The sequence below is a fragment of the Bufo bufo genome, chromosome 4 (assembly GCF_905171765.1).
Source record: "Bufo bufo chromosome 4, aBufBuf1.1, whole genome shotgun sequence".
NCBI classification, from domain to species: domain Eukaryota; kingdom Metazoa; phylum Chordata; class Amphibia; order Anura; family Bufonidae; genus Bufo; species Bufo bufo.
In genome coordinates, this window is record NC_053392.1 from 613,285,169 (window position 1) to 613,346,116 (window position 60,948).

Here is a 60,948-nt window from a genome sequence, read left to right on the forward strand (position 1 = left end):
CAAAGAAATAAGAAAAAAAAAACAGCAGGTGGCCCAATTCAGATACATTTTATCGAATAACTCACTAATTAATCTAAATTTTTAATTACATGCAGTTACAAAAGTATTCAGATCCAGGTACTAGTTGGAAACTTGCAGAATATTTTTCTTGGGGGAACCCCTTTAATTTCTGGTTTCATTTCCATTTTTTAACTCCACTGATTCACAAGCCACTTAGTACAGTAAGCTCAAAGTGTGTCCTGCAGTGCATAGCAAAGGAAAGTCGGGTTTTAAAATTGTATCAGTACTTCTGCACAATCAACTGGATTAGTGATGAGTGAATCAGTTCTTCCTGCTACAGCCAACCTGATTGATTCATGATATTATCATTATTGTGACCTTTACTGTGCTGTTAGACCGTATTCATTATGATCAGGACAGATTAAAGGGGTTTTGCCATCACATACAATGGGGGCATATCGCTAGTATATGACCCCATTGCCTGATTGGTGCGGGTCCCACCTCTGCGACCTGCACCTACAACGAGAACAGAGCGGGGAAATTAATGAAGGGCGCACTGCGCATGCGCAGCCGCCCTCCATTCATTTCAATGGGGCCGCCAAAAATAGCCGAGCGCTGGCTTGGCTATTTCCGTCTGCCCCATAGAGATGAATGGGAGCAGGGGCAGCGCGTGCGCGGTGCGCTCCCATTCACTTGTATGGGAGCAGCGCTTGGTGGTGGAGGGACCCCGGGAAACCCGGGGTCCTCCAACCACAGCTCTCCCCACTCCTCTGGGACCCGCACCTATCAGACAATGGTGGAATATCTTAGCGATATGCCCCCACTGTATGTGATGAGAATACCCATTTAAAATAGCCACCAGTATTACAAGACCATCTTAATCTCGTACATGCACCGTTGCTGCGAGTGGCGGCGCATGCACAAATATACTTCATTACCAATAAGGATTTGTGGTGAAGTGTATTCGCACATGCACCACTACTCACAGTAATGGCACATTCGCAAGATTAAGATGGTCTTATGTTACCGGCAGCCATCTTAATCTGCCCTTATCGTAAGAAATTAGTTGGGTTTGTCCATAGTGGGATGAACCGATTCGCTCATCACTAATCTGAATTTACACACACAAAAAAAATCTAACTATATTCTATATATAACCACTTAACCAGTCCTGTTTTTTTTTTTATTCAATAACATTTACCATATGTCCACTTTGTTAGCTTAATTTTGTAAACATAATTTTATCTTTTTAGGACATTATAAGGCAAATAACTCTATCCGCAATTTTTCACATTTTCACAAAAATTGCCAAAATCTCATGCTGCCTTGTCAAGGCAGAGGGGCTTGTGTAGCTCTGTGAAGCTATGAGCTATGCCGTGCATGGCCACCCAAGACAAGCTCAGACAAAAAGCAAATCCCTGGAGTAGGAAATGGCAAACCACTCCAGTATTCTGCCAAGAAAACCCAATGGACAGAATCAAAAGGCTACTCGATATGACTCTGGAAGATGAGCCCCCCAGATCGGAAGGTGTCCAAAATGCTACTGGGGAAGAGCGGAGGGTGTCACGGAACCATGAACCAGACGTACAACAAGGGATAAGTGAAAATAAGAAGGCTTTATTGAAAATAAAGCTGTAAAGCAAAAGTCCAAACGGATGGCGAAACCGAAGCAGAGTCTTTGCGAAGCCAGAGGTCAGGAACCAGAAGGGTAGTCAGACGAAGCCAGGATCAGGAACCAGCAGGGTAGTCAGACGAAGCCAGGATCAGGAACCAGCAGGGTAGTCAGACGAAGCCAGGATCAGGAACCAGCAGGGTAGTCGGACGAAACCAGGATCAGGAACCAGCAGGGTAGTCGGACGAAACCAGGATCAGGAACCAGAAGCAGCAGCAGCAGCAGTCTAGAAGCATGTGAACACAGGAGGACCAAGCGAGGAACTGAAGCCACAGACCTCCTATATATATGAGCTAGGCATCCAGCTCCTCCCAGTGGGAAGGAGGAGCCGCAGGGTGGGAGGCTACAAGAAACCCAGAAACCAAGATGGCCGCCAGCACATGTCAAACGGAGGAGAACAGCAAGAAGGTAAGACCATGACAGTACCTCCCCCTCAAGGGCCCCTCCTCCGCGGAGTAAAGAACGGTTTCTGAGGGAAGCGTGCGTGGAAGGCTCGGAGCAAGGCAGGAGCATGGACATCTGCGGAGGGAACCCAGGAACGCTCCTCTGGACCATAACCACGCCAATGGACCAAAAACTGCACCCGACCGCGGACCAGGCGTGAGTCCAGGATATTGCTCACCTCATACTCCTCACGATTACCCACTTGGACCGGACGAGGCCGAGGAACCGAGGAAGTGAAACGATTACACACCAGTGGCTTCAACAGGGAGACATGAAACACGTTGGAGATCCGCATGCCAGGAGGAAGCGCAAGGGCATAGGCTACCGGGTTTACCCTGCGAAGCACTCGGAAGGGACCAACAAAGCGAGGCGCCAGCTTGGGAGTGGGCACTCGAAGGTTGAGGTTGCGGGTGAACAACCATACACGGTCTCCGACCTGGTAGGAAGGAGCAGGCGCTCGTCTGCGATCAGCCTGGAGTCTCTGGCGCTGCGCAGAGACCTCAAGGGACTTCTGGATCAGTACCCAAGAAGCACGTAGGACGGAAAGGTGATCCTCCACAGCCGGAATATCCTGGGGGGAGAATACCTCCGGTAACACGGCAGGTTGGAACCCATAATTGGCCATGAAGGGAGACGTCCCAGAGGAAGAGTTCACCGCCGTGTTCCTGGCAAACTCAGCCCAAGGCAGGAGGTCAACCCAATTGTCTTGGTGATCGGAGACATAGCAACGAAGGAATTGCTCCAAGGCCTGATTGGATCGTTCTGCGGCCCCATTGGACTGAGGGTGGTAGGCCGAGGAGAAGGAGAGATGAATCCCCAACTGGGAGCAAAAGGCGCGCCAGAACCTGGACACAAACTGACTCCCCCGATCCGACACAATCTCCTTGGGCAAACCGTGCAACCGGAAGACCTCCCTGGCAAAAATCGTGGCCAACTCTTGTGCAGAGGGTAACTTCTTGAGAGGAACACAGTGGCACATTTTTGAAAACCGATCCACAATCATGAGAATGACCGTATGGCCTCGGGATGCAGGGAGGTCCACAATGAAATCCATCCCCAGGTGTGACCATGGGCGCTCCCCGGTGGCTATGGGTTGCAGAAGGCCCAACGGAAGGTGCCGAGGGGACTTACTCTGGGCACAAACGGAGCATGCCGCTACATATGCGGCGATGTCGGAACGTAGGGAAGGCCACCAGAACAGACGTGAAACAGCCCAGGACAGCTGATTCTTTCCAGGATGCCCCGCGGTCTTGGAGTTATGGTAGGTTCGCAACAACCGAGTGCGCAACTCCTCAGGCACAAAACATCTGCCGTTGGGTCTCCCAGAGGGAGCACCAGATTGAGCCGCCAAAATCTGCTCACCCAGGGGAGAGGTCAGGCTGGTGCGAATGGCGGCCAAGATCTGATTCGGAGGTATGACCGAAGTCGGAATCGACTCCTCCCTGGACAGCTCGGAGTACTGCCGTGATAAGGCATCCGCCCTGATGTTCTTGGAACCGGGTAGGTAGGAGACCACGTAATTAAAACGTGACAAGAACAGAGCCCATCTGGCCTGACGTGGTGTCAATCTCTTGGCCTCAGAAAGGTAGGTCAGATTCTTGTGGTCCGTCAGGATGAGGACCGGAACCACCGAACCCTCGAGCAAGTGCCTCCATTCTTTAAGGGCCTGCACGATGGCCAATAACTCCCTGTCACCAATCTGATAGTTGCACTCCGCGGAAGACAGTTTCCGGGAGTAAAACCCACAAGGAAGCAGAGGACCCTCTGGTGTTCTACGCTGAGACAGAAGGGCGCCTACTCCCGTCTCAGACGCGTCCACCTCGAGGACAAAGGGCAACCCAGGGTTGGGATGCAACAGAATCGGAGCCGACACAAAGGTGGACTTTAGAGCCTCAAAAGCTCGGATGGCCTCGAGCGGCCAGACCTGGGAATTACTGCCCTTCCTGGTCAGATCCGTGAGAGGCTTGGCTAGCATGGAAAAGTCCCTGATGAACTTCCGATAATAATTGGCGAAGCCCAAAAAGCGCTGCAGGGAACGAAGACCACTGGGCTGGGGCCACTGTAAGACAGCCGAAACCTTCTCAGGATCCATGGAGAACCCCTCAGCGGAAATGATGTAACCTAAGAAGGTTACCTGGGATCGGTGAAATTCGCATTTCTCAAGCTTACCGAACAGCTTGTTCTCTCGTAACCGTTGCAACACTCGTCTGACATCCAGAATGTGGGCCTCCATGGATTCAGAATATACCAAGATGTCATCCAAATAGACCACCACACACTGCTGCAACAGGTCACGGAAAACATCGTTGATGAATTCCTGAAAGACTGCGGGCGCATTGCACAACCCAAAGGGCATAACCAAGGATTCATAATGACCGGTCCTGGTGTTAAACGCGGTCTTCCACTCATCGCCCGCCTTGATCCTTACCAGGTTATATGCCGCCCTCAGGTCGAGTTTGGTAAAGACCGTGGCCCCTTTAAGGCGATCAAACAGCTCGGAAATCAAGGGTATCGGGTAAGCGTTCTTGATCGTGATGCGATTGAGACCCCTGTAATCGATGCAAGGCCTCAACTCACCGCCCTTCTTTTTCACAAAGAAAAATCCAGCCCCTGCCGGGGACGAGGATTTGCGAATGTGTCCGCGTGAAAGCGCCTCCCTCACGTACTCCTCCATGGCCTCATTCTCCGCTACCGACAGTGGATAGACTTTGCCACGAGGAGGAACGGCACCAGATTGTAACTCTATGGCACAATCGTATGGGCGGTGCGGAGGTAGGGCAACCGCGCGCACCTTATCGAATACATCCCGGTACTCCTCGTATTCAGGAGGCAACAGAGAGTCCGAGGAAGTACACAGCAACTTGACAGACCCATGGATGCAACTAGCCCCACACTGCGGTGACCACGAGAGGATCTCGGCCGATCTCCAATCGAAAGTCGGATTATGCTTCCGGAGCCAGGGGTACCCCAAGACCACCGAGTAGTGTGGAGACGAAATAACCTGGAGGCAGACCGACTCTCTGTGAACGGCACCAATGGCTATCCCCACTGGAAGGGTCTCATGAGTCACGTGTGGCGGCAGAAGAGGTCTGCCGTCTATCGCCTCAAGAGCCAGTGGGGAACCTCGAGCCTGCAGAGGAATGGAATTGGCGGCAGCGAACACATTATCAATGAACAAACCACCAGCACCAGAGTCCACCAACGCCTGGGTCGTCACCGAGCCCCCGACCCAGGAGAGGACAACAGTGATCAGTGGTTTGTCAACACGGGAAACCGGGGACGAGGAGACTCCACCCAAGATCTGCCCCCGACAGGATCTCAGGTGCGAGCGTTTCCCGGACGGTTCGGACATGCCAACCGAAAATGCCCACCGAGACCACAGTACATGCATCGGCCCTCGCGTCTCCGGAGTACCCTCTCCCCCTCGGACAGGCGAGCAAACCCCAGCTGCATGGGTTCACCCCCAGACAAGTCATCCCCAGGAGGCGTGGGAGGAGAGGGAGGCACGGGTGGGACAGCAAACGTAGGCACCAATCTGTTAGAAAACCTCCGCAGGCTCTCCTTAAAGGAAGGTCTCTCCCTGAGTCTGGTGTCAATCAAAATCAGGAAAGAAATAAGAGACTCGAGCTCCACTGGTAGGTCCTTAGCTGCAACCTCATCCTTCAAGGCATCCGAGAGACCATGAGAGAAAGCAGCGACCAGAGCCTCATTATTCCAGCCCACCTCTGCTGCCAGGGTACGAAACTCAATGGCGTATTCAGCTACGGATCGTGAACCCTGTCTGATGGACATAAGGAGCTTCGCAGCAGAGGCAGCACGAGCCGGCACATCGAATACCTTCCGAAGAGAAGCAACAAAACCGGAAAACTCGGCAACCACCGGATTGTTGTTCTCCGATAAAGGGCTGGCCCAGGCCAAGGCCTTGTCCGAGAGCAGCGAGATCAAGAAGCCCACCTTTGATCTCTCAGTAGGAAAGGCATGTGGCAGCAACTCGAAATAAATGCCCACCTGGTTAAGGAAACCTCGGCACTGAGTTGGCTCTCCCCCAAAGCGCTGTGGAAGAGGGGCAGAACCGGTCATACCCCGAAACACCGCAGGTGCAACAACAGGTGTCGGGGTAGACACTGGCGCAACAACCGGAGCGGCAGTAGGAGCGGGCCCAGGAGCGACAACCGACCCATCGGCAACGGGAGCGAAATGAGCCGTGCGTTCAAGCAGGGTTTGCAACGCCACAGCGAACCGACCCAACAGGTGATCCTGCTGATCAAGTCTGGCAACCAGCGTGGGTAGCGAGGATGGCCCTGTACCGTCAGAATTCATGGCTTGGTCCTAATGTCACGGAACCATGAACCAGACGTACAACAAGGGATAAGTGAAAATAAGAAGGCTTTATTGAAAATAAAGCTGTAAAGCAAAAGTCCAAACGGATGGCGAAACCGAAGCAGAGTCTTTGCGAAGCCAGAGGTCAGGAACCAGAAGGGTAGTCAGACGAAGCCAGGATCAGGAACCAGCAGGGTAGTCAGACGAAGCCAGGATCAGGAACCAGCAGGGTAGTCAGACGAAGCCAGGATCAGGAACCAGCAGGGTAGTCGGACGAAACCAGGATCAGGAACCAGCAGGGTAGTCGGACGAAACCAGGATCAGGAACCAGAAGCAGCAGCAGCAGCAGCAGTCTAGAAGCATGTGAACACAGGAGGACCAAGCGAGGAACTGAAGCCACAGACCTCCTATATATATGAGCTAGGCATCCAGCTCCTCCCAGTGGGAAGGAGGAGCCGCAGGGTGGGAGGCTACAAGAAACCCAGAAACCAAGATGGCCGCCAGCACATGTCAAACGGAGGAGAACAGCAAGAAGGTAAGACCATGACAGAGGGCAAGTACAAGTAGTGCCAGAAAGATTAAAGCAACTGGGGCAAAGCTGAAAGGATGCTCAGCTGCAGATGTGGCAGGAGGTAAAAGGAAAGTCCAATGCTGTAAAGAACAGTATTGTATAGGAACCTGGAAGGTGACGGAATTCTAGCTTAGCTTTTTAAAATAGTAAAAGATGATGCTGTTAAAGTGCTGCACTCAATATGCCAGCAAATCTGAAAAACACATCCCAAAGAAGGGCAATGCCAAAGAATGTTCAAACTACTGAACAATTGCCCTCATCTCACATGCTAGCAAGGTTATGCTAAAGATTCTGCAAGCTTCTGCAAGCTAGGCTTCAGCAATATGTGAACCAAGAACTACCGGAAGAACAAGCCTCGCTGGATTATGGAGAAAGCAAGAGAGTTCCAGAAAAACATCTACTTCTGCCTTTGATTGTGTGGATCACAATAAATTATGGCAAGTTCTTAAAGAGATGGAAGTACCGGATCACCTAACATGTCTCCTGAGGAACTTGTATGCAGGTCAAGAAGCAACTGTGAGAACTGTACGTGAAACAACTGATTAGTTCAATATCGGAAAAGGAGTACAACAAGGCTGTATATTATCACCCTATTTATTTAACTTATATGCAGAATATATCATGCAAAATGCTGGACTGGATAAAGCAAAAGCTGGAATTAGAATATATCAACAACCCCAGATATACCGATGATACGACTCATATGGCAGAAAGCAAAGAAGAATTAAGGAGCCTCTTGATGAGGGTGAAAGAGGAGAGTGCAAAAGTTGGCCTAAGTCTCAACATTAAAAAAACTAAGATCATGGCATCAGGATCCATCCCCTCCTGGCAAATAGAGGGGGATGAAATGGAACCAGTATTAGATTTTGTTTTCTTGGGCTCAAAGATCACTGCAGCCATGAAATTCAAAGACGTTTGCTTCTTGGAAGGAAAGCAATGACAAACTTGGACAGTGTAATTAAAAGCAGAGATGTCACCTTGCCAACAAAAGTTCTTATGGTCAAATCCATGGTTTTTCCTGTAGTAATGTATGGTTGTGAGAGCTGGACCATAAGGAAGGCTGAGAGGAGAAGAATCGATGCCTTCGAACTGTGGTGCTGGAGAAGACTTCTGAGGATTCCATGGACTGCAAGAAGATCCAATCAATCCTTGAAGAATTTAACCCTGATTGTTCATTGGAAGGAGCAATACTGAAGCTGAAATACTTTGGACACATAATAAGAAGGCAGGAGTCATTGACCCTGATGCTGGGAAAGATCGAAGGCAAAAGGAGAAGGGGACGGCAGAGAATGAGATGGCTGGACAGTATCATGGAAGCAACAGACATGATCTTAGGCAAGCTTCGAGAGACAGTGGAAGATAGAGGGGCCTGGCTTGCTGTGGTCCATGGGGGTCGCAAAGAGTCGAGCACAACTGAATTGCGACTGAACAACACATTAAAAAAATTTGATTTGCACCAAAGCCGAATTTCCTCGCGATTCGTGGTAACGAATCGCATATTTTCCTAAAATGGCTGCTGCACGTGTGAGGACATGGAGAAAGGAACTCTGGGAAGGCGGGATCACCCATAATGCCATGCATGTACAAGTGCAGGGAAAGATTATTCAAACTGTAGGGAGGAATCATTCCACAACATTTATGTAGAACAGGGTTCAGTAGGGGAGGTTACAGCATGGGTAATAGGAACATTCCTGTTACACCTTCCTGCACTGACTGAGGATCCAAATTGCCATTATACAGCTCTGTAATCTAGCAAACCGTTCTTATTGGGGGTGCAAGTGCTGATTGATGCAGCCATTAACAGGGTTTATTACAAGGAAATATTTTTACGTCTTATTAGCCCTTGTGCGGTGCAGTTATATGTTCTAAAGCATTTTTTGGCTTGTATTAGTGGGGAAAAAGGGCTTATTAGCCGTTGTGTGGTGAAGTGCGAAAATTACAGCCCTTTTTGTCGTGTATTAGTGGCAAAAGTAAAATATATTTGTTGTAAAGCCTTTTGTGACTTGTATTAACGGAAAAAGAAAATATATATTTGCCGTTCAGTGGTGCAGTTATATTTTCTAAAGCCCTGTCTGCCGTGTATTAGTGGCAAAAGAAAAATATATTTGCCGTTCAGCGTTGCACTTATATGTTGAAAAGCCTTGTGTAGTATAAGGGCCTATTTGCCGTTCAGCGGTGCAGTTATAAATTCTGAAGCCCTTTTTGCTGTATGGACCGAATTATGTAGTGGTGACATTTTTTATGTGAAACAGGCTTTTTTCGGGGACATTGATGGGTGATTGTAGACCTCCTTTTGCTGTATGGGCCAAATTACGTAGTGGTGAAATGTTTAATTTCAAACATGTTTTTTTTTCTGGAAAATTGATGGGTGACTGTACACCTCCTTTTGCTGTATGGGCCAAATTACGCAGTGGTGAAATTTTTAATTTCAAAGCAAACTCCGCTGCTCTTAATTTCAAATCAAATCCTGGCTTTCTCAGCGACAACTCTTAATCAGAACCATAGTGACCGACGGCGGGAAGAACATGCTGTCGGCGCTCCGTCAAGGAGGGCTGAACAATGCGCCCTGCATGGCACACGTGTTTAATCTGGTTGTCAAGTGGTTCCTGAAGTCTTCCACCCATCTGCAAGACACCCTAAAAATGGCCAGGAAACTTTGCATGCACTTCAGCCACTCGTACACTGCAAAGTACACCCTCCTTGAGCTGCAGCGGCAGAACGGCATCCCCCAACATAGGCTGATTTGCGACGTTTCCACCTGTTGGAATTCCACCCTCCATATGTTAGACCAACTATATAAACAGAGAAAGGCCATCAACGATTTCTTGATGATCCAAGCGGACAGGAGTAGTCCCGTGTAACTTCGATGTCAGCCAGTTGCAGCTCATGTATGACACCTGCCGTTTGCTCAGGCCATATGAGGAGGCCATGTTATTTGTCAGTCGCCAGGACTATGGGATGAACAACGTCATTCCACTGCTTCATGTCCTGTAACAGATGATGGTAAATCTGGCTGGTCAGGGGACTGGAGACGTGGCACCGACATCTCACGACCACATGAGCCCTGTGGGGGCTGAACTGGAGGAGGAGGACATTGGAGCACAAGAAATGTGTAGCGAAATGGGTGGTTTTTCTACACAGGTGACAGGAGAGGAGGAGAAGGAGCAGCCAGAGGATCTACAGGGAGATGAGGAAGAGGAGGCAGAGGACCCAGACACACTGTGGCAGTATGCAGTGGAGATGGAGGCAGGGAGTCCCTCCGAGTCACTCGCGCAAATGGCTCGATGCATGCTCACTTGCTTGCGTAGTGACAGCTGAATTGTCACCATTTGGCAGAGGGATGGCTTCTGGCTCTCCACCTTGTTGGAGCCTCACTACTGGTCCAAAATGGGGGCCTTTTTTACACCCGATGAGAGGGAGACCAAACTAAACTAAGATTGAGACATCCTATGTAGTCAGTTGGCAGCTGCCTATCTGCACCATCGTCCATCCTCTCGCAGGTCTGACTGGGGGGGCCCTCTGCGCTCACGTTCCACTGCCATGGCTGCTGGGGAGGGGTGCCAGGATCAGTACCAGCTCCATCAGCAGCAGCCTGAGTCTACAGTCGCTGATGAGCAGCTTTCTTCACCCGCCTAGTGAAGAAACTACTCACCAGTCATACTGTATTTGTGGCCGCAACTGGACGAGGTTTTCCCTGGAAAAGCTGTCCTGCCCAGCCAGTAGTGTGGCATCAGAGCGGGTGTTTAGTGTGGCGGGGGCCATAGTTACCTCAAGGAGAACTCGCCTGTCCACCCTAAGTGTAGAGAGACTAACCTTTGTCAAGATGAATCAGGCGTGGATCAGCCAGGATTTCCACCCCCCAATGCCTGATGCATCACATTAGATCATCCATGGTGCCACACCAACACTGCCTCCCCTACTATTCTGATGCTGCCACCCGTTTGATGCCACACATCTGATGCCAAGTGCTACTTCTTTCACCCACCATCTTTAGCTGGTACTGGTATTGCCACCCACTTCCACACTATGTCACCTTGCCACTCTGTGGCCTCCTGATGCTGTTGCCACCTCCACACTATGTCACCTTGCCACTCTGTGGCCTCCTGATGCTGCCGCCACCTCCAAGTGCTCCATCTTTCACCCACCATCTTCAGCTGGTACTGATATTGCCATCCACCTCTGTGGCCTCCTGATGCTGCCGCCACCTCCACACTCTGTCATTGTGCCACTCTGTGGCCTCCTGATGCTGCCGCCACCTCCACACTCTGTCATTGTGCCACTCTGTGGCCTCCTGATGCTGCCGCCACCTCACAACTATGTCATAGGGCCACTCTGTGGACTTCTCATGCTGTTCCCAGCCTCCCCACTTCATGACTGGGACACTATTTTGCCTTTTGGCCTGGCTGACATCATCATTTATTTGACCCTTCTTCTGATCTCCCAGAAGGAAGAAAAAATGAGACACACAAAGGATCCTGTCTGTGTAGCAGCTGTAAGGCCTGTATGGTTGTATCAGAATTGGCTTGTGATTTGGTAGCCAAAACCAGGAGTGGGTACAAAACACAGAAGACATACAAATATTCCATTCATGTTTCATCTCTGTTTTGGATCCACTCCTGTTTTTTTTTGGCATTAGCAATACTGATGGATTACTGACCAAATGCTGACCGAGTGAAGGCGGATGCTCCACAGACAGGATCCGTTTTTTGGGGGTTATTGTTCTGACGGATCAGAGGAAGGGCAAAATAATCAGTGATGTCAACACAAACTTAGTGCTGACACACTCTCCACTCTGTCGGGGGCTCTACTTGTATAAGTGTTTAATAGAACAGGTACTGTAGACATCTATGCGGAATCAGCTGACGATGGTGTAAAAGGAGTGCGCTTCTTCTTGGCGCTACCATTGACCTGTAAGGCTGAGTTCATACTTGAGTTATTTGGTCAGTTTTGGCCCCGTGACTGCTCAAATAAGTGAAGTGTGCAGTGATTCTAAGACCGACGCCTGTCACCTGCATGTCATACGGACTCACAGTATTATTTCACTACCACAGCAGACTCTCTATGCGTGTTACTGCAAGGCACAGTGTTCAACACCACTATAAAGGCTCTCTGCAGCCAGGAAATAGACGTTTTTTTAACAAAATTCGCTGCAAATATATTCAGATCGAAACCAAATTTTCCTCAAAAATTCTGTGAACCGGCGAATCAAATTTTTTAAAAATTTGCTCATCTCTATCCATTTTAATCAATTTTTCCTGTAATACAGCAAGAGTTAAAGGGGTTCTTGGGGATTATCCTATTTAGGACCTATCCTCAGGATTACTCATCAATATGAGATTGGCTGGGGTCCTGTGAGAAGACTCCGTCTATCAGCTATATGATCAGGCTGCAACGCCCAGTGAGCGCTTAGCCCTCTTCCTAGGCCATATTATGTTTAAGTTTATCAGTCACATGACCTAGGCACAGCCTAGTCCTATCCAAGCGAATAGCCTGAGCTGCGATACCAAGCACAGCTGCTATCAAATGGATGGCGCTGTGTTTGGTAAGCTGTGCGGAGGCATGCACTCAGTGGAACATTGACATTCAGTGGAACATTGCGGTCTCTTCAATCAGCTGATCGGTGTGGGTCCCGGCAGATGGACTCCCACCCATCTCATATTTATGACCTATCCTGAGGATAGGTTATCAATATGATAACCCAGAGAACCTTTTTAACAGGAAAACAAACCTCAATGTACAGTCGTGGCCAAAAGTTTTGAGAATTACATAAATATTGGAAATTAGAAAAGTTGCTGCTTAAGTTTTTATAATAGCAATTTGCATATACTCCAGAATGTTATGAAGAGTGATCAGATGAATTGCATAGTCCTTCTTTGCCATGAAAATTAACTTAATCCCAAAAAAACCTTTCCACTGCATTTCATTGCTGTCATTAAAGGACCTGCTGAGATCATTTCAGTAATCGTCTTGTTAACTCAGGTGAGAATGTTGACGAGCAAAAGGCTGGAGATCATTATGTCAGGCTGATTGGGTTAAAATGGCAGACTTGACATGTTACAAGGAGGGTAATGCTTGAAATCATTGTTCTTCCATTGTTAACCATGGTGACCTGCGAAACGCGTGCAGCCATCATTGTGTTGCATAAAAATGGCTTCACAGGCAAGGATATTGTGGCTACTAAGATTGCACCTCAATCAACAATTTATAGGATCATCAAGAACTTCAAGGAAAGAGGTTAAATTCTTGTTAAGAAGGCTTCAGGGCGTCCAAGAAAGTCCAGCAAGCGCCAGGATCGTCTCCTAAAGAGGATTCAGCTGCGGGATCGGAGTGCTACCAGTGCAGAGCTTGCTCAGGAACGGCAGCAGGCAGGTGTGAGCGCATCTGCACGCACAGTGAGGCGAAGACTTTTGGAAGATGGCCTGGTGTCAAGAAGGGCAGCAAAGAAGCCACTTCTCTAAAAAAAAAAAACATCAGGGACAGATTGATCTTCTGCAGAAAGTATGGTGAATGGACTGCTGAGGACTGGGGCAAAGTCATATTCTCTGATGAAGCCTCTTTCCCATTGTTTGGGGCATCTGGAAAAAGGCTTGTCCGGAGAAGAAAAGGTGAGCGCTACCATCAGTCCTTTGTCATGGAAACAGTAAAGCATCCTGAGACCATTCATGTGTGGGGTTGCTTCTCATCCAAGGGAGTGGGCTCACTCACAATTTTGCCCAAAAACACAGCCATGAATAAAGAATGGTACCAAAACACCCTCCAACAGCAACTTCTTCCAACAATCCAACAACAGTTTGGTGAAGAACAATGCATTTTGCAGCACGATGGAGCACCGTGCCATAAGGCAAAAGTGATAACTAAGTGGCTCGGGGACCAAAACGTTGACATTTTGGGTCCATGGCCTGGAAACTCCCCAGATCTTAATCCCATTGAGAACTTGTGGTCAATCCTCAAGAGGCGGGTGGACAAACAAAAACCCACTAATTCTGACAAACTCCAAGAAGTGATTATGAAAGAATGCGTTGCTATCAGTCAGGAATTGGCCCAGAAGTTGATTGAGAGCATGCCCAGTCGAATTGCAGAGGTCCTGAAAAAGAAGGGCCAACACTGCAAATACTGACTCTTTGCATCAATGTCATGTAATTGTCGATAAAAGCCTTTGAAACGTATGAAGTGCGTGTAATTATATTTCACTACATCACAGAAACAACTGAAACAAAGATCTAAAAGCAGTTTAGCATCAAACTTTGTGAAAACTAATATTTGTGTCATTCTCAAAACTTTTGGCCACGACTGTATATTACCCGGGATCTGTAGTTTATAGAAATATTCCAGACATGGCCTTAATGTGCCATGTGACAAACACAGTCCTCAGAAATGAAGGAGCACCTTATGGATTTTAGTGCCTTGATTTTTTCAGGACCATGTTATGTTTGCAGTCGGCTGTAGCTGGCAAACATAATAAACACCCATAATAAGACATCAGGTGGGTATAAATAAGACACCAGAAGGTGGCTGCACATGCACAGCTGCTCTCCCTTTGCTTTGGGGACCCACATTCCGGAGATAAGAACAGGTCCCAGAGGTGGGACCTGCACCTTTCTGACATTGATGGTATATCCTAGCAATATGCCATGAATGTCAGAGATCGGAATACCTCACTTTAGGAGATTATATACAGAAGTATTTGATGGTGTATATACACTACTCACAAAAAGTTAGGGATATTTGGCTTGTGGGTGAAATTTCAGGATGAACCTAAAATGCACTGTAACCTTTACAGGTGAACTGAATGTGACTTTCTCTAAACTTTTGAATGCACATGTCCAACTGTTCAATGTTTCAGTATTTTTGCACAACTTGCTGTTCTCTAACAAGGAGCTTAATGGCTAAATTCACACCAGGTGTTTGATTCATGAACCACCTAATACATTTTCTGGTTTAATTAGAATTTATATTTAAACAGTCCTCCTCATCATGCTGTTCACATTTTGACATCATGAGACCAAGACGACACCTAACAATTGATCATTAGTGATGTCGCGAACATAAAATTTTCCGTTCGCAAACGCCGAACGCGAATTTCTGCAAATTTTCACGAACGGGCGAACTGGGCGAACCGCCATAGACTTCAATAGGCAGGCGAATTTTAAAACCCACAGGGACTCTTTCTAGCCACAGTAGTGATGGAAAAGTTGTTTCAAGGGGACTAACACCTGGACTGTGGCATGCCGGAGGGGGATCCATGGCAAAACTCCCATGGAAAATTATGTAGTTGACGCAGAGTTGGATTTTAATCCATAAAGGGCATAAATCACCTAACAATCCAAATTTTTTTTGAACAACGTGGTTTAAAACATCCAGTGTGTGTATACGATCAGGTATGATGTTGTATCGATCAGGTAGTGTAAGGGTTATGCCCGCTTCACAGACATTGACAGACCAAACTCCCCTTTTAATGCCCCGCAAACAACCGCAAACAGTCCATTTGCCCAACCGCAAACTCCCCATTTGTTCAAGGTTGGATACCAAGCTAGCCATTTCCCGTTGATGTCATTGAAGGATTCTTCCTCCAGCCAGCCACGTACAACACCAAGGGTCCCCGAAAGGTGAATTGAATTGATTTTTTGAACGGGGAGATGGTTAAAAAAACGCTGGCTCCCTCCCCTTTGTTTGAATCCACGGTCACTGCGTCTGTGCCGTGCAATTTACTGCCCCACCCGATATGAGTGGTATTTTCTGTAGTTCTCTCTTCTCATCAGTTTAATCCCCGTTACGTCCCCAATCTGGGGTCAATTTATTAAATAGATTTTTCGAACGGGGAGATGGTTAAAAAAATGCTGGCTCCCTCCCCTTTGTTTGAATCCACGCCACGGTCACTGCGTCTGCACCGTGCAATTTACTGCCCCACCAGATATGAGTGGTATTTTCTGTAGTACTATTCTCATCAGTTTAATCCCTGTTACGTCCCCAATCTGGGGTCAAATTATTAAATAGATTTTTCGAACGGGGAGATGGTTAAAAAAAATGCTGGCTCCCTCCCCTTTGTTTGAATCCACGCCACGGTTGGGTACCTTCGACTGCCGTCACAGTGACAGACCAAACTCTGATACACCAAAATGAATTGATTTTAGGAACTGGGAGATGGAAAAAGCAGCTTGGTCGGTCCTCTTACTCAGTCCCAAGTTGGGGCACTGCGCGTGCACGGAGCAATGTGCTGTGACACCCTATATGAGTGGTGTGTTAACTAGTACTATTCCTATCAGTTTAATCCCTGTTACGTCCCCTATCCGGGGACGTGTGTCGAATTGATTATTAACCATTGTCGAATTCACAAACCATTACGACATCCTGGAATAATTTAGTTCTGAGCTCTGTACTTGCTTTGTATTGGAATTGATGGGGATTTTTTAAATTGTTTGCATTATTTCTAATAAACTATTAAGAGACTTTATTATGATTTTTTTATTTTATGTATTAAAAACCCACCCATACAACTTAAAAAAAAAAAGAAAATTAATGTTTTTTCTATGAAAAATTATCCAGCCGATCGCTTTTGATCTGATCATAATGAAGCAACGGCCTTATCATCTGGGGTGTGGCAACATTGCCAACACACTCATAGAGGTGATGATCGCTTCATTGTGATACTCAAGCCCCTTCACTATGACAAGGTAACGATCACGAAGGGGAATTGACACTTGTATGTGCCTTTTTTTTTTGTTTTGTTTTTGCAGCCACAGTGCAGCACCAGAGGCCAGAAAAATTAGGCATGTACACATGCCTGAAAAATAATATTATTGTTGCAGCCGCTGGAAAAATTGATGTTTTCAAGGCAGAAAGGTGACTAAAACATTGCGGCTTGAACCCTAGTTGGTGGCGGAGAATTCACGAAAGTCATTCGGTATGCAGACATTAAATACAGCAGCGTGGGGACCATTTTGAGGCCAAGGCATGTCATCAGGCCCTTTGTTAGTCAAACGTATCCCCCACTGTCAGTCCCTTCGGGATCCATGCCTCATTCATCTTAATGAAGGTGAGGTAATCAACACTTTTTTGACCGAGGCAACTTTTTTTGTCAGTGACAATGCCTCCTGCTGCACTGAAGGTCCTTTCTGACAGGACACTTGAAGCGGGGCAGGCCAGAAGTTCTATCGCAAACTGGGATAACTCAGGCCACAGGTCAAGCCTGCACACCCAGTAGTCAAGGGGTTCATCGCTCCTCAGAGTGTCGATATCTGCAGTTAAGGCGAGGTAGTCTGCTACCTGTCAGTCGAGTCCTTCTCTAAGGCTGGATCCCGAAGGGCTGTGGCGATGTGTAGGACTGAAAAAGCTCTGCATGTCCTCCATCACAACACATCTGTAAAGCGTCCTGTCCTTGCCGCCGTGGTCGTGGTAGGAGGAGGATTACTTTCACCTCTTCCCCAGTTAGATTCCCGTTGTGCTGTGACATCCCCCTTATAAGCTGTGTAAAGCATATTTTTTAGTTTTGTTTTGAACTGCTGCATCCTTTCTGACTTTCGGTAAGTTGGTAACATTTCCGCCACTTTCTGCTTATACTGGGTGTCTAGTAGTGTGGCCACCAAGTACAGGTCGTTCTCCTTCATGATTTTTATACGAGGGTCCCTCAACAGACATGACAGCATGAAAGACCCCATTTGCACAAGGTTGGATGCCGAGCTACTCATTGCCCGTTCCTCGTCCTCACTGATGTCATTGACGGTCTGTTCTTCACCCCAGCCATGTACAACACCACAGGTCCCAGATAGGTGACAACAACGAGCACCCTGGGATGCCTGCTGTGGTTGGTCTTCCTCCTCCTCAAAGCCACATTTCTCCTCTGACTCTTCCTCACACTCCTCTTCCAGCGTTGCCGCAGGTCCAGCAAGCGATGATGACAAGGCTGTTTCTGGTGGTGATGGTGACCACAACTCTTCCTCTTCACGCTCATCTACAGCCTGATCCAGCACTCTTCGCAGGGCACGCTCCAGGAAGAAAACAAATGGGATGAGGTCGCTGATGGTGCCTTCGGTGCAACTGACTAGGTTTGTCACCTCCTCAAAAGGACGCATGAGCCTACAGGCATTGCGCATGAGTGTCCAGTAACGCGGCAAAAAAATTCCCGGCTCCGCAGAGGCTTTCCTAGCACCCCGGTCATACAAATACTCGTTGACGGCTTTTTCTTGTTGGAGCAGGTGGTCGAACATTAGGAGTGTTGAATTCCAATGTGTCGGGCTGTCGCAAATCAAGCGCCTCACTGGCATGTTGTTTCGGCGCTGAATGTCTGAAAAGTGCGCCATGGCCGTGTAGGAACGCCTGAAATGGCCACACACCTTCCTGGCCTGCTTGAGGACGTCCTGTAAGCCTGGGTACTTAGACACAAAGCGTTGTACGATGAGATTCAACACGTGTGCCATGCACGGCACATGTGACAACTTGCCCAAATTCAATGCCGCCAACAAATTGCTTCCATTGTCACACACCAATTTGCCGATCTCCAGTTGGTGCGGGGTCAGCCACTGATCCACCTGTACGTTCAGGGCGGACAGGAGTGCTGGTCCGGTGTGGCTCTCTGCTTTCAGGCAAGTCAACCCCAAGACAGCGTGACACTGTCGTATCCGGGATGTGGAATAGCCCCTGGGGAGCTGGGGGGATTCAGTTAATGTGCAGCCAGACACCGCAGCAGAAGAGGACTCAGCCGAGGAGGTTATGGAAGAGGATGGAGTAGGAGGAGTAGAGGAGGTCGCAGTAGGCCTGCCGGCAAGTCGTGGCGGTGTCACCAACTCCGCTGCAGAGCCACGCATTCCATGCTTGTCAGCCGTCAGCAGGTTGACCCAATGTGCAGTGTAGGTGATATACCTGCCCTGACCGTGCTTTGAAGACCAGGTATCAGTGGTCAGATGGACCCTTGCCCCAACACTGCATGCCAGAGATGCCATGACTTCCTTTTCAATCACTGAGTAGAGGTTTGGGATTGCCTTTTTTGAAAAAAAAATTTGTCCGGGTACCTTCCACTGTGGTGTCCCAATAGCGACAAATTTTTTGAAGGCCTCAGACTCCACCAGCTGGTATGGTAAAATCTGGCGGGCTAAGAGTTCCGTCAAGCCAGCTGTCAGACGCGAGGCAAGGGGGTGACTCTGGGACATTGGCTTCCTACGCTCAAACATTTCCTTTACAGACACCTGACTGTGGGCAGATGAGATGGAACTGCTGAAGGTGAGAGGCAGAGTGGCGGGTGGTTGAGAGGGGGCAAGGAGGACAGCAGTGGTTGACGTGGCTGAAGATGCTGGACCAGGAGGAGGATGGTGGCTTTGAGGTTGTGTGCTGCTTCTACTCGTCATCATGTGTTGATCCCATAGGCGTTTGTGATGTGCGATCATGTGCCTTCGCAAAGCAGTTGTACCTAGGTGGGTGTTGGATTTCCCACGACTCGGTTTCTTTTGGCACAGGTTGCAAATGGCATCGCTGTTGTCAGAGGCAGACACACACAAAAAATGCCACACTGCTGAGCTCTTTGCAATGACGGCATTCTGGTGGTGGCAGTAGCATGTGTTGATTGGCATGCTGTCTGGCTGACCCCGGGTGCCGATACATGCTGTCTGACTGTGCCACTAGCTCCTTGTGACGACCTCCCCCTGCTTCCAACTCGTCTCCTCCTTCTCTCTGTCTCCCCTTCTGAACTTTCCCCCTCTTCTTCTTCTCTTCGAGCAGGCACCCACGTGGCATCCACGGACACATCGTCATCATCAACCACTTCACTTGTATCTGACACCTCAGCAAAGGAAGCAGCAGCGGGTACAACATGATCATCATCATCACACTGTACGTCCATGTGTGTAATGCTGCCTGACTGAGACATATCCCTGTTATCTCCATCCTCTGTCAATAATGGTTGCGCATCACTAATTTCATCCAAATGATGTGTAAATAACTCCTCTGAGGGATCAAGTGAAGCGGCTGTGGTAGCTGTGGTGGTAGTGGTGGTGGTGGCGGCAGGCGGGAGAGTGGTAACTTGAGAGCAGGTGACCAAAGCTGAGCTGGAGGAGGATGGTGCGTCAAGGTTCTTAGCGGAAGCTGTTCAAGATTGGGTGTCCTGTGTAAGCCAGTCAACTATTTTCTCAGAATTTTTGGGGTTCAGGGTACGTGGCCTCTGAACACTGGGCATTATTCCAGGGCCAGTGGAAATCACAGCACCACGAACACGACGGCCCATGCGGCGTGGCCTGCCTCTGCCTGTCATTTTTTATTAGATAAGTGTTACTATGCGTGCAAGGTACTGTGCCACCCTATATAAGTGGTGGGCAGTGGGCACAGTACAGTCTGTGTGGGCCTGACACACACTGGCTTGCAAATGAGATTAGATCACAGAAAAAAATTCAATAGAATTTTTTTTTATCTGCGAGGTATTTGTGAGTAAATGACACCCTGTAACGGTATAAGTGGAGGTCTAGCCACCAGCCAGTGGCCACAATACAGTCTGTGTGGGCCTGACACATACGGGCTTGCAACTGTAATTATATCACAGAAAAATATTAAATAGAATTTTTTTTATCTGCAAGGTATTTTCTGTCACACCCTGTATGAATGGTGTGCACACAGTACTGTCTGTGACTGAGCCTGCAGCCTCTCACTCACGGGCAGGCAACTGCAATATATGTATATAAAAAAAAGCAGACTGATGTACCAGCCCTGAAAAGGGCTTTTTGGGGTGCTGTCAGGACGCTGTCCTTACAGCAGATGAGTCTGTGGACACAGAACACTGCCCTAGCTAACGCTTTCCCTATTGAATCAGCAGCAGCAGCACTGTCCCTCCTCTCACTGAGAATGCAGATTCCGAATTAATCTAAAATGGATGCTGTCCAGGAGGTGGGAGGGTCTGGGAGGGAGGGTCTGCTGCTGATTGGCTAGAATGTGTCTGCTGACTGTGAGGTACAGGGTCAAAGTTTACTCAATGATGATGTATAGGGGGCGGACCGAACATCGCATATGTTCGCCCGCCGCGGCGAATGCGAACAAGCTTTGTTCGCCGGGAACTATTCGCCGGCGAACTATTTGGGCCATCTCTATTGATCATCAGTATCTCGCCATTGCAAGGCTTCAAGCAGGATGTTGTCAGACGGAAGTGGCCACTGAACCTAGAGTGTCACAGAGAGTCATCAGCAGGTTGCAACAGAGAGACTGGAAGAGTCACAGAAAGGCAGAGAAGTGGTCGTCCTTTGGCCTCATCCCACACTGATGACCGCTTAATTGTGAACAATGCCCTGTGGAACAGGATGATGAATGTCACTCAACTCCAGGCACATTTAAGGGAGGCGAGAGGCTCCAAAGTGTCATGTCATACTATTTGAAACCATTTACATCAGAGTGGTCTGCATGCTAGACGACTTGCATGGGTACCTGACCACACCACCAGGCACAGTTGTCATTGTCTTGCATGGATCAGGAAGCATCTACGCTGGATGAGGGGCCAGTGGTCCTCAGTGATGTTCACTGATGAAAGTCGATTCACGCTGAGCAAAAATGATGGCCGCCAACGATGTTGGAGACGTCAAGGAGAGCGCTCTACATCAGCCACTGTTGTCACCAGACCAGACTTTGGTGGTGGTGGTGTTACAATGTGGGCAGGTGTGTCAATAGTCAATACTGAACTGCCCTACACTTTGTGAATAGTACAATGACAATACAGTACAGTTTTGGATTGAGAGGCATATATAGCAGAGGCAATGAAGCAATTGAATGATAATGATGTATATAAAAAATTAAAAGGAAATCCTACTCCTTTATTTATGAAGGAACTTAGAAAGTTATTGAATGAGTTCATTCAAAGTGGAATTATAGAAGAACAAATTGCAAATACCCTAGTATGTGAAAGTCCAAAAGTGCCAATACTATATTTATTGCCTAAAATCGATAAAGACAGATTGAACCCCCCTGTACGTCCTATAGTTTCCTGCATTGGTTTATTGTTGCACCCTATAGCAATTTATGTAGACTCTTTCTTACAGTGAAAAGTAAAAACACTACAGAGATGTCTATCTGATACTACAGATTTTTTGAGACAACTAGAAAAAGAGAGATGCGATAATGTCACCTTTTTATGTACATTAGATGTACAGTCGTGGCCAAAAGTTTTGAGAATGACACAAATATTAGTTTTCACAAAGTTTAATGCTAAACTGCTTTTAGATCTTTGTTTCAGTTGTTTCTGTGATGTAGTGAAATATAATTACACGCACTTCATACGTTTCAAAGGCTTTTATCGACAATTACATGACATTTATGCAAAGAGTCAGTATTTGCAGTGTTGGCCCTTCTTTTTCAGGACCTCTGCAATTCGACTGGACATGCTCTCAATCAACTTCTGGGCCAATTCCTGACTGATAGCAACCCATTCTTTCATAATCACTTCTTGGAGTTTGTCAGAATTAGTGGGTTTTTGTTTGTCCACCCGCCTCTTGAGGATTGACCACAAGTTCTCAATGGGATTAAGATCTGGGGAGTTTTCAGGCCATGGACCCAAAATGTCAACGTTTTGGTCCCCGAGCCACTTAGTTATCACTTTTGCCTTATGGCACGGTGCTCCATCGTGCTGGAAAATGCATTGTTCTTCACCAAACTGTTGTTGGATTGTTGGAAGAAGTTGCTGTTGGAGGGTGTTTTGGTACCATTCTTTATTCATGGCTGTGTTTTTGGGCAAAATTGTGAGTGAGCCCACTCCCTTGGATGAGAAGCAACCCCACACATGACTGGTCTCAAGATGCTTTACTGTTGGCATGACACAGGACTGATGGTAGCGCTCACCTTTTCTTCTCCGGACAAGCCTTTTCCCAGATGCCCCAAACAATGGGAAAGAGGCTTCATCGGAGAATATGACTTTGCCCCAGTCCTCAGCAGTCCATTCACCATACTTTCTGCAGAAGATCAATCTGTCCCTGATGTTTTTTTTTGAGAGAAGTGGCTTCTTTGCTGCCCTTCTTGACACCAGGCCATCTTCCAAAAGTCTTTGCCTCACTGTGCATGCAGATGCGCTCACACCTGCCTGCTGCCATTCCTGAGCAAGCTCTGCACTGGTGGCACTCCGATCCCGCAGCTGAATCCTCGTGCTTGCTGGACTTTCTTGGACGCCCTGAAGCCTTCTTAACAAGAATTGAACCTCTTTCTTCAAAGTTCTTGATGATCCTATAAATTGTTGATTGAGGTGCAATCTTAGTAGCCACAATATCCTTGCCTGTGAAGCCATTTTTATGCAACGCAATGATGGCTGCACGCGTTTCTTTGCAGGTCACCATGGAAGAACAATGATTTCAAGCATCACCCTCCTTTTAACATGTCAAGTCTGCCATTTTAACCCAATCAGCCTGACATAATGATCTCCAGCCTTGTGCTCGTCAACATTCTCACCTGAGTTAACAAGACGATTACTGAAATGATCTCAGCAGGTCCTTTAATGACAGCAATGAAATGCAGTGGAAAGGTTTTTTGGGGATTAAGTTAATTTTCATGGCAAAGAAGGACTATGCAATTCCTCTGATCACTCTTCATAACATTCTGGAGTATATGCAAATTGCTATTATAAAAACTTAAGCAGCAACTTTTCCAATTTCCAATATTTATCTAATTCTCAAAACTTTTGGCCACGACTGTACAGAGATTGTGCACTAATATTCCCCAACATGAAGGACTCCGATGCGTCAGGGAGATATTGATGCAGGATGTCAGTCTGGACAACTGCACGATCGCCATCCTGATGACATTATTGGAGTTCGTATGCATTCTGTTTCCGTATTTCCGTTCCGTTGAAAGATAGAACATTTTATATTATTGCCCGCAAATCACATTCCGTGGCTCCATTCAAGTTAATGATTCTGCAAAAAAACTGAACACATACGGAATGTACTCCGTGTGTCTTCAGTATCCGTTCTGTTTTTGCCAAACCATCCATTGAAAATTTTATGCCCAGCCCAATTTTTTCTATGTAATTACTGTATACTGTATATGCCATATGGAAAAACAGAAACATAACGGAAACAAAAAACACAACAACGGATCCATGAAAAACGGACCTCAAAATACTGAAAAAGCCATACGGTTGTGTGAAAAAGGCCTAATACTATACAGTTCCTAGATGTAGAGATTAAGAAAGGAGACAATTGGAGATTTAATACTACACTATATACCAAGCCAACTGATCGAAATAATATATTGCTACATTCCAGCTATCATGCCCCACACGTATTTGAAAATATACCAAAAGGTCAATTTATTAGAGCAAAACATATCTCTAAAACGGACCGAGTATGACAAGCATAAAAAAACATTAGCTAAAAAATTCACCGATCATGGTTACCCAGGGAGACTGATTAAAAATATTAATAGTGAAGTAGATAAAATTTCACGTGAAGATCTATTAGTCAGAAAATAATAAATAAATATTGGGGATCATTAAAATACGATCAAAAATATGGCAATTTATTTAAAGAAAAACATAGTTTTTCATATCGGAGAGGTAGAACTGTAGGGAATACACTTATCAGAGGTGACATCTAGGGATGAGCGAATCGACTTCGGATGAAATATCCAAAGTCGATTCACATAAAACTTCATTTCAATACTGTACGGAGAGAGCGCTCTGTACAGTATTAAAATGTATTGGCTCCGATGAGCCGAAGTTATTACTTTGCGAAGTCTCGCGAAACTTCGGGTAATAACTTCAAAAATTAATTTCTACTGTTAAAAAGTGTTGAGCGCGAATATTCTAAAAGCAAATTTTTATCTCGAGTATCGCAACTTCGATAATTCGCAAATATTTTGAATATAGTGCTATATATTTGTTTTTTAGAATATTCTGCATTTTTTTCCATCTGAAGTCATGATTCCTCCTTGCTTAAATTGCTTTTGGGCCAATCGTGTTCAGATGGAAAAAAAAAGACGAATATTCTAAAAAAGAATATATAGCACTATATTCTATAGTGCTATATATTAGCTTTTGATCCACGCCTGTATTGATCGCGTAATATTCGCATGTTACGCGATCATTACCTTGCCGATTTTCAAGTAAAAAATAAAGAATGTAGAATATAACGAATATTAAAATTTGCGAATATTCAACGAATATTCTACAAAATATTCGCGAAATTTTTCGCGAAATTTTTTTACGGTAGAAATTCATTTCTCAAGTTATTACCCGAAGTCTCGCGAGACTTCGTGAAGTAATAACTTCAGCTCATAGGAGCCAATACATTCTAATACTGTACGGAACGCTCACTCCGTACAGTATTCTAAGGAAGTTTTATGATTCGCTCATCCCTAGTCCTATTGATACCTTCACATTTGTGTCTGTACAGTATTGAAACAAAGTTTTATGCGAATAGACTTCGGATGTTTCATCCGAAGTCGATTCGCTCATCCCTAGTGACATCAGAACAAAAATAACAAACAAACTTTTTTTAGCTGCAAGAAAGAAAGGAACCTTCCCAGGTTTATCCTGTACTAACTGCAATTCCATTTTAAAAGGAGATTCGATATATCACCCAAGACAGGGATATAAAATCTCAATGCGCCATTTTTCTACATGTATGATAAAAAATGTTGTTTACGGCATTCGATGTCCATGTAGTTTATGGTACATAAATTACAAAAAGAGACAATAAATGTACGATTAAATGAACATAAATCTAATATTAGATGATATATGGAAATGCAGGAGGTGAATGCGCGTGAAATAAAGGAAAACAAGTATAGCGAAACTACATTGTTGCAACACTGTTATGAAATGAAACATAAATGGCATAATAGTGTTGGATTACATTAATGAATGTGGATATAATTGTGGAGCCTGAGTGAGGTTGTGATACCGGTCGTGGTATACTGCAGGTGGAGCAACAGTCGATGATTGTATTACAGTGACAAGCCCATACTACTTGAATAACATCATTAATCCAGGCATTGTGCCTCTGCATGAACAACACAGGCCTAATTTCATCTTCATGGAGGACAATGTGGCAGCTCATCTAGGTCACATCAATAGGGAACGGCTCCAGGAGACTGGGGGACCTCAAATGGAGTGGTTTGCACTTTCTCCAGACCTGAATCCCATTGAAAACCTATGGGATCAGCTGAGTCGTCGTGTAGAGGCGCGTAAGTACCCCAGAACCTCAATGACCTGAGGGCCGCCCTTTAAGTAGAGTGGGATGCCATGTCTCAGCAGACAATAAGGCGACTTGCGAATCGCAGGAGACGTCGTTGTCAAGCTGGAATTGATGCTCAAGGCCACATGACAAGAATGTGTGGCGGTATACCCAGCACTGGTGTGGGCTTTTGTTTCAATAAATTGTCTGAGATGAGGAAATCACCATTGCTGCTTCTACTTAAAGGGAACCTGTCACCTGGATTTTGTGTATAGAGCTGAGGACATTGACTGCTAGATGGCCGCTAGCCCATCCGCAATACCCAGTCCCCATAGCTCTCTGTGCTTTTATTGTGTCAAAAAAACGATTTTATATATATGTAAATGAGGCTACTAACGTTTCCGGGGCCCAGCTACGCCTACTGTGAAGTAGCCCAGCACCGCCCCGCATACTCCGAATCTCCTCCTTGCTCCACGACGTCACAAAGCTCTAGAGCGCTCTAGCTTTGTGACGTCGGGGAGCAAGGAGGAGATTCGGAGTATGCTGGGCGGTGCTGGGCTCAGAGTCAGAGAACGCTGGACTCATCTCTGAAGCATGGAGGAGACAGATCTAAGGTTAATTTACATATATATAAAATAGTTTTTTTTTACACAATAAAAGCACAAAGAGCTATGGGGATTGGATATTGCGGATGTGCTAGTGGCGATATAGCAGCCCGTGTCGTCAGCTCTATACCCAAAATCCAGGTGACAGGTTCCCTTTATATACCCGACTTTCATGATATAATATCACTGGAGCCGGAACTTTTTATGTTTTCCATAAATTTCACCTGAAAGCCAAATATTTTTTATGAGTAGTATAAGTGATAGCCAGCATGGTTTTACCAAAAGTCAGACTAATTTCATTAGTTTTTCTGAAGAGGTGAGTAGAAGCATGGACAGAGGGGTGGCTGAGGATATCAGTGAGGTGAGAAGAAGCCTGTGCAGAGGTTGGGAGTGGTAGTGGCCCTGATGAAGTGTTGCTGTGTCACAGTGTCCTACCTCAGGCCATCGCTCCCTGGGGTGAATTGAAGGAACCGGGCAGAGATTCTAGTCTTTGTAGTAATAGTAACGTAGTATATAAGGCCGAAAAAAGACATTTGTCCATCCAGTTCAGCCTGTTATCCTGCAAGTTGATCCAGAGTAAGGCAAAAAAAAAAACAGTGAGGTAGAAGCCAATTTTCCTCACTTTAGGGGAAAAAATTCCTTCCCGACTCCAATCAGGCATCAGAATAACTCCCTGGATCAACGACCCCTCTCTAGTAGCTATAGCCTGTAATATTATTACACTCCAGAAATACATCCAGGCCCCTCTTGAATTCCTTTATTGTACTCACCATCACCACCTCCTCAGGCAGATAGTTCCATAGTCTCACTGCTCTTACTGTAAAGAATCCTCTTCTATATTTGTGTACAAACCTTCTTTCCTCCAGACGCAGAGGATGTCCCCTCGTCACAGTCACAGTCCTGGGGATACATAGATGATGGGAGTGATCTCTGTACTGACCCCTGATATAGTTATACATAGTAATTAGATCTCCCCTCAGTCGTCTTTTTTCTAAAGTGAATAACCCTAATGTTGATAATCTTTCAGGGTACTGTAGTCCGCACATTCCAGTTATTACTTTAGTTGCCCTCCTCTGAACCCTCTCCAGTTCTGCTATGTCTACCTTGATAACAGGAGCCCAGAACTGTACACAGTACTCCATGTGTGGTCTGACTAGTGATTTGTAAAGTGGTAGGACTATGTTCTCATCACGGGCATCTATGCCCCTTTTGATGCAACCCATTATCTTATTGGTCTTGGCAGCAGCTGCCTGACACTGGTTTTTACTGCTTAATTTGCGGTTTATTAAAATTCCTAGATCCTTTTCCATGTCAGTGTTACCGAGTGTTTTACCATTTAGTATGTACGGGTGACTTGCATTATTCCTTCCCATGTGCATAACTTTACATTTGTCAGTGTTAAACCTCATCTGCCACTTCTCTGCCCAAGCCTCTAATCTATCCAGATCCATCTGTAGCAGTATACTGTCCTCTGTAGTGTATATATATACAGTATACTGTCCTCTGTAGTATATATATATATACAGTACACTGTCCTCTGTAGTATATATACAGTATACTGTCCTCTGTAGTATATATACAGTATACTGTCCTCTATAGTATATATACAGTATACTGTCCTCTATAGTATATATACAGTATACTGTCCTCTGTAGTATATATACAGTATACTGTCCTCTGTAGTATATACACAGTATACTGTCTTCTTCAGTGTTAATTATTTACACAGTTTAGTGTCATCTGCAAAAATGGATATTTTACTGTGCAATCCTTCTACAAGATCATTAATAAATATATTTAAGATAATAGGGCCCAATACTGACCCCTGAGGTACCCCACTAGTGACAGTGACCCAATCTGAGTGTGTACCATTAATAACCACCCTCTGTTTTCTATCATTGAGCCAGTTACTTACCCACCTACAGACATTTTCTCCCAGTCCGAGCATTCTCATTTTATATACTAACCTTTCATGCGGTACAGTGTCAAATGCTTTGGAGAAGTCCAGATACACGACATCCATTAATTCACCGCTGTCAAGTCTAGAACTTACCTCCTCATAGACACTAATTAAATTTGTTTGACATGACTGATCCCTCATAAAGCCATGCTGATATGGTTTTATTTGCTTATTTTCATTGAGATCCTCCAAGATAGCATCTCTTAGAAAATCTTCAAACTGTTTACCCATAACAGATGTTAAACTTACCGGCCTATAGTTTCCGGGCTCTGTTTTTGGACTCTTTTTGAATATTGGCGCCACATTTGCTATGCGCCAATCCTGTGGAACACTCCCTGTCAGTATAGAGTCTGTAAATATCAGAAATAAGGGTCTGGCTATGACATAACTTAATTCTCTTAGGATACGGGGTGTATGCCATCTGGTCCTGGCGATTTGTCTATTTTAATCTTTTTAAATCGCTGTTGTACTTCTTCCTGGGTCAGACAGGGCACTTTTAATGGGGAATTTACTTTTACATTCTGCATTTCATCTGACAGTTTATTTTTCTCAGTGAATACAGTGGAGAAAAAAATATTTAATAGCTTTGTTTTCTCCTCATCGCTCTCTGCAACTCCCCCCTCATCACTCTGTAAAGGGCCGACACCATCATATTTATACTTTTTACCATTTATATAATTGAAAAACATTTTAGGGTTAGTTTCTAGTTTGGCTGCTTTTATTTGTTTTTTACATATTCTATTTTTTTCCTTATAGTTTATCAGTGCTCCCTCGCTCCCCTCCTGTTTTATGGATTTAAATGCTTTCTTTTTGTCATTTATTGCTTTCTTATATCCACATTGGTTTATTCTTGTTCCGTAACCATTTATACCTATAAGGTATTAAACTCTCACAATTACATTTTAGGAGGCTTTTAAAAATATACAATTTTGTGGCGGTATTTTTTTTTTTGAGGACTTTTTCCCAGTTAGTTACGCCTATGGCCTCTCTTAGTTGGCTAAATTTAGCTTTTTTGAAGTTTGGTATTTTTGTTCCTCCCTGTAGAAATGCTCGTTTGAAGGATAATTGGAAGGTTATTACTTTATGGTCAACATTTCCCAGGTGTCCCCCAGCCTGCACATCTGTTCTGTCAGGTCTAGTGCTAAATCATATCCAGCAGCAGTTCGTTCAAAGTGTAATTTCTCCTCCCAGATAATGGGGTATTGAGGCTGGCAATGCAGCATATGACACTCAGAAATTTGCTAGCTGACAATGTCTCACACTAGATTACCTTCCCTATGGCTTTGCTCTGGCACTCGTGTCTGTAGGTGAGGGGGGGGGGATGATTCTTTTGTATAAATATATAAATGGCCAATCCTAAAAGTATGGTGAAAACATGATCCATATGAAATTATCTCTGCCTCTGTACACTGCCTCCGCCTGAAGCAGAAAAAGTTCAGTCTCCAGAGGCAACAAGTCTTCTTCACCATCATTCACAGTGGATGGCTTAAAAAAAAAGATTAAAGTAGCACTTAACATTCATTAAACTTTTGATATGTTATAGGGACATATCAAAAGTTTAGATCAGTGAGGTCTGAGTGCTGAGAACCCCAAAAATCTCTAGAACGAGAGGAGAGAAGCATGCGCTTAGTGCACTGTCTCTCCTCACTGCACAAGATGGGAACAAGACGGGTCCACAGACTTTCTATTGAGTCCGTCTCCCTTCCTGTCCTGCAGTGAGAAGAGACAGCGCACTTACAACACAATTCTTCCTTTAATGCCACAGCTTGTAACAGAAGATATGGCTGGCGACAGTTGAAGATTTAAAGTGAGCACGTGTGACCACCTCAATGAGGTGGACGTAGAAATACGGCAAATAACAAACAGCAGGTGGTGCTATACAGATAGATTTTATTGATTAACTCAATGGTTATGCTAAATTTTTAATTACATACAATTACTAAAGTATTCAAATCCAGATACTAGTTTGAAAACTGTAGAATATTTTTTATGGCACAACCCCTTTAAGTGTATAGCGCTTATCCAGAGTTGCAAGAGAGAAGCACGATAAACACAGAGAGAAGCTGTTATGGACGGAATGGAAACTAAAAGTGGTAGAAAGTGTGGCCAAGCCATGTAAGTGGGGGGTTTTGCAGGGCAATATGTACATTTTATTGATATCATTTTGGTATGTATATGGATTTTTGATTACTTTTTATAATTTTTTTGGGAGGTGAGGCAACAGAAAAACCCAGCAAACCTGCCATTTAGATTTTTTTCCCATTATGGAAAAGGACATCACAGTTGTACAGTACTGTCAGATTCCACAGAAGGGAGACGTCCCCTGCTTCTGAGTGAAATGAATCTAGCTGTGCAGCTGAAACAGGAAATAATATGACTGAGGAAGACATGTACTTTCATAGTTATGATTGTATGGAGATGCATAGCCATTATGCAAACTTTTTTGAAATCTCAGGAATGCTTTGAAAAAACGTATAATCCTGTCCCAAATCTGTAACATTGAGTTCTGCCATCCACCTAATAATTTAAAAGAAATCAAGCCATTCCCATATTGGAGGAAGAATCTCAAAAGAACCTTTAATGCAGATAAAGAGCAAAGAAGCGTGGACAAGATTGCCATCTCAACATGTATTAGCTGAATCAAGCATTTTGTCATATAGGGCAGTGGTCTCCAACCTTTTTTGCACCAAGGACAAGTTTCATGCAAGACAATTTTCCCAGGGACCAGGTGGGGGGGAGGGGTTGGTGGTTCTGGGGCGGGGCTTAGGGGTTGGGCGGGGCTTATATATATTTTTTTTTCTGTTACGGTGCTCACCACATCAATTTTTTTTTGATATTTTAATAGTTTGGAGTTTTCAGACGTGGCGATATGTAATATGTTTATTTATTTATTGTTTATATATATATTTTATTTAAAATTGGGAAAGGGGGTGATTTATACTTAATATTTTGGTGTTTTTTTTTTTCACTTTTTTTTTTTTTTTACTTTAATTTAAAATATTTCCCCCCTTAGGGGCTAGAACCTGGCATCTCTTCATCCCTTGTCCTATTCACCCTGATAGAGCTCTATTAGAGTGAATAGGACTTCACACTGTCCCTGCTGCCCTGTGCATAGTACACACAGCAGCAGGGAGATTACCATGGCAGCCAGGGCTTCAGTAACGTCCTGGCTGCCATGGTAACCGATCGGAGCCCCAGGATTACACTGTTGGGGCTCCGATCAGAAGCTGCCACTGCCACCAATTAGGAGGGGAGAGGGGACCCTGTGGCCACTGCCACCAATGATTATGCCACCAATGATAATTAACCTTTAATACAGATACAGGAGGCGGGTGCGGCAGAATCACATAGCCGGCACCCGACCTCTGACAGGGAGCTGCGATCAGCAGCAGTTAACCCCTCAGATGCCGCACCTGCCTCCTGTCTCTGTAAGAGGACCTGTCATGGGTCCATACTTTATTAACTAAGTAGCAGGACATGTAGAGCGGTGGCCAAGGATTTCCCTGCACTTACTATCCTTCCTGGGTGCCGTTCCGTTCGCCCACTGTGGACCCGTTACCGTCTCCCACACTGTATGCTTATTACTACTATCCGAACATCATGGAGGAGACATCAGCTTCTCCCCCTGGGCGTTCCTTTTCCCTGGCTGTAGCACTCTCCAATCGCAGCGCAGAGCGCTACAGCCAGGGAGAAGGAACGCCCAGGGACAGAAGCTGATGTCTCCTCCATGGTGTTCCCATAGTAGTAATTAGCATACAGCGCGGGAGACGGTAAATGGGGCCACAGTGGGCGAACGGAGCGACGCCCAGGAATAATAGTAAGTGCAGGGAAATCCCTGGGCGCCACTCTACATGTCCTGCTACTTAGTTAATAAAGTCCAGACTCACGAAAGGTCCTCTGGTTAATTATCATTGGTGGCACAGTGGCCACAGTCCCTTTCCTCCTCCGCCCACTCTCTCTTCATTGGTGGCAGTGGCTGGCTGGCATCACAGTTGGAAGGAAGGAACGCTCTCCTTCCTTCCTACTGTACACTGTGTGTGTGATGTGCGCATCGGGCGTGCATGCGGCTGGCGTCTCCGCTCCTCAGCAAACAATCTTCCAGGGCCCGGGGGTTGGGGATCACTGATATAGGGCATTGATGGAATAACAGGTTAGCGAGTCATCGTGCCCTTCTCAGCCCTACTTCTTCAGCGTACATCTGGACAGGTTAGGTAGAAGGGAAGATATGAATTACAGCAGGGGTGTTGTACTAGCAGATAAATATTATATCATTATTTTCCTGGAGCATACAGACTTATGAACTAGTATGACTGTGCAGGAGAAAAAGTTTGGTTTAACGAATGGAAAGAAAATCCATCCATGCCCTACAGCAGTCTGTGGACTAGAGGCACCATATGAACCGGAGGAGAAGGCTGCAGACATAGGGATTGAAAACTGGTGGAATGCCTAGACAAATTGGTTATTGGACCCAAAGGCTCGAGCAAACTATAGAGCTGAGCATAACTGCAGCCAGGCCCTTCCTACTGGGAAAGACTCCAAGGGGCGGATTGAAGATGCCCTCGCAAAGGCCCAGAATGTTCAATCTACACATGCCTAAAGGAATGTGAGTTCTTTTATACATATTAAGAACCGATTTCTGGACAAAACATTTCTCACTTATTTTCGACCAAAATATTTTTCGCATTCTGAACATGAAAATGGCTTCTCCCCTGTGTGAGTTCTTTGAGAAGTAAAAAGAACTAATTTCTGACCAAAACATTTCCCACATTCTGAACATGAAGATGGCTCCTCTCTTGTATGAACACTTAGATGTTCCATAAGACTTGATTTATAACTAAACCATTTCCCACATTAGGACATAAAATTTGTTTTTCTCCTCTGTGAGTTCTCTTATGCGTATTAAGACCAGATTTCTGGGCAAAACATTTCCCACATTCAGGACATGAAAATGGCTTCTCCCCTGTGTGAATTCTCTTATGTTCAACAAGAACGGATTTCCGACCAAAACACTTTCCGCAATCTGAACATGAAAACGGCTTCTCCCCTGTGTGAATTCTTCGATGTTCCATAAGACTTGATTTATGACTAAACCATTTCCCACATTCAGGACATGAAAATGGCGTCTCCCCTGAGTGAGTTTTCTGATGTTCAACAAGAACTGATTTGAGTCTAAAACATTTCCCACAATCTGAACATGCAAATGGCCGCTCTCCTGTGTGGATTCTTCGATGTTTCACAAGATTTCTTTTCTGACTAAAACAGTTTCCACATTCAGGACATGAAAATGGCTTCTCTCCTGTGTGAGTTCTCTGATGTTCAACAAGAATTGATTTCTGTCCAAAACATTTCCCACATGCTGAACATGAAAATGGCTTTTTCTCAGCGTGAGTTCTCTGATGAGTTAGAAGAACTGATTTCTGATCAAAACATTTCCCACATTCAGAACATGAAAATGGCTTCTCTCCTGTGTGAATTCTTAGATGTCGCACAAATTGTGATTTCTGACCAAAACATTTCCCACAATCAGGACATGAATATGGCTTCTCTCCTCTATGGATTCTCTTATGTATAACAAGAGTAGATTGTTTTCCAAAACTTGTCCCACATTCTGAACATAAGAATGGCTTCTCCCCTGTGTGAATTCTTAAATGTTCCACAAGATTTATTTTCTGACTAAAACATTTCCCACATTCAGGGCATAAAAATGGCTTCTCCCCTGTGTGAGTTCTTAGATGTTCCACAAGATTTGATTTCTGACTAAAACTTTTTCCACATTCTGAGCATAAAAAAGGCTTCTCTCCTGTGTGAGTTCTTAGATGTTCCACAACACCTGATTTCTTTGAAAAACATTTGCCACATTCCGGACATGAAAATGGTTTCTTGTGAACAGTGGGATTGGTGGATAGATCTCCGCTGTGAGAGTCTAAGGGTACATTAGTAGTTATTGAATTAGCTTGTGTGGCATTGTTATCTTCTACTTCTCTGCATAAAAGATGTCCATCTGAGTCTCTCATTTCGTCCTCATCTGGAAAAAAAATATGTTCTTATTCTCTCAAAGTAATTGATCTTTTTTTATTAACCAATCGAACAAGCAAAGAAACAACGTACAGTATGTAGGAGATGGAAGAAAATGGAATAGTGTACAATTTCAGTAATAAATCACAAGCTTTAAAGGGGTTGTCTGGGTTCAGAGCCTTTTTAACCCAGGCAGGGGAGCATCAGAGCATTTCATGCTACCCCTTGCTCTGCGCTCAATCGCGCAGGGCAGGGGCTTTTTTTCATTCAATCCGGTGACATACCAGGTCTCTGATTGGTGGAGGTTTCCGCTTAGCAGTGTTCCTGGTGAAGTCACCGCCACTAATGGGCAGGCTTTAGCACTGAACAGGCTAGGGCACCACTAAAGCCCGCCCATTAGTGCCGGTGACGTCACCAGCAACACTGCTAGATGGAAGCCTCCGCCTATCAGTGTAAAAAATATAAACAAACAGCCCTTGCCCTGCGCGATACAGCGTAGGGCAAGGGAGAGCATCGGAGCATGAAATGCTCTGATGCTCCCCTCAGAGGGGCTGCCTAGGTGAAAAAGGGGATATGTCTGGGTTCAGCTCTAAACCTGGACAACCCCTTTAAGTAAAGAAATAGCTTGTTTATTAGTGGATAATTCTGATGTGATTTTGTTAGAGAACAGAGGTCTCCAGGGGATCAACATACATTTCCTGATTAGGACTAACCACGAGATTGTGGAGTCTTAGCGGCAGATTAATATAATTCAATGATTTTTCTAGATACTTGATTAATGTGTATTTGTCGGCTTCAATATGTTATGACCAACAAAACACTTTTAATGACCATGAGATCAGAGGAAGGTGGATCAAAGGTTAATTGCATTAGATATTCATGCTCATACGTGCTAAAAAAAAAATTGGAACAATTAACTATCATGAAGTATAAAGAGGTGGAAGTCTTCCTGAGGCTACTTTCACATTGGCATTTTGGTTTCCGTTTCTGAGATCCGTTCAGGGCTCTCACAAGCGGTCCAAAACGGATCAGTTTTGCCCTAATGCATTCTGAATGGAAAAGGATCCGCTCAGAATGCATCAGTTTGCCTCCGTTCCGTCTTCGCTTGCAGCGTTTTGGTGTCCGCCTGACGATGCGGAGGCAAGCGGATCCCGTTTTCACGGACACAATAGAAGACGGATCCGTCCTCATTGACTTTCAATGGTGTTCTATGTTAAAGATAATACAAACTGATCCGTTCTGAACGGATGCATGCGGTTGTATTATCTGAATGGATCCATCTGGGCAGATCCATGACGGATCCGCGAGTGTGAAAGTAGCCTAACGCATATTGATGTTTGGAGGTTGTCAGATGACAAGAACTTTTAACCAATGAAGAACTGCGGTGTACAGGAGGCGGGACTTTTCTTACATATGGTAATGTTCTAATGTGGTTATAGAAATGAATATTAATGTATCAATGATGTAATATAATGTGAAACATTGATGTCTATTGACTACTAACGATCTCTCCTCTGGGTATAAGAACCTATTACATACTAGCATTACATATCAGACCCCACTTCGCCTTGTCGCCATGTCCTGCCTTGCTGCCCTGTCTCTAATAAACATGTAAGAACTTTCCCAAGAAGAATTTGTCTCAAGAATGTTGTATGGTTGTGGACAATTTCCAACACAGGCCTCTTCTTCCTAAGCTGGCTAGAACCGTCGGGTCAGAGAGGAGGACTCACAGCATGAGACAACAAGGCAGGGCGCAGCAACTGTCTGCAGCGTCTGGTCTTTCATGTCTTCCTCTCCTCTACCTTATTTCGTGCTCCTGACCTCTCCATGACTGCTCTAGTATTCGAGGGGGATGTCTAACACAATCTGCCAAATGAGGAGGCTGCCTGTAAGACAGCTCATGAGCGTAGAAGGTTAGATTTGTGTTAGTAGTAATGACAGATGAGTAACAGGTAGTTTATTTTTAAGACATTTCCTATAGTTTTGCCCTTTTTTTTACAGATTTAGGTCTATGCAAATCACATCATTTTGGCACATAATAATCCTACCCACCGGTGGGGGTCGGGGGGGGGGAGGACATTCAACAGTTTTCTATGGGGTTCAGCCTTTCCTAGTTACCCCTCAAACTAAATTTTTGAAAGGCTCTTACCTTTCACGGATATGGGTTTTTCAAGTCCACTTGTTCCACCAGAAATTTCCTGCAAGATTAAAGATAAAGGCACCTAGATGAGGCTATATCCAGGAGAAGGTCAAAAACATCTAGAAGACACGAACCAAAAGGAGAAGGATCTCCTCAAGTGGTGACTTTCAGACAAGTATTTTACACATCAACTGAAATGTTCCTGTCATTTCTCTTCATGAATTGATCTGATCCTATCCTGGAGGGGGCGCCGTGCTCATCACCTCCGGTTCTTACATTGTTCAGTAATGTCACCGCTTTTACAGTAGAGAAGCCTTTTATCAACACTGGAGACGGAACCTTTTTTCCTCCAGGAAGACAGCGCTCACTCTTTGCTTTGTGACAATCTAAGCTGCTCACAGTATTTCTTACATTTATTTATTTGTACAATTTGTCTGGTTCTAATACCAGAAATACCCATATTTTCACCCAGGCACCCTGATGTTAGCATGCTCCAATGCGCTCACTTGCCCCGCACTAGATCGCGCAGGGCAAGAGCTCTTTTGTTTACAATAACACACTGCCCGGCGGAGGCTTCCACCCGGCTCTGATGGGCGGGCTTTAGCGCTGCCCTAGCCGTTTTACTGGCTAGGGCAGCGCTAAAGCCCGCCCATCAGTGCCTGTGACATCACCGAACACACTCTCGGGTGGAAGCCTGAGAGCTCTTGCCCTGCGCAATCTAGTGCGGGGCAAGTGAGCGCATTGGAGCATGCTAACATCAGGGTGCCTGGGTGAAAATATGGGTATTCCTGACAGCCCCATGGAGAGTCCGCTTCGTCACCGCAACTCCTGAAAATGCCTTTGCTCTGCCTTAGAAGCAGCTGACTGGCATTGTGCCGTTAGTCTATGATTTAATCCACACTGAATCTCAATTGCCAAGTGGATGTCTGAAGAGGTAGAGGTTTAAAGGTGTCCTCCTCGGATTTAAACAGGATGAGTGACAAGTGTCTGATCGGTGGGGGCCCAGTGTTCAAACAAGCGCACTATTGCTCCATTCACCTCTATGGGACTGCTGGAGATAGCCACCTGTCTATCCTTCGGCAGTCCCACAGAGTCTGAATGGAGCAGTGGCTCACATGCTTGTCCGCCACTTCATCAATTTTAGGGGGGGGCCCACTAGGGTACGGGTTATTCGTTCTCATGATCGGTGTGGGTCCCAGCATTAGGTAGGGGATAACCCCTGGATACGAGCAGTATATAATGTGATGGAAAAATGAATCCAGACAGCAAAGGAGGCAATATGGAGAATCACAATACATTAGGAAGTGTCTTGTATTAACTCTCTCTACATGATAAATGCCATTTGCTGAAGTGAGAGGACCCCTTTAAATCTTGGACAACCCTGTTAAAGGGAATCTGTTTTCTTAATGAAGCGCAGTACTTTATATGTCTATTACTTCCTCCTGTTCGCACGCTGTACCAACACTAAGCTCTGCTGCAGGACATTTCCAGGACTTACTGGAGAGGACCTCCTGGAGGCAACTTCATGTGTTCTCTCAATGTATGACATTGGAGCTTTGAGGTGGAACAAAGGCGTGGGGTGGGGGGGGGAGGGCAAAATACTCATCGGAGGTCAGTGTCAGTAATACTGCAGTTATTAGTAAAGGTGACAGATTCCCTTTAACACAATTGTTTATGAAACCAGAGGACCATGAGTAGCCAATAACCAGATGCAGGAGCCTACAGTATACTCCACTGCTGCTGGGGGAGGTCAGTAGACGGAGCGTACAGTATACTCCACTGCTGGGGGAGGTCAGTAGACGGAGCGTACAGTATACTCCACTGCTGGGGGAGGTCAGTAGATGGAGCGTACAGTATACTCCACTGCTGGGGGAGGTCAGTAGATGGAGCGTACAGTATACTCCACTGCTGCAGGGGGAGGTCAGTAGACGGAGCGTACAGTATACTCCACTGCTGCTGGGGGAGGTCAGTAGATGGAGCGTACAGTATACTCCACTGCTGCTGGGGGAGGTCAGTAGACGGAGCGTACAGTATACTCCACTGCTGCTGGGGGAGGTCAGTAGATGGAGCGTACAGTATACTCCACTGCTGCTGGGGGAGGTCAGTAGACGGAGCGTACAGTATACTCCACTGCTGGGGGAGGTCAGTAGATGGAGCGTACAGTATACTCCACTGCTGCTGGGGGAGGTCAGTAGACGGAGCGTACAGTATACTCCACTGCTGCTGGGGGAGGTCAGTAGACGGAGCGTACAGTATACTCCACTGCTGCTGGGGGAGGTCAGTAGACGGAGCGTACAGTATACTCCACTGCTGCTGGGGGAGGTCAGTAGATGGAGCGTACAGTATACTCCACTGCTGCTGGGGGAGGTCAGTAGACGGAGCGTACAGTATACTCCACTGCTGGGGGAGGTCAGTAGACGGAGCGTACAGTATACTCCACTGCTGGGGGAGGTCAGTAGACGGAGCGTACAGTATACTCCACTGCTGCTGGGGGAGGTCAGTAGATGGAGCGTACAGTATACTCCACTGCTGGGGGAGGTCAGTAGATGGAGCGTACAGTATACTCCACTGCTGGGGGAGGTCAGTAGACGGAGCGTACAGTATACTCCACTGCTGCTGGGGGGGTCAGTAGACGGAGCGTACAGTATACTCCACTGCTGGGGGAGGTCAGTAGATGGAGCGTACAGTATACTCCACTGCTGGGGGAGGTCAGTAGACGGAGCGTACAGTATACTCCACTGCTGCAGGGGGAGGTCAGTAGACGGAGCGTACAGTATACTCCACTGCTGCTGGGGGGGTCAGTAGACGGAGCGTACAGTATACTCCACTGCTGCTGGGGGAGGTCAGTAGATGGAGCGTACAGTATACTCCACTGCTGCTGGGGGAGGTCAGTAGATGGAGCGTACAGTATACTCCACTGCTGGGGGAGGTCAGTAGATGGAGCGTACAGTATACTCCACTGCTGCTGGGGGAGGTCAGTAGACGGAGCGTACAGTATACTGCACTGCTGGGGGAGGTCAGTAGATGGAGCGTACAGTATACTGCACTGCTGGGGGAGGTCAGTAGATGGAGCGTACAGTATACTCCACTGCTGGGGGAGGTCAGTAGATGGAGCGTACAGTATACTCCACTGCTGCTGGGGGAGGTCAGTAGACGGAGCGTACAGTATACTGCACTGCTGGGGGAGGTCAGTAGATGGAGCGTACAGTATACTGCACTGCTGGGGGAGGTCAGTAGATGGAGCGTACAGTATACTCCACTGCTGGGGGAGGTCAGTAGATGGAGCGTACAGTATACTCCACTGCTGGGGGAGGTCAGTAGACGGAGCGTACAGTATACTCCACTGCTGGGGGAGGTCAGTAGACGGAGCGTACAGTATACTCCACTGCTGCTGGGGGAGGTCAGTAGACGGAGCGTACAGTATACTCCACTGCTGGGGGAGGTCAGTAGATGGAGCGTACAGTATACTCCACTGCTGGGGGAGGTCAGTAGACGGAGCGTACAGTATACTCCACTGCTGGGGGAGGTCAGTAGACGGAGCGTACAGTATACTCCACTGCTGCTGGGGGAGGTCAGTAGACGGAGCGTACAGTATACTCCACTGCTGGGGGAGGTCAGTAGATGGAGCGTACAGTATACTCCACTGCTTCTGGGGGAGGTCAGTAGATGGAGCGTACAGTATACTCCACTGCTGCTGGGGGAGGTCAGTAGACGGAGCGTACAGTATACTCCACTGCTGGGGGAGGTCAGTAGACGGAGCGTACAGTATACTCCACTGCTGCTGGGGGAGGTCAGTAGATGGAGCGTACAGTATACTCCACTGCTGGGGGAGGTCAGTAGACGGAGCGTACAGTATACTCCACTGCTGCTGGGGGAGGTCAGTAGACGGAGCGTACAGTATACTCCACTGCTGGGGGAGGTCAGTAGACGGAGCGTACAGTATACTCCACTGCTGGGGGAGGTCAGTAGACGGAGCGTACAGTATACTCCACTGCTGGGGGAGGTCAGTAGACGGAGCGTACAGTATACTCCACTGCTGCGGGAGGTCAGTAGATGGAGCGTACAGTATACTCCACTGCTGCTGGGGGAGGTCAGTAGACAGAGCGTACAGTATACTCCACTGCTGCTGTGGGAGGTCAGTAGATGGAGCGTACAGTATACTCCACTGCTGCTGGGGGAGGTCAGTAGACGGAGCGTACAGTATACTCCACTGCTGCTGGGGGAGGTCAGTAGATGGAGCGTACAGTATACTCCACTGCTGCTGGGGGAGGTCAGTAGATGGAGCGTACAGTATACTCCACTGCTGCTGGGGGAGGTCAGTAGATGGAGCGTACAGTATACTCCACTGCTGCTGGGGGAGGTCAGTAGATGGAGCGTACAGTATACTCCACTGCTGGGGGAGGTCAGTAGACGGAGCGTACAGTATATTCCTCCACTGCTGCTGGGGGAGGTCAGTAGATGGAGCGTACAGTATACTCCACTGCTGGGGGAGGTCAGTAGATGGAGCGTACAGTATACTCCACTGCTGCTGGGGGAGGTCAGTAGATGGAGCGTACAGTATACTCCACTGCTGGGGGAGGTCAGTAGATGGAGCGTACAGTATACTCCACTGCTGCTGGGGGAGGTCAGTAGACGGAGCGTACAGTGTACTCCACTGCTGGGGGAGGTCAGTAGATGGAGCGTACAGTATACTCCACTGCAGGGGGAGGTCAGTAGACGGAGCGTACAGTATACTCCACTGCTGCTGGGGGAGGTCAGTAGATGGAGCGTACAGTATACTCCACTGCTGGAGGAGGTCAGTAGACGGAGCGTACAGTATACTCCACCGCTGCTGGGGGAGGTCAGTAGATGGAGCGTACAGTATACTCCACCGCTGCTGAGGGAGGTCAGTAGACGGAGCGTACAGTATACTGCACTGGTGGGGGAGGTCAGTAGACGGAGCGTACAGTATACTCCACTGCTGGGGGAGGTCAGTAGACGGAGCGTACAGTATACTCCACTGCTGCTGGGGGAGGTCAGTAGATGGAGCGTACAGTATACTGCACTGCTGGGGGAGGTCAGTAGATGGAGCGTACAGTATACTCCACTGCTGCTGGGGGAGGTCAGTAGACGGAGCGTACAGTATACTCCACTGCTGCTGGGGGAGGTCAGTAGATGGAGCGTACAGTATACTCCACTGCTGCTGGGGGAGGTCAGTAGATGGAGCGTACAGTATACTCCACTGCTGCTGGGGGAGGTCAGTAGACGGAGCGTACAGTATACTCCGCTGCTGCTGGGGGAGGTCAGTAGATGGAGCGTACAGTATACTCCACTGCTGCTGGGGGAGGTCAGTAGACGGCGCGCACAGTATACTCCACTGCTGCTGGGGGAGGTCAGTAGACGGAGCGTACAGTATACTCCACTGCTGCTGGGGGAGGTCAGTAGATGGAGCGTACAGTATACTCCACTGCTGCTGGGGGAGGTCAGTAGATGGAGCGTACAGTATACTCCACTGCTGCTGGGGGAGGTCAGTAGATGGAGCGTACAGTATACTCCACTGCTGCTGGGGGAGGTCAGTAGATGGAGCGTACAGTATACTCCACTGCTGGGGGAGGTCAGTAGATGGAGCGTACAGTATACTCCACAGCTGCTGGGGGAGGTCAGTAGATGGAGCGTACAGTATACTCCACTGCTGCTGGGGGAGGTCAGTAGACGGAGCGTACAGTATACTCCACTGCTGCTGGGGGAGGTCAGTAGATGGAGCGTACAGTATACTCCACTGCTGCTGGGGGAGGTCAGTAGACGGAGCGTACAGTATACTCCACTGCTGGGGGAGGTCAGTAGATGGAGCGTACAGTATACTCCACTGCTGGGGGAGGTCAGTAGATGGAGCGTACAGTATACTCCACTGCTGCTGGGGGAGGTCAGTAGACGGAGCGTACAGTATACTCCACTGCTGCTGGGGGAGGTCAGTAGATGGAGCGTACAGTATACTCCACTGCTGGAGGAGGTCAGTAGATGGAGCGTACAGTATACTCCACTGCTGCTGGGGGAGGTCAGTAGACGGAGCGTACAGTATACTCCACCGCTGCTGGGGGAGGTCAGTAGATGGAGCGTACAGTATACTCCACCGCTGCTGAGGGAGGTCAGTAGACGGAGCGTACAGTATACTTCACTGCTGGGGGAGGTCAGTAGATGGAGCTTACAGTATACTCCACTGCTGGGGGGGTCAGTAGACGGAGCGTACAGTATACTCCACTGCTGGGGGAGGTCAGTAGACGGAGCGTACAGTATACTCCACTGCTGCTGGGGGAGGTCAGTAGATGGAGCGTACAGTATACTCCACTGCTGGGGGAGGTCAGTAGATGGAGCGTACAGTATACTCCACCGCTGCTGGGGGAGGTCAGTAGATGGAGCGTACAGTATACTCCACTGCTGCTGGGGGAGGTCAGTAGATGGAGCGTACAGTATACTCCACTGCTGCTGGGGGAGGTCAGTAGATGGAGCGTACAGTATACTCCACTGCTGCTGGGGGAGGTCAGTAGACGGAGCGTACAGTATACTCCACTGCTGCTGGGGGAGGTCAGTAGATGGAGCGTACAGTATACTCCACTGCTGCTGGGGGAGGTCAGTAGATGGAGCGTACAGTATACTCCACTGCTGCTGGGGGAGGTCAGTAGATGGAGCGTACAGTATACTCCACTGCTGCTGGGGGAGGTCAGTAGATGGAGCGTACAGTATACTCCACTGCTGGGGGAGGTCAGTAGACGGAGCGTACAGTATACTCCACTGCTGCTGGGGGAGGTCAGTAGACGGAGCGTACAGTATACTCCACTGCTGGGGGAGGTCAGTAGATGGAGCGTACAGTATACTCCACTGCTGCTGGGGGAGGTCAGTAGACGGAGCGTACAGTATACTCCACTACTGCTGGGGGAGGTCAGTAGATGGAGCGTACAGTATACTCCACTGCTGGGGGAGGTCAGTAGACGGAGCGTACAGTATACTCCACTGCTGGGGGAGGTCAGTAGACGGAGCGTACAGTATACTCCACTGCTGCTGGGGGAGGTCAGTAGACGGAGCGTACAGTATACTCCACTGCTGCTGGGGGAGGTCAGTAGACGGAGCGTACAGTATACTCCACTACTGGGGGAGGTCAGTAGATGGAGCGTACAGTATACTCCACTGCTGCTGGGGGAGGTCAGTAGACGGAGCGTACAGTATACTCCACTGCTGGGGGAGGTCAGTAGATGGAGCGTACAGTATACTCCACTGCTGCTGGGGGAGGTCAGTAGACGGAGCGTACAGTATACTCCACTGCTGCTGGGGGAGGTCAGTAGATGGAGCGTACAGTATACTCCACTGCTGGGGGAGGTCAGTAGACGGAGCGTACAGTATACTCCACCGCTGCTGGGGGAGGTCAGTAGATGGAGCGTACAGTATACTCCACTGCTGGGGGAGGTCAGTAGACGGAGCGTACAGTATACTCCACTGCTGCTGGGGGAGGTCAGTAGACTGAGCGTACAGTATACTCCACTGCTGCTGGGGGAGGTCAGTAGACGGAGCGTACAGTATACTCCACTGCTGCTGGGGGAGGTCAGTAGACTGAGCGTACAGTATACTCCACTGCTGCTGGGGGAGGTCAGTAGATGGAGCGTACAGTATACTCCACTGCTGCTGGGGGAGGTCAGTAGACTGAGCGTACAGTATACTCCACTGCTGCTGGGGGAGGTCAGTAGACGGAGCGTACAGTATACTCCACTGCTGCTGGGGGAGGTCAGTAGATGGAGCGTACAGTATACTCCACTGCTGCTGGGGGAGGTCAGTAGACGGAGCGTACAGTATACTCCACTGCTGGGGGAGGTCAGTAGACGGAGCGTACAGTATACTCCACTGCTGGGGGAGGTCAGTAGACGGAGCGTACAGTATACTCCACTGCTGCTGGGGGAGGTCAGTAGACGGAGCGTACAGTATACTCCACTGCTGGGGGAGGTCAGTAGAAAGCTCCATTACATCAGTCTATAGAGGATTTGTAGAAACCTCAGCTTCACCTACCTGATGATCCAGTGGGATATTTGGTTTCTCCTCTGGACAGTCCTGGAAATACATAGGACTGGGACATCTCTCTGGTGGATTTCTCTGACTGGATCCATCTGTAGGAAAAACACACAGTGACTGAATACATTCAGGTCCGTCTTTAACGCGGGGCAAAAGGAGTAGCTGCCCCGGGCCCAGTTGCTCCTGGGGGGCCCAAGGCAGCTGCCTTTTGAGCCCCGCTGGCCACTGGTGACGTGGGGGGAGGCTGTGGCAGGGCACAGGGAGTTGAGCGCTCATCTCCATAGTCATCTGTATTGCCGTCCCCAGGACAGCGATACAGATGGAAGTGCTGCAGCGGGGCAGGGGAGGGAGAGGAGCACTATGGTGGCATTTACTGGGGGCACTATATAGGGGTATTTTATACTGGCACATTATGGGGACATTAGCTCAACTGGGGGCATTCAAAGGGGGTATTTTTTGCACTGGCACATAATAAGGAGAATTAATACTACTGGGGGGCATCATGATGGGCTTTATTACTACTGGGGGTCTATGGGGAACATGATTACTAGTATGGGCACAATCGGAGCACTATTACTTCTGGGTCACAGTGGGGACATGCTGGGGGCACTGTAGGAGCACTATTACTACCATGTGTGCTCTAGCAGAGAATTATTCCTATTGGTGGGACTTTTGGGAGCACTATTACTGTGGGGGCACCTTGGCACAGTATCAGCTTACCACAATTATTTTTGGGGGACGCTGTGTTTACACTATTAGTGTCAGGGGCACGATTTGCTGGGCGCAGTTATTTTAGGGCATTGCGTGCCAATAATTATTGAAGGGCACTATCTGCTTGGTACTACTATTATCAGGGGGTTTATCTGTTTCTGCAGTATAATATTGGGGAGCACGGCAGGCACAGTATTGGGGGCGGTAGGATGATATGTCCAGAAGATGGGAGGATGATGGAAAAGTAGTAAACTAAGATTTTGTTTGTCAAACTGCAGAGAAGGTCTGAAAGGAGAAGATGAGGAAAGAGCACATCTACATCAAAGAGACGTCACTGGATACAGTGGATATAAAAAGTCTACACACCGCTGTTAAAATGTCAGGTTTCTGTGATGTAACAAAATGAGACAAAGATAAATCATTTCAGAAGTTTTTCCACCTTTAATGTGACCTATAAACTGTACAACTCAATTGAAAAACAAACCGAAATCTTTTAGGTAGAGGGACGAAAACAAAACAAAAAATTAAAATAATGTGGTTGCATAAGTGTGCACACCCTCTTATAACTGGGGATGTTCAGAATTAAGCAATCACATTCACAATCATGTTAAATCGGAGTCAGCATACACCGGCCATCATGTAAAGTGCCTCTGATTAACCCCAAATAAAGTTCAGCTGCTCTAGTTGGTCTTTCCTGGAATTTTCTTAGTCACATCCCACAGCAGAAGCCATGGTCCACAGAGAGCTTCCAAAGCATCAGAGGGATCTCATTGTTAGAAGGTATCAGTCAGGAGAAGGGGACAAAAGAATTTCCAAGGCATTAGATCTACCATGGAACACAGTGAAGACCGTCATCATCAAGTGAAGAAAATATGGCACAACAGTGACATCACCAAGAACTGGACGTCCCTCCAAAACTGATGAAAAGACAAGAAGAAAACTGATCTGGGAGGCAACCAAGAGGCCTACAGCAACATTAAAGGAGCTGCAGGAATATCTGGCAAGTCCTGGCTGTGTGGTCCGCGTGACAACAATCTCCCGTATTCTTCATATGTCTGGGCTATGGGGTAGAGCGGCAAGACGAAAGCCTTTTCTTACAAGAAAAACATCCAAGCCAAACTACATTTTGCAAAAACACATCTGAAGTCTCCCAAAAGCACGTGGGAAAAGGTGTTATGGTCTGAGGAAACCAAGGTTGAACATTTTGGCCATAATTCTAAAAGATATGTTTAGCCCAAAAACAACACTGCCCATCAACAAAAGAACACCATCCCCACAGTGAAGCATGGTGGTGGCAGCATCATGCCAAGGGGCTGTTCTTCTTCAGCTGGAACTGGGGCCTTAGTTAAGCTGGAGGGAATTATGAACAGTTCCAAATACCGGTCAATATTGGCACAAAACCTTCAGGCTTCTGCTAGAAAGCTGAACATGAAGAGGAACTTCATCTTTCAGCATGACAACGACCCAAAGCATGCATCCAAATCAACAAAGGAATGGCTTCACCAGAAGAAGAATAACATTTTGGAATGGCCCAGCCAGAGCCCAGACCTGAATCCGATTGACAATCTGTGGGGTGATCTAAAGAGGGCCGTGCCCAGGAGATGCCCTCGCAATCTGACAGATTTGGAGTGTTTTTGCAAAGAAGAATGGGCAAATCTTGGCAAATCAAAATGTGCCATGCTGATAGACTCCTACCCAAAAAGACTGAGTGCTGTAATAACATCAAAAGGAGCTTCAACAAAGTATTAGTTTGAGGGTGTGCACACTTATGCAACCATATTATTTTATTTTTATATTTTTTCTTCCCTCTACCTAAAGATTTCAGTTTGTTTTCCAATTGAGTTGTACAGTTTATAGGTCACATTAAAGGTGGAAAAAGTTCTGAAATGATTTATCTTTGTCTCATTTTTTTACATCACAGAAACCTGACATTTTAACAGGGGTGTGTAGACTTTTTATATCCACTGTATGTGGAGCTGTATTACCCTGTATGTAGGGGTGGATGGAGGGGTTAGTAGTACACTACTATCTGCACATTGTAAAAAAGTTGTGCTTTTTTTATTTTTAGAATAATGATACAGCCAAGTTATTTGATGCTTTTGTGCTGATTCTTTTTCCCCCCTCTATATTAAGGGACAATATAGTCACCAGAACCACAACAGCTAAACGTAGTAGTTCTGGTGTCTATAGCATGTCTCCGCAAGCTTTTCCGAAAAAAGGGCAGTATTTACATTACTGCCAAGGAACATCTCTAGTGGCCACTCATCATTATTAACGTTTACTACTCTACGAGGTGTGTTTTTTTTTTTTGTGTGTGTGTGTTGTGGTGGAGGGCGTGATTGCATGCTAGGGTGTGGGAAGGCGGAATCCAGGGGGCCCAAGTAAGTTCTTGCCCAGGGTCCAATCATTATTAAAGTGGCCCTGAATACATTGTCTATATGTGATGATCAGATGATGGAGGAATCTGACCCTCAGAACTGTTCTCTCCTCTACAGTCATGGAAGGTCTCCTCTTACCCGGTGATGTGAGGGGCTGGTGATTCTCCATCATGGCGTCCTTGTACAGATCCTTGTGTTCTTCTAAATACTCCCACTCCTCCATGGAGAAATAGACAGTAACATCCTGACACCTTATAGGAACCTGACAACACAAGGACACGGTCATTACCAGACCCCTCCCTTGGCGTTATTGTATAATGTCCCAGCATTCCCAGCAGCGCTCACCTCTCCGCTCAGCAGCTCAGTGATCCTGGTGGTAAGTTCTAGGATCTTCTGCTCATGTATCAGGGAATGAGGTGGAGGCTCGGTGATGGGGCTCTGGGTCCTGCTCCGTCCTCCTGACACACGGGGTGTCACACACTCAACGGACAACTTCTTCACTACTGTGTAATCCTGTGTATGGGGAGACGCCGATCACTACAGAGATTCTAAGAATCCTTCACCTTTCCAGACATTTCCCTGGTTTATTACTAGAGATAAGAGTGATGTCATGTGAGACTCTCACCTCTCCAGTTATCAAGGAGATGATCTCCAGGGTGAGGTCTAATATCCTTCCAGCCATGTGGTCTCTGTCCTTCTCCATCCTTGGTGGGTCATTGATGGAAAGAACCATCGTCTTTCATAAGAAAATTCCTGTACCTAAGAAATCTGAGGGAAACAAGAAGGACTGAGAGCAAAATTACATTTGAAGGAAGATCTCACATGAAGTAAAGTGTCTCACGGGCTGTATATTATTAGAGGAGTTGTCCCATCATGAGAACTTATCCATAGAATAGGTGATTAGTATCTGATTGATGGGGTTACAATCTTTTAGTAAGAACATCACTCACACGTTTGCTCTTGCTCCATTCATTTGAACAGACGTATCACACATATCTGTGACTGCTGCTCTGTTCAACCTGGCACCTCATTTCTGTGATGGATAGGGGTCCCAGTGGTCAGACCCCCACTATATAAGTGAATGGGGCTGCGTGAAAATCGCAAGCATTTGCAAGCAAGTGCGGATGCGGTGCGATTTTCACGCACGGTTGCTAGGAGACGATCGGGATGGTAACCCGATCTTTATTATTTTACCTTATAACATGGTTATAAGGGAAAATAATAGCATTCTTAATAGAGAATGCATAGTACAATAGGGCTGGAGGGGTTAAAAAAATATATATATAATTTAACTCACCTTAATCCACTTGCTCGCGCAGCCCGTCTTCTCTTCTGTCTTCATCTTTGCTGTGCACAGGAAAAGGACCTGTGGTGACGTCACTGCGGTCATCACATGGTCCGTGACTTGATCCATCACCATGGTGATGGATCATGTGATGGACCATGTGATGAGCACGGTGACGTCATCAAAGGTCCTATTCCTCAAAGAAGAAGAAAGAAGAGATGCCGGCTGCGCGATCAAGTGGATTAAGGTGCGTTTAATTATTTTTATTTATTTTTTAACCCCTCCAACCCTATTGTACTATGCACTCTGTATTCAGAATGCTATTATTTTCCCTTATATCCATGTTATAAGGGAAAATAATAAAATCTACACAACACCTAACCCAAGCCCGAACTTCTGTGAAGAAGTCCGGGTTCGGGTCTGGGTACCAAACATGCCGAGTTTTCTCACGCGCGTGCAAAACACATTACAATGTTTTGCACTCGCGCGAAAAAATAGCGCATTTTCCCGCAACGCACCAGCACCTTATCCGGGCCAAAAACATGACGCCCGTGTGAAAGAGGCCTATAAGAACCTCCACAGCAGCCCTTGTATACAGTACATTGCAGATATGAGAGAGAGAGCAGTGTTATTGCTGTGTCATTACATTAGATAGTTAGTTAGCTTATATATATAATACAGATAGTTATTGGGAGATAGTCAGTGTAGGTTATATCCGGATATAGTGGAGCTGATAGGTTCCAGTGCAGGGTGTTAGGTAGTGTGATAGGGATTAGTGTACTGTGCATTTTCTCCAATCTCAGGAAACTTCTAGCAGCTTGGGAAATGTAGCTATATGAGCATATTAGAAACATAGAATGTGTCGGCAGATAAGAACCATTTGGCCCATCTAGTCTGCCCAATATACTGAATACTATGGATAGCCCCCGGCCCTATCTTATATGAAGGATGGCCTTATGCCTATCCCATGCATGCTTAAACTCCTCCACTGTATTTGCAGCTACCACTTCTGCAGGAAGGCTATTCCATGCATCCACTACTCTCTCAGTAAAGTAATACTTCCTGATATTACTTTTAAACCTTTGCCCCTCTAACTATGTCCTCTTGTAGCAGTTTTTCTTCTTGTAAATCTTCTCTCCTCTTTTACCTTGTTGATTCCCTTTATGTATTTAGCAGTTTCTATCATATCCCCTCTGTCTCTTCTTTCTTCCAAGCTATACATATTAAGGTCCTTTAACCTTTCCTGGTAAGTTTTATCCTGCAATCCATGTACTAGTTTAGTAGCTCTTCTCTGAACTCTCTCCAAAGTATCAGTATCCTTCTGGAGATATGGTCTCCAGTACTGAGCACAATACTCCAGATGAGGTCTCACTAGTGCTCTGTAGAGCGGCATGAGCGCCTCCCTCTGTCTACTGGTAATGCATCTCCCTATACACCCAAGCATTCTGCTAGCATCTCCTGCTGCTCTATGACATTGTCTGCCTACCTTTAAGTCTTCTGAAATAACGACCCCCTAAATCCCTTCCCTCAGATACTGAGGTTAGGACTGTATCACTGATTTTATATTCTGCTCTTGGGTTTTTACGGCCCAGGTGCATTATCTTGCACTTATCAACATTAAATTTTAGTTGCCAGATTTTTGACCATTCCTCTAGTTTTCCTAAGTCCTTTTCCATTTGGCGTTTCCCTCCAGGAACATCAACCCTGTTACAAATCTTTGTGTCATCAGTAAAAAGACACACCTTACCATCGAGGCTTTCTGCAATTTCGCTGATAAAGATATTAAACAATATGGGTCCCAGAACAGATCCCTGAGGTACCCCACTGGTAACAAGACCTTGGTCTGAATATACTCCATTGACTACAACCCATATTACACTGCCGATTTTTGCAATCAAGAAAATAATGACTGGAAATCACAAATTCTAGAATTTCACGAATTTATTGCGAATATTAGGGCAAAAATTTACGAAATATTGCGAAAACGGATATTGCCCATGCTGCTCCTCACTATATGCTGACAACATACAATAGATCAACAATTGGATCTTCTATGTGAACATAATAATGACCCGCTTGTCTCCAGCACATCGCCCTGTGGAAGTGACTGAATGATGGTTTATGTGGCCATTTGTTGGAATTATCTGTAAAAGTCCTTAAACAAGTAGCGATTGATTTATTATACTGTCAATATCGGCAGAAATCTCCTCTATCGATGTGTCTTCCATACCGAGTTATTGACCATAATAAAATATATTAGTCAGCTGGTCGCCACTAACTCCACTTGGTTCTGTATTTTATTATTTAAATCTCTGTCACCCCCTCCAAAAGGGGCGTGATCTAATGGGATCGAGGGCGTGGCTTAGCTGAGTCAGGGGCGGGGTTGTGAAAGTCCAGCTTTTGAGGGTGGTCTGAGTGGCCACCCTACACTGACTCCATATCTTAGTGACATCACAGAACACTGTGTGATGGAAGACCCCTCTAATCCAGGAGAACAGCCTCTTACAGGGGTCTGGGGGTCTCCTAATATTCCAGGGGGAGAGCAGACATGTCTGAGGAGAACTCCCCTCCTGACCTCCAGACTGTGTGAGCAGAGACTCTCTATGGCCGGTGCTGCCCCCTGCTGGCTGGACCTGCTATATGTCACCTATAGAACCGCTCCATTCTAATAAACCCAGAACCAAGACCAATAACTGACCTGCAGATCTCACCTCCTGGGGCTGCAGGACCTGCGATGACGTCACACTGGTCACATGACAGGAAGTGCTACACACTAGTGCTACCTCTACTGCTTTACTCCTCCCCTCATGTGACCGATCACATGACTGTGATGTCATCAAAGGTCCTGTAGTCACTAGGATATAAGATCTACAGATAGGCAAGGGTTGTGTCTAGAGATGAGCGATTCGACTTCGGATGAAACATCTGAAGTCGATTCGCATAAAACTTTGTTCCAATACTGTACGGACCCGGAGCTCTGTATAGTATTAGAATGTATTGGCCCCAATGAGCCGAAGTTATTGCTTTGTGAAGTCTCATGAGACTTCGCGCAATAACTTCAGAAATTAATTTCTACTGTAAAAAAACTTTTCCCGAACTCGGGTTCGGTTCGGTTCAGTCGCTCATCCCTAGTCGTGTCTAATGAGGTTAGGGTTGCACCTAGAATGTATGGGCATCTGAGAGTATTTAGCCCCTCCCCCAAATTGTTCTACAAACTAATGTTCTCCACTTTTACCCTAATCCTAAAAAGGAAAGCGCACAGAACGTTAGTGTAGCCTCCTCCAACATACAGCCGAGATAGGAAGGATCTAGGTAAACCATACTTCCCAACTTTTTGGATGGTCAAAGAGGGACACTTTTGGTCGATTTCGTGAAAGATCAAATTACCCTTCCTATTTATACACTTCAATAGTTTTCTTTTACACAATAGAGCAAACATTTTCTGAATATAGACATTTCTAAAATTTAAATTGTATCAAAAGATGAAATAATATACAAGGTGGACTCTAATATACAGATAGGAACCAGAGAAACACCTTCTGGATCAATATTGTAAATGTACAGTGCCTTCAAAAGTATTCATACCCCTTGAAATATTTCACGTTACACCCACAAACTTAAAATATATTTTATGGGGATTTTATGTGATCGACCGTCACAAAGTAGCAAGTATGTGTGAAGTGAAAAGAAAATAATACATGGCTTTCAAAAATTTTAATAAATAGAAATGTGCTGTGTATGACGTGCATTTGTATCCCCCCCTCCTCCTAGTCAGTACTCTGTAGGACCACCTTTCACTGCAGAGCTCGCACTCAGTCAGATTGGACGGAGCGTCAGTGAGCAGTAATTTCCAAGTATTGCCACAGATTCTCAATGGGATTGAGGTCTGGACTGTGAATGGGCCATTCTAACACACGAAGATGCTTTGATCTAAAACTTTCCATTGTAGCTCTGGCTGGATGTAAGGGTCCTTGTCCTCCTGGAAGGTGAACCTACGCCCCAGTCTCAAGTCTTTTGCAGCCCCTACCAGGTTTTCCTCCAGGATTGCCCTGTGTTTAGCTCCAGCCATCTTCCCATCGACTCTGACCGGCTTCCCTGTCCCTGCTGAAGAAAAGCCTCGCCCATGATGCTGCCACCACCATGTTTCATGGTCGGGATGGTTTGTTCAGGGTGATGTGCAGGGTTAGTTTTCCACCACACATTTAGCCAAAAAAGTTCCACTTTGGTCTCATCTGATTAGGGCACCTTCTTCTACGTGTTTGCGGAGTTCCCTACACGGCTTTTGGCAAACTGCAAAGGGGACTTCTTATGGCTTGTTTTAAAAAATGACTTTCTTCTTGCCACTTTTCCATAAAGGCCAGATTTGTGTCCACAACTAATAGTTGTCCTGTGGACAGTTTCTCCCACCTGAGCCGTGAATCTCTGTAGTTCCTCCAGCGAGACCATGAGCCTTTTGGCTGCTTATCTAATTAGTGCTCTCCTTGCCTGGGCTGTCAGTTTAGGTGGACGGCCATGTCTTGGTAGGTTTGCAGTTGTGCCATACTCTTCCATTTTCGGATGATGGATTGAACAGTGCTCCATGAGATGTTCAGAGCTTGGGATATTATTTTTATAACCTAACCCTGCTTTATACTCCTCCACAACTTTATCCCTGACCTGTCTGGTATGTTCCTTGGTTTTCATGATGCTGTTTGATCACTAATGTTCTCTAACAAACCTCGGAGGCCTTCACAGAACAGCTGTAGTTATGCCTCATTCACACGTTAGTGTTTTAGTCAGTGATTTCCATCAGTGATTGCGAGCCAAAACCAGGTGCGGCTCTAAACACAGAACAGGTGCAGATCTTTCCCCTTATACCTTATTTCTCTGGAGGCTCCAATCCTGGTTTTGGCTCACAATCATTGATGGAAATCACTGACCAAACACTGACATGTGAATGAGGCTTTATACTGAGAATACATTAATTGGACTCTGTTTACTAACTAGGTGACTTCTGAAGGCAATCGGTCACACAGGATTTTATTTAGGGGTATCAGAACACCTGTTGCTTGGCCCGCCCTGTTAGCCTCTTGCGTCATTCAGTGTACTGGCCGAGATCTCACGAGTGCACAGTTCACCGCCTGCCCGGGCATGCGCACTGTGATGACCATTAGGGGCAGTGGCATCGCTCCATGCAGTGCGCATGCGCCGGCGCGATCTTGGACAGTACTCTAGATGGGCAAGGAGCTCACAGGGAGGGCCAAGCAAAAGGCTGGGGTTGGGTTATCTGAGAGGAAGGCAAAGCGACCTGGGCACTTACAGCCCGAACTCCACCCTGGGCACTTGCGAGGCCTCATTCACATATGAATAAAACAGTGTTTTTGCCTCTGGTGAACTTCAGAACAAAACAACAAAGGTACCATTTGACTCATGTATAGTTATGCTACAGCGCTATGTAAGCAGTGTATAATGGCAAACTGTGGTGACAGACTCCCTTTAAAACACGGCTATCCAGTAGTTATCACCTTGCTTGATGCTAATGGTTCTCTTACGAGGAGCTTACTCAATGACCCAGTTATTTCAGGTCCCCCCCCCATACTGCAATGGTTAGTCATTCACCTTAGCAACTATTCCACTGTGTGTCTTCTCCAGACCAGGATCATTAGTGCTAAGACGTCATTGCCATGCTTCAGTTTATTCAGTACATATGAAAGGATGGAGGTGGAGTGAAGGAAACCTATTTCTGTTGGGGATGGGAGGATGTCTATTGAGGAGGAGGCGGATAAGTACAGCACAAACGTGGAGGTGTCAATAGCACCTGGCCTTGGTGTGGTGCAGTCTCACTGTTGCCACGCTCAACATTGACCCAGTAGAGCATGAAAATATGTACTGTCCCTGGCTATGCTGTGCTACTTGCTGCATTGTGACAATTCCAAGGAGCGGCCCTCATTCTTTGGTATGGTAGGCTACTTTCACACTTGCGTTGTTGTCTTCCGGCAGAGGATCTCAATACCGGAAGAAAATGTTTCCGCTTAGACCTTGGGCATTCTGAATGGAAAGAGATCATTTCAGGATGTCTTCTTTCTGGGCACATTCCGTTTTGTGACAAGCCTAGAAGGAAAGGTAAAGATCTTCTGGAAACAAGTGCGCAGGTGCGGGATCTCAGCGCTAGACCAGAGGGTCTAGTACTGTCAATCAAAAGGCATGGGGAGCGATTAACTGGAGAAGGGCATCATTAGGAAGTAACAGGGGCGTCGCATAAGCAGTGCTCGGATGACATAAGCCCGCCTTTGAGTGCCTGAATACTTTATTTGCATATTTATAAAAGTTGATTTTTAGCCAGCACCAAAACAACTACAAAACAAAGAAAAGTATTGTTTTTATCAGTAGCCTAGTAGGGTTTATATAGCCTGGTAGGGTTAATCCAGATATGTTACTGCTGCTGCAGCATTATGCATAAAGCACTCTTTAGTTTCTTCACATACCACTGTTTTCCTTGAGCTTTTCCCTTGGTTACCATAGTTTTGAAGCTTACATTATGATAATCTTCTCAAGATGGCTCCTCTGCAAGTTCTCTGAGGCCAAAACTGTCTTCCCTCACTTCTCATACTCATTTGCTTTAGCCAGTAGCCTCCTGCCAGCCAATCAGATTGGATTACTGAGAGACCCGCCTTCTCACTCTGAAGCCTGATGCAGGCAGTGTGCAGAACCCCCCCCCCCTCTGTCTTCTGTTTACACTGAGCTGAAGGCAGGGAAGACATAGCAACGCATGGTTAAGGGACCAATTGAAAGGGACAGGGTAGATTCATGAAAGCTGTTATTATAAGGTAATTACAGATCTTTTGATAATCATTGACAGACTAACTCAGGTATACATGCCTAGCTCTAATAAACTAGCAAATAAAAAAAATATGACAGTTACACTTAAATTTTTAAGAGGTAGTGATCACGGCCTGAATTCTTGGAAACCAGGAAAGGAGGGACCCCAGTACATCTAGAAGTGATGGTATCCATATTGTACTGGGGCAACATTTTCCTGGTGAGGACCTCAAACACCAAGGAAGGCTGCGTTCCAAAATCCGAGATATGAAAGGACACCATTTTTCACTGAAAAAGCTGGCCTACGCATAAAGTATTGCTTCAAAGAATAGAACATGTGCATATTGTCATCCTGTATGTATCCTGTAATTTTAACACCTTAGTATACCTTGTGTTAAGTTGGTGGTCTATGCCTGTCCGAGCCTCGAGTTATTCACCAGCATCCTGCTGTCTTTCTGGTGATGCTTGCCTGTCGGTATCCTTTTTTGCGTCCCTGGCAGGCATTGCTGCTGAAGTACTCTGCTCAGGTTCCTGCTCTTGCTTCCCTCTTCCTTGTCTTCTTCAGAGGAGCCCATGCAGCTGGACAGTTAAATTCTTTTAAGATGAGCGCCAAAATAGATGAAGTAATAACTTGCATCTATACTGTGGTGGCAAGGGTCATTATGTCAAGAGCAGTCCACTGAAGGTGGGAAACTCTAGTGCCTGGGGTTGAATGGAAAGATGATCCTGGATGAAAATACTGGGGCTCATTTATTATCTAAGGTCTATTTTAGATCTTATGTGGACCTGGTTCTGAGTGTCTATACCGTGGTGGCAAGGGTCACTATGTGAAGAACTGTCCACTCAAGGCGGGAAACTCTTGTGCCTAGGGTTAACTGGAGAGATGATCTTGGGTGAAAATACTGGAGCTGATTTATTATCTAATGTCTATTTTAGATCTGATGTGGACCTCGTTCTGAGTCTATATTTGCACCAAATTTGCGATCTGAAGAACATCAGTCATAAATGGAGTGCATATGTGGCTTGTGACAGACTATACCAGACTCCAATATATCAACCTAATTTAAAAAGTTGTTTACTTTAAGACAAGACTTGAGGTGGTGTAAAATGCAACTATATGCGCCAGAAGAAGTCTGTTGCATATAGTAAATCCAGTCTAATCCAAGTCTAATCCAATAAACAATACTAAATATACACCTGCTTGATTTTTGTCTAAGGTGTCTAAATCTGTAAAAAGTCAAAAAAAAAGGCCACAATTTTAACTTGAGACAATTTTAGACCAAGTATAGGCACCAACATTGGATAATAAATGAGCCCCACTCTCTGTCCAAAACCAATTATTCAAGTTTTCTTGTCCTGTGGTGACATTCGGTTCAATGAACAGACTGTCTGCTTTTAAAGGTCCAGCGCACACACCTCCTGTTACCCTTAGCCTCTGTCAGCCTTACCATGGATTTGTAAGGCATCCTCACACAGTGCCTGAGCAACACTTTCTAGTTAGCCATTTTCCTGCAAAGGTGCCATATATTCTTTTGCCTTCCCATATGCCAATCTTTGTCTGTTACTGGATTTGACCCTTGGCTGCCTGACCTGATGTCTGGCTGATCCTTGTTTTGACTCTGTGCTGCCTGCCCTGACCTTTGCACTGTTTTCTGGATTGCATGTTCTCTGCTCGCCCGTACCTTGTTTCATAAAAATCAAGGTTCCCCATCATTCTGCACTCAGTACCCCATAATGAAAAAGTGAAACCAGAACCAGGAACTGCTCATCACCTGTCCAATACCTTACCTAGAGTGAACCACAGTGGTTGCATCAAAGACCAGTCAGAGTGGAGCAAAGTACAGAGATATTCTTAATGAAAACCTGATCCAGAGCTCTGAACCTCAGACTGGGCTGAAGGTTCAAGACCAGCCAAAACACAGGAGTGTCTTAGAGACAACTCTGTGAATGTCCTTGCATAGCCCAGCCTGAGCTTTGACTTGAACCCAATAGAACATCCCTGGAGAGATTTGAAAACTTCTGTACAACGATGGTCCCCATCGAACCTGAGAGAACTTGAGAAGATCTGCAGATAAGAATGGCAGAAGATCCCCAAAACCAGGTGTGGAAACCTTGTGGCAACATCCCCAAGAAAACTGAAGGCTGCACTCATGGCCAAAGGGGCTTCAACTAAGTCCTGAGTAAAGGTGCTGAAGACTTGTCAATGCAATATTTTTTTTTCTTTTTCAATAAATTAGCAACGATTTCTAACATCCTGTTTTCACTTTGTCAATATGGGGTATTGAATGCAAAATGATGGGGAAAACTTTAATTTTTTTTATTTTATTTTAGCACAAAGAGGCAACATAACAAAATGTGAAGAAAGTGAAAAGGTCTGGAGGCTTTCGGAAAACATTGTATGTATTACAACCGCAGTCTGATCATTACGACAGTGGCAGTGTCTAAATGATCAGTGTTGTAATAGCGTGCCGCTGGTCTTCTGAGGACTCCTGCCTATACAGTTCTGCTATACCACAGGACCTCAAGGAGAATATTTATAAATCAGAAAGCATCTTTAGGCAGCAGGTCTTACAATAAAGCCACAGACCTGTTACAGTTCTTTATTTCCCCTGTGTGAGTTCTTCGATATTACGCAAAACCTACTCTGTGGCTAAAACATTTTCCACATTCAGAACAGAACAACTATCCTCTCTCCTGTGTGAGATCTTAGATGTTTCATAAGGTTTTATTTCTGTCTAAAATATTTCCCACATTAGGACATGAAAACAGGTTCTCGCCTGTGTTAGTTCTCCGATGTTTAACAAGAACCGATTTTGAATTCCAACCCAAATATTTAAGACATTCTGAACATGAAAGAGGCCTCTCTCCTGTGTGAACTCTTAGATATTTCATAAGATTTGATTTATGTGTAAAATATCTCCCAGATTTGGATATGAAAATTGGTTCTCTCTCCTATGTGAGTTTTCTTATGCATAGCAAGAGTAGATCTTTTGGCAAAACATTTCGCACATTGTCACGAACCAGCAGGTGTGAACCCACTGTGCCACGTGTCCTACCTTCTCTAAGGGCATTGTCTAAGTGAACCCCTGGATCTTCACAGTACCCCTGATAGTAGGGATAGACGTTCCTGAGGGGAACACTAGGTCACTACCTCTTGAGGAGGATAGGCAAACGAGGCAGCTGGTCCAGGCAGACCAGGAGGTACCTGAGAAAGGTTCCAGAGGTGCAGAACCAAAGGATGAGGCACAGGAATAGTCAGACAGGCAAAAGGTCAGGGCAGACTTAACAGGTACAGGTCAGGCAATTCAGGTCGGCAACAGGAGAGTCAACGCAATCAGGCAGGGATACAACAGGTAGCAGAGTCCAGGAATACAGATACGAGTCAGGAACACAAGCTGAAAACAGGAACTTCAGCAGGACACAAGGACCTTGACACTGAGGCATCTGGGAAGGGAGCTAAGCCACTTATAGCCACTTATATATGCGCAGGAGGGCTAGGATAGGTCACAGTGAGGTCACATGACCTAACCCATAAAGCCCAGGAAGTGACGCGCACCGTACCTTAAGGAAGTGCTGCAGGAAACAAACAGCAAGCATGCTGTGGCCAGGGCTGAGAGCAAACTATGGAGCGGATCCCAGAACAACAGCACCCACACAGACAGAACCCAGGACTGCAGTGGTGAATGGGAAGCACTGGCCGCAGATCACCACTGAACTCAGCGGTAAGTAGGGGAACAGCAACGCACAGCTGCCGCTGTTACACACATTCAGGACATAAAAATGGCATCTCCCCTGTGTGAGTTCTCTGATGTTTAAAAAGAACTGATTTCTGACTAAAACATTTCTCACATTCGGGACATGAAAATGACTTTTCTCTTGTGTGAGTTCTTTGATATCCAACAAGATCTGATTTATGGCCGAAACATTTCTCACATTCCGACAATGAAAGGGTCGTCTTCTCAGTGTATTTCTTTGATGAATACCAAGATTTGATTTCTGATTAAAACATTTCCCACAATTGGGATATAAATATGGCTTCTCTCGTCTGTGAGTTATCTTATTTATAACTAGAGTAGATCTTTTGACAAAACATTTCCCACATTTTGAACATGGAAATGGCTTTTTTTTTTATTAAAAAAATCTGTTCTTACCAGTTTAATCTCTGTTTTGTACCCTATCAGGGGCCGGTGTATGGAATAGATTTTAGGAACCGGGAGATGGAAAAAGATGCTTGGTTGGTCCTCTTACTTCCAATTTGGGGCACTGCGCGTGCGCCATGCAATTTCCTGTGCTACCAGATATGAGTGGTATGTTAAGTAGTACTATTCCTATCAGTTTAATCCCTGTTACGTCCCCATGTACACATGCCTGAAAAATTTGGTATTCCAGGCAGAAAGTGCACTAAAACATTTTGGCTTGAACCCTAGTTGGTGGTGGAGAAGTCACGCAAGTCATCCGGCATGCAGAGATAAAATACAGCAACGTGTGGACCATTTTTAGCCCAAGGCAGCTCATCTCATCACCAGACCTTTTTTAGTCAAATGTATCGCCCACTGTCAGTCCCTTCGGGATCCATGCCTCATTCATCTTAATAAAGGTGAGGTAATCTAGACTTTTTTGACCTAGGCGACTTCTCTTCTCAGTGACAATACCTCCTGCTGCACTGAAGGTTCTTTCTGACAGGACACTTGAAGCGGGGCAGGCCAGAAGTTCTATCGCAAATTGGGATAGCTCAGGCCACAGGTCAAGCCTGCACACCCAGTAGTCAAGGGGTTCATCGCTCCTCAGAGTGTCGATATCTGCAGTTAAGGCGAGGTAGTCTGCTACCTGTCGGTCGAGTCGTTCTCTGAGGGTGGACCCCGAAGGGCTGTGGCGATGCGTAGGACATAAA

The 60,948-nt window shown here is 46.2% G+C and overlaps 1 protein-coding gene and 1 long non-coding RNA gene across 3 annotated transcripts; both read right to left on the bottom strand.

Moving 5' to 3' along the window:
- Positions 1-32,994: 32,994 nt before the first annotated feature.
- LOC120999695 (gastrula zinc finger protein XlCGF26.1-like) lies at positions 32,995-48,358 on the bottom strand. Its single transcript, XM_040430716.1, has 6 exons — positions 48,320-48,358; positions 48,113-48,236; positions 44,883-44,980; positions 36,861-36,909; positions 33,463-34,721; positions 32,995-33,352 (listed from the first exon to the last, which is right to left on the bottom strand). The coding sequence occupies exons 2-5, from the start codon at positions 48,195-48,197 to the stop codon at positions 33,502-33,504; spliced, it is 1,452 nt and encodes a 483-aa protein (XP_040286650.1). The 5' UTR covers positions 48,198-48,236; positions 48,320-48,358; the 3' UTR covers positions 32,995-33,352; positions 33,463-33,501.
- A 79-nt stretch (positions 48,359-48,437) lies between these two features.
- LOC120999771 lies at positions 48,438-51,999 on the bottom strand. 2 transcript variants are annotated; one of them, XR_005778635.1, is made up of 3 exons: positions 51,958-51,999; positions 48,600-48,710; positions 48,438-48,487 (listed from the first exon to the last, which is right to left on the bottom strand). It is a non-coding gene; the product is annotated as an uncharacterized LOC120999771 (long non-coding RNA). The 2 variants fall into 2 exon arrangements; XR_005778634.1 differs by having other exon boundaries at positions 48,600-48,742.
- Between the last annotated feature and the right edge of the window lie 8,949 nt (positions 52,000-60,948).

Coding starts and splice junctions, on each gene's coding strand:
- LOC120999695 (XM_040430716.1), bottom strand. CDS start 48,197: ATGGAGGAGTGGGAGTATTTAGAAGAACACAAGGATCTGTACAAGGAC. Junction 44,981..48,112: donor CCAGCCCCTCACATCACCGG/GTAAGAGGAGAC, acceptor TTTTTCCTACAG/ATGGATCCAGTCAGAGAAAT. Junction 36,910..44,882: donor ATATCCCACTGGATCATCAG/GTAGGTGAAGCT, acceptor TTAATCTTGCAG/GAAATTTCTGGTGGAACAAG.